General features: G+C 55.4%; 2 protein-coding genes across 2 annotated transcripts; both read left to right on the forward strand.

Annotated features, from left to right (window-relative positions):
* The first annotated feature begins 6,079 nt into the window (after positions 1 to 6,079).
* On the forward strand, positions 6,080 to 39,999 carry SRRM3 (serine/arginine repetitive matrix 3). The gene is given in 20 exon segments (XM_065919308.1): positions 6,080 to 6,182; positions 7,908 to 7,936; positions 8,891 to 8,948; positions 9,047 to 9,311; positions 9,632 to 9,678; positions 14,401 to 14,617; positions 20,956 to 21,084; positions 21,193 to 21,273; positions 21,710 to 21,739; positions 22,207 to 22,269; positions 22,372 to 22,407; positions 24,426 to 24,476; positions 24,994 to 25,098; positions 25,628 to 25,805; positions 35,564 to 35,919; positions 36,502 to 36,717; positions 36,811 to 36,948; positions 37,258 to 37,303; positions 37,305 to 37,337; positions 38,504 to 39,999. Coding segments are annotated over 20 exon segments (2,697 nt in total). The 3' UTR covers positions 39,020 to 39,999.
* A 7,531-nt stretch (positions 40,000 to 47,530) lies between these two features.
* Positions 47,531 to 49,194, forward strand: HSPB1 (heat shock protein family B (small) member 1). The gene is made up of 3 exons (XM_065924861.1): positions 47,531 to 48,005; positions 48,713 to 48,776; positions 48,878 to 49,194. The coding sequence occupies exons 1-3, from the start codon at positions 47,654 to 47,656 to the stop codon at positions 49,065 to 49,067; spliced, it is 606 nt and encodes a 201-aa protein (XP_065780933.1). The 5' UTR covers positions 47,531 to 47,653; the 3' UTR covers positions 49,068 to 49,194.
* The last annotated feature ends 20,142 nt before the right edge of the window (positions 49,195 to 69,336 follow it).

Below are 69,336 nucleotides of genomic sequence, written 5' to 3' on the forward strand. Positions count from 1 at the left end.
TGCCACCTGTCTGTCCCCCGTCCCAGGAGTTACCTTGCTTCTTCACCATGCCTCTCCCCCTGCATCCCCTCTGGTGAGCCTCAGATTCACAGAGTAGCTGTGACATGAATAAGTGACTTGCCCTTAGGGCTGAGGGACCATCTCCCATAACTCCCCAGCCCCACCGCCTGGGGCAGGGAGGGAGCACAGGGCAGTTTGTTCTGGCCGTGGCCTGGTTACCTCTGCCACCCGCCCACGCCTGCTGGAGGTTTGGAGAAGGGTCCCCACAAGGAAGGGAGGGGTTGGCTGGAGAACCCCCTCCACCAGGCACTCTGGGGACACTCACCAGCATCTGGTGTGCAGCCTGGCTTCAGGGCAGGGACTGGGTTGGGGAAGGGGAGCACCCAGATTCCTCGGACACTCTGGAGATGGATTTTCTTTGCCAGCTTCATCAAATATCTTGACAAAAACCATTGTTGTTACACACTCATTTCTACAAAGACCCAGACTTAGTTTCACAAGCTAAGTGCCTGGTTGCTTGTGTGTTTATCAGTTCCATCACATTTGTGACAGTTACAAAGGATTTTTTTTTCCTCCAGGAAGCTCAGAAAGCATGTCCCTCCCACTCCCTCACCTTGCTCCACACTGGGCTTTTTCTCTGAAGGGCTAACCCTGGGTTTGCAGTCCCCACCTTCATGGGAAGACTGGTTGCCATCACACACCCCGCTCCATCCTGACCCTCTTAATCCCGGGTGCCCGGACCCCACTGTCCTTGTGCCTTCAGCCTGTGCCACACACCCCCTGCCCCTGCTTGGACCACCCCCTTCCTTAGACTCATCCTTCACAGGACCACTTCAAACACCTTTGCCCTTGTGAAGCCTTCCCTGACCATCACAGGCAAAGACAGACCCACCCTGGTCTCTTTTCTGCTCCCTTGGCATGGGACAGGGTGGGGACAGGGGTAATCAGGTCTTCAGAACAAGCTTGTCACTGAAAGAATGAGTGATCCCACCACCCTATGAGGGAGGGCATTTTTTTTTTCTTTTTTTGGCCGCTCCACGCAGCATGTGGAATCTTAGTTCCCTGACCAGGGATCGAACCCATGTTCCCTGCATTGGAAGAGCAGAGTCTTAAAACACTGGATTGCTAGGGAAGTCTCGAGGTAGGGACTATTGTCTCCATTTCATGGATGAGAAAGCTCAGGCTTGGGAACATTTGGTAACATTCCCTGATCACCCAGGGAGAGCTGGTAGAAGCAGAACTCCAGCTCTAATCTTCTGATCCCAAATCGAATGCTGCTTGTTCCTGAGCCAGTGGGAGACAGCAGAAAGACTTCAGTGGCAAGAAGGTGGTTGAATTGTATGTGACCACAGGTTGAGAGTTTACGTGAAGCTGTAGGAACCTGTACCTTTGAGGGTGTGAAAGCCCTGCATCCTCCCATCATCACTGGGGAGCTGGGTCCCTGGCCGGCAGGGGGGCGGGGAGAAGGAGACCCCCGGGGAGTGATACTGCCCGCTGGGGGAGAGAAGTTTCTAAGCTTCAGGAGCAAAAGGGGTCCCTGGGTTGGTGCCTTGTGGGCTGGAGACTGAGACACTGCACATGAGCTGGGAGATGTTTGCTGAGGCCAGTGGCGGGGGGGGAGGGGGGCGCCGGGGAGATGGTGGCCCAGGTCATCCTTGCCCTGGGCTCCAGTCTCTGCCCTCTTCTCCCCCCACAGTCAGCAACCGTGCTCACCCTTGGATCTCAGTCCCCATCCCCAATCATAGCTCAGCCTTCCGGACATCTGGATGTCCAGGGACTCCTCGCCCCCTCCACGTCCAGAAGAGGACGGTCACCCCTGACAATCACCACTGCTTATGAGACATTCGCGGCATGCCAGACACCATGCTAGCATTTCACATGCCTTAGTCCTTTACCACGGCCCTACAAGGAGGACGCTGTTATTACTTCCAGTTCATCAGCAAGGAGGGGCTTCTCTCGTAGCTCAGATGGTAAAGAATCTGCCTGCAATGGAGGAGACCCAGGTTCGATCCCTGGGTTGGGAAGATCCCCTGGAGAAGGAAATGGCAACCCACTCCAGTATCCTTGCCTGGAAAATCCCATGAACAGAGGAGCCTGGTGGGCTGCAGTCCATGGGCTAGCAAAGAGTCGGGCACGACTGAGCGACTAACACGTGTGACTTGTGTGATTAGCAAGGAAACCAAGGCACAGAGTTTAAGCTACGTGATCAAGGTCACTCAGCTCATGAGTCCCCAAAGGGCACAGCCCTGTTTCCTGGCCTCAAGCCAGGCTCCTCAGGGCAGGACCCAGTCTGCTCAGACACATATGTGGTCCACTGTTTCATCTGCCCCAACCTGGGCCAGTCACTCCCGCCCTCAGCATCTACCCCTCTGAGCTCTGGGGTGAGTGATGATCTCATTAACTCAGAGACCTCTATGCCTGTCAGCAGGCTGGACCCTGCAGGACAGATGAGGTGTTGCCCCACAATTAATGTCTACCAGCAGGGCTGGACTTGCAGGTACCAGCCGCCAGACTGTGTTCCATCCTGTCCTCAGCCAGGCCTGCTCAGGGGACCCAGGAAGGGGTGTGAGGGAGGGAGGCAGGCCCGGGGACTCAGCTGTGAGGCTTGAAGTCAGGGCTCGGGCGCTTTAACCACTTCCTGGTTGGAAGAAGGGAGGATGCTTCCCCTCCCCACATGACTTAATCCGCACATGGGTTTGGCTGGCCTGGCATCTGGCCTACCCATGGGACCTGACCCAGTGCTGGGACGGCCCCAGGCTGAGCTCTGGGCGGAGCTGGTGTGGCTCTGGCCACTGGCTACAGACGCAGGGAGGAAACAGGCTGAAGGCTTGGCTTATACATACATTGCTAGTATAACCTAGACTTCCAGAGCAGGACAAGAGTTGTGGGGTCTTTGAGTCCAGCCCCTCATTGTCCAGTGGCGAAGCAAAGGTCCAGAGATAGAAACAGACTCATTCAGGGTCTCACAGCAAAACAGGTAGAGAAGAGACTTTCCTTGTGTTGCCCTGTCTCCAAGGAGATGCAGTGCCAGCGTCCCCAAGCATCTTAGCAAGTCAGGGTCAGGGTCACGGCTCTAGACCTCACAGCTGCCTGTTTGAACCCTACAAGCCCCTCACCCTTAACACAGCCCAGTTTGTCCTCCATAATCTCCATCACAGCAAATGGCTGCACCTGGCCCCCCAAGCCATCCGAGATGCCTTCCTCCACCCCACACCCAGTCTTGCCCGGTCTGTCTGCTTATTTCTTGAATCCTGGTCAGGCCCCCGCTGCTCTGGTGTCCTTGTCTCTAGCTCCTTCCGCCCGCTTCTGGGAAGCCTGCCCCGACCCACCAGCGGGAGATGCAGACTCTTCTCAAATTCTCTTCTATCACACTACGCAGCAATTACCTATGGTTTTCCAAATCAGCCGGTGAGCTCCCAGGGGGCCAGGATGGGGTCTTGTTTGTCTCCAAATCTCCAGTTTGCTGGTGGGGGAGGGAAGGCAAATGAGTGTGTGCTGTGTTTGTTGAGTGAACATAACAGCCTATCTCCTATTAAAGCAGCTCCTGTATTGGGAAACTCACTCATCCTGGGATGAGCCACCTAGTTTTTATTTATTTTAAAAGATTTATTTGTTTGGCGGCCCTGGGTCTTAGTTGTGGCACATGGAAGCTTCCACCTTCCTTGCTGCGTGCAGGATTTTTTTTTTTAGTTGCCGCATGTGTGGGATCTAGTTCCCAGACCAGGGATCAAACCCAGGCCCCCTGCATTGGAATCTTAGTCACTGGACCACCAGGGAAGTCCCCCCACTACTTAGTTTTTGTTAACTTTTGATTGTTAAGGGGGAAAAAAAAATCCTATCTTGGGCTTATGTGAAGTCCACTTCCTCGCAGGAGTCCTGGGTTTGTCTTCTAAGACCATCCAGTTTGGCTAGGGGCTTGCTCCTTTAAGTGGGGTTCAAGGTCCGGCAAAGAGGAAACTTGTTAGAAATGCAGATTATCAGCACCCACCCCAGATCTACTGAGTCAGAAATTCTAGGGGTAGATCCTGGCCATGGGCTTTCCAGGTGGGTTAAGAATCCACCTGCCAATTAGGAGATACGGGTTTGATCCCTGGGTCAGGAAGATCCCCTGGAGCAGGAAATGGCAACCCACTCCGGTATTCTTGCCTGGGAAAGCCCATGGACAGAGGAGCCTGGCAGGCAACAGTCCATGGGGTCACAAAAGAGTCGGACATGACTTAGCAACTAACCAACAACAAGACCCTGGCCATCTATGGTTTAACAAGCCCGTCAGGTGACTCCACCAATAAGATTTGAGAACTGCTGTTCTAGACACTGGCTCCCAATTGCTGTTCCACAGATGGTCTGTATCAGAATCACCCGGAGAACATTGACAATTTCACCCTCAGAGATTTTGATTCAGTAGGTTCAGATAGGAATCATATAAAATACAAGACACTTAGTTTAATTTGAATTTCAGATAAACAATGGATTTTTTTTTTAGTATGAGGATGCCCCAAATATGAAATTCATGAAATTCAAATTATTTTAACTGTGTATCCTGTATTTTTATTTGCAAAATCAGGCAACCCAACCTACTTCTAACAATCTTCTCAGCAGATTCAGCCAGGTTTGGCCTAAATCCTCCGACCACTTGTATATTCTTATCACTTCCCCCTTCCGGACATTATATTTTTGTTGATGTAGGCTAAGATAATATGCGCTTTTGGCGGCCACATTTGTGATATTGACTCAAATTGAGACTGTGACCACTGAAAACCCCTAAATTCTTCCTAAATATGCTGTTTCTAACATATGTCTGCTGCTGCTGCTAAGTCACTTCAGTCGTGTCCGACTCTGCACGACCCCATAGATGGCAGCCCACCAGGCTCCCCCGTCCCTGGGATTCTCCAGGCAAGAACACCGGAGTGGGTTGCCGTTTCCTTCTCCAATGCATGAAAGTGAAAAGTGAAAGTGAAGTCGCTCAGTTGTGTCCAACTCTTCGTGACCCCATGGACTGCAGCCCACCAGGCTCCTCCGTCCATAGGGTTTTCCAGGCAAGAGTGTTGGAGTGGGCTGCCATTGCCTTCTCTGAACATATGTCTACCTTACTCCAATTTTAGAAAGTTCGTTTGGGACCCAGCGTCAGGATGTGGCATTTCTCATTACCCGGTTTCACCTTCTCAGACTCCTTCCATCTTTTCCATCTGTTGAGTCTTTTTAGATTCTGACTCTGATTTTCTGAACCTTCCCAAGTGGTGTTCTCAGTGAATCTGGTCATCAGGTTATCAAAGTTCTCTCCAGTCAGTGGTGAACATACTAGATCAGACATGGGTGAGGACGGAGCCCTGTGGTCCTTCCCTAGATATGCCCATCTAATGTGACATGGACCCCTTCATTAGCTCCCTCTGAGCACAGGTTAATCCACCCACCAATTAAAATAGCACGGAATGTTAGTTCCCACCAACACAGTGTCTCTCTCTCCTTATGAAATCTCACAATAATTCTGTAATAGATAATATCAGATAAGGGCTTCCCTGGTGGCTCAGATGGTAAAGAGTCTGCCTGTAATGCGGGAGACCTGGTTTCGATCTCTAGGTCAGGAAGATCCTCTGGAGAAGGCAATGGCAACCCACTCCAGGCCTGACGTCTGCAATAACTTCCTGGTCTGCTGGTCCAGCAATCCTGGCTAGGAAAGAAATGGGCTCAGCATACAATGATTCAGTCTCAGGGGCCTGGCCTCTCCTCTAGGGGCTCAGAGGTCATTCTTTTGATAACGTGCCTCAGATTCCTGCCTGGCGCCCTCCATTACCAGGTGAAGCTGGCAGAATTCACCATCTGTCCTAGTGGAAACCCAGACAGCATCCATCTTCTGTCTTCCTGCCCCTCTCTTTTCCTTCAGGTGCTTCTGAAAGACTGCCCCCAGCAGCCTAGCCATCTTGGCCAGGCATTCTCCTAGTGCTGGCGATAGGATTTCTCCTCTCAGGGTGTGGAGACCTGAGTACACTCAGAGCTCCTCCCACCAGCTTCCCCTGCCCTGCCCTCAAGGAGCTCAGGCCAAGTTCTTAGCTGGGGAGCCTCGCCCACGTCGAGGGCAATCATGCAGAGCAGCATCACTGAGAACCTGCCTCCACAGCTCTCGCGGGGGCCCAAGCACTTTGCCCCCACACCCCCAGTGCATCTTCTGCATTGCCAGGTGCTGGGTAGGCTCAGGGGAGCTGGAATGAAGGGCTGGTCCCCTCCCGTTGAAGGGCTAGAACAGGGGTCAGACACAGACAATAAACTGAGCCTCAGTATCTAAAGAGGTGAGGACAAAAGCTGTGGGGGCAAAGGAGGGAACAGCTCATCCTTCGTCAGAAGCAGGGAAGGCTTCCCGGAGGAGGTGACATTGGGACTGGACCCTGAAGGATGTGCTGGAGTTCCCCAGGTAGGGAAGGGAGGCAATGGAATTCCAGCACTGGGAACTGTGTGGGCAAAGACTCAAAACAGTGGGAGTGCCTGTTTGGGGACAGGTGACCCAGGCTGGGGAGCTGAATGTTGGCTTCAGGATAAAGTATAGCACTGGATAAAGCTGCAAGATCGCATGAGAAGAAATACAAAGGTGTCTTGAAGACTGTAGCAAGAATCCTGCCTGTAGTCCTCAGTCCTATCTCCCTTTTTTTTCAAACGTTAAATTTTTTATTTTGTATTGGGGTATAGCCGATTAACCATGTTGATGTAGTTTCTGGTGAACACCAAACCAACTCAGTCATACATATACATGAATCCATTCTCCCCCAAATGCCCCTCCCACCCAGGCTGGGACATAACACTGAGCAGAGCTCCAGGTGCTCTACAATAGGTCCATCTCCCTGTTTGTCTCCTCTTTATTCCAGGCACTGAGCCCCATGTGTTTCAGGCACTTGGCTGGCACCAGGAATTGGGGCTGAAAAGCCCTCGGTCCACAGGTGGAGTGAGATTTATGAGCCCACAATGACAGTGAGGGGGGAGAGCTCCCGAGAGGGGAGGAGGGAGGCTTCCAGAAAGTGGCGATGCCTGTGAGCAGTGACTTTGAGGTCATGCCAGAGTCAAGTGCAGAGCATCCCAGGGAAAGGGAGTGGTGGTGGGGGTGGGGGTGGGGGCTCCAGGGAGACCTGGATGCAAGAGGGATGGAGAATCTGTGTGGACGTGGCAGTTGGAGAGGTTGGTCCAGGAAGCAGGACTGGGAGCCAGGGTGACCGGAAGCCACTGGAGGCTGTTAACCAGGGCATGACAGGGTCTGATTTGCTCCTGGGCCAGGCTCCCAGGTTGCTGATGATGGAAGATGAACAGAAAGAGGTCAGGGCAGGGGGGTGGGCAGATAGGATGCAGATGCCAGAATGGACCAGAGGCAGAGGCTTGACCTGAGGTGGTAATGAGAGAGGAGGAGATGGGTAAATGTGAGCAATGTCAAGATGGAATATGGGACCAAACTTGATCTTGGTAAGCTGTGGTGGGCCAGGACAATGGGGTTCTCCAAGCTTCATGCATGTCCCTGGCTCAGGGCATGAGACGAGCAGAGCTCTGAGTGGGGCTTGGTGAATGGGTGATACTTGTGAGTTACCCTCAGAGAAAGCATGGTAGAGCTAGGGTTGCAGGGCTGGGGTAGGTACAGGCAGGGAGCAGGCAAGGCTTAGAAAAACAGCTTTGTTCTGTAAAGCCCGAAGAGACTTCTTGAAGAATCTGGATGATGCTTCCAGACACAGGTTGAGAACAGAGGCTCAGAGAGGGGCAGGAGCATCCTCAGGGTCACGCAGCAAGGCATGGAGAACCCTGGCCTAGACCCAGACACTTGGGCAGATGAACATATGAAAGGAGCTTGTGTTCCCATTACTGCTGTCACCTCCTGTCCCTGTCCCCTGCAAGGCTTTTTCCTCTCCTAGCCCCCCTCTCTCTTCTCTGCCTTTCAGACGCCATGGCTCTGCACACTTTGAGGCCAGTGAGGAGAGTATGTGTTGTGGGGGGTGGGGGGTGTATTGCAGGAAGGCCCCATCTGGGATGTCCAGACATGCCTGATTCCTTCTCTTCCCACCTCCCTCCACCCCTTCCCTCCCTCCCATCCCACTCCCTGGGAAGGAGGCCTCCCTGTTGCTTAGCAACTAGCAGAGCCTTGGAGAAAGGAAATGGAAATAGCTCGGGAGGTGCCTCCCCTCTGTTAAGATAAGTCCTTGGTGTGTATGTGCTTGTGTGTGTGTGTGTGTGTGTGTGTGTGTGTGTGTGTGTGTGTATACATGCATGTGCAAGGTGCATACAGGTGCACGCGCTTCTTTGAACCATGGAGCCACTTCTCACCTTCCAAGCCATGCTGACTTCCAAACCACCCTGAGCTGGCGAAAGGATGTGGCTGCCTGGAAAGTTAATGTCAGTGCCACTTTTGGTCACATCCTCACAAGCGATGTTTCCAGAACAAAGGAGGGGATGGTCCTGTGGGCTTCAGCCCAGATAGGCCCCCACCTGGAATGCTGACTTTGGAAAAGTTAGCCAGATCAAAGTAGGAACCGAAAACTGCATCTGTGGTGGGAATGGCGCTGAGCCTGGTCTCTGCAGGGCTGTTCGGGAGCAGACTGGGACGGGGAGCACGTGTGGTCAGTGATTCCAGGGGCCAGAGCCAGAAAAATGGGTACTGGGGAGTGAGAAGCAGGTATTAAACTGAGCCTGAAGGAAAAACAAGAATAAAACCTGGGGAACTGCCAGTATGTGTGCAGGCAGGGGCCAGGCACTCAGGACCAGGCATTGCTACAGCGGCAGAGAGCTTTGTCTTGGATGGTTACTAGGCCCCTGAAGGCGACAAGCCTCCTTAGAGGCCATCTAGTCTGCCTTGAATCCACCCCACCTTACCGATGGGGACAGCCAGTGTCCGATGCCCCCTCATGCCCTGAGGTGTGACCCACAGGTGCAAACCTGCCGCGGCCCGGCTCTGCAGCCAGAGGGGAAGCGGATTAGAGCCGTGAGTGGGCCTTTAAATCTCTAGGATTAACCCGCGCCAAGAGGAGCTTAGCAGGTGGCCGAGAAGTGACCATCCCTCCGGGTGCCTGTGTCTGTCCCGCAGGGCCGAGGCCAGCCGCTCCGGGGGCGGCCACCATGTCCTCCACCGTGAACAACGGGGCGGCCAGCGTGCCATCCCCGCCCGACGCGGCGAACGGCTTCCCACAGCCGGGCGCCTCGTCGGGGGCCTGGCCGCGGGCAGAGGAGGAGCTGCGCGCCGCGGAGCCCGGCCTGGTGAAGCGCGCGCACCGCGAGATCCTGGACCATGAGCGCAAGCGGCGCGTGGAGCTCAAGTGCATGGAACTGCAGGAGATGATGGAGGAGCAAGGGTGAGCGGGGGAAGGGACTCAGGGCGGGGCCGGGGCGGGGCCAGCGTTGGGATCCCGGAGCCTGAAAGGTCAGAATCTGAACTATTGCAGGCCCAGTTGAACTTTCATTCATGTATTACTTTATTCTACTAACAAGCTGTCTTGAATTCCTGCTCGATATCAAGCTCTCATATGGGCTTAGAGTCACAGCAGCCAAGGAGACACAGCCCATGCCTTCGGGAAACATCCAGTCTGGTGTAGGAGAGGGGCATGTAAACGTTAATGGCAACTCGAGGCCTCAGTTTTCCCGTCTGTAAAATGGGTGGCTGCCTGGTCTACAGCCAGGTGTGGCAGCCAGGCAAGAACGCACAGCGGGCCCCTACTACGTGTGAGGGCTGCCTGTGGTTTCAGCAAGGGAATTCCAGCCAGCAGCCACACCCAGAAGCTTAGATTTCACCCTGTCTAGTTCAGAACCAGGGGCACACAAGTGGGCCAGATGCTGTGCTGGGCAACGTTGGTCCCCAGAGCCGAATTGGAGTCACTTCCTCAAAGACCCCTCTCCCAACCCCTATTCCTTAACCATCTCAGAAGGGAAACAGGCATGTTAACACCAATTCCACCATAAAATAGGTTAGAATCAGGATTATAGAAAGGACAGCAGGACAGGAAAGGGTCAAATGCTTCAGGAGCTCGGAGGGGAAATTCTGAGAGAAGACATTTGAATGGACCTTGAAGGATGAGTAGGAGTTTGTCAGGCTGAGAAGGAGGGATTGTGCATCAGTCAATAAAGATTTAGGGACCTCCCCTGAAAATCCAGTGGAGACAGGACAGCCATCATATGTGGAACTGGAGGCAAAAAAAAAAAAAAAAAAAACAGTGGAGAACAGAGCCATTCCCATCTCTACAGCTCCAAGGAAACTTGGAATTTTCAAGGCTCCTTTCTGCATCTGCCTGAGCAGTTTGAAACTACTGGGCTGGCTGTTGAGGGAGTCAAAGTGAGGAGCAGGGCCTGCCCAACAGGCTGGCACTGTCAGAGAGCTGAAAAATCAGAAAAGCCCAGGGCATTAGGGCCTGGAGCCACGTGGGAGCAGACCGCCTGTGTACAGCAGTCCTTCCAAACCACACCTTTGTCTGTTCATCCCCAAGAGGCAGCCAAGACAAGGCTCACTCGTCCCTGTGGAGCCCAGAAGACACTGAGGCTTAGACAGAGATTGCCACTGCCACCACAGGCCCTTAGGAAGACAGGGCTAAGGCTGCCGCGCAGGGTCGCTTGTAAGAAAAGGGCGCAGGAATTTGGTGTTCACCTCCAGCTGGAGACCAGGTGGGGGTGGGGAGGATCCCTGCAGAGAGGCATGGATGGGTAGAAGGCTGTTGCAGACAGACAGATAGGAGACTTCCAGCTGGTAATGAAAACAGGCTTGATGAGCTGTGGATGTGACCGAAGAAATGAGATCCCAGGGGGTTAGGGTGGGGAGTGGAGTATCCTTTTGCAGAGAGAGTCCCAGACCTTAATTAAACCTGCAGATCCTGCTGAATTGAGAGACTCCGGGAGTGGAGGGAGTGTGGGCGGGTGGGCGTTGCTAGGGAACAGGACGCCTGGGACAGATGAGAGCCAGCCTTCCGTGCTTCGTTCTAGGAAAATACCCCTTTCCCCACACAAGCCCCGCCCCTTCTCCCTCACAGAGCCCTGCCCACTTCCCTTCACAAACTTCGCCTTCTTCCACTCCAAAGCCCCGCCCCGCTCCCTTATAGGGCCCTGCCCCCTTGCTAAGCCCCACCCTCTTCACCGAACTTTCCCCTTAGGAAGGCCCTCCCTCTCGCCCCAAACTTTCAGGAAACGCCTAAGGGCCCTCACTCATGGCGCCCCCTTCCCACAAGTCCCCTATCTCCCCCTGCCCTGGCAGGCTTATTATCCCAGGGGGGCAGCCTCAGGTGAAGGGGGATGACACTTGACCGTGTCTTTGGTATCTAATCCCCTGGCATCAAAGGCTCATTCCTCGCTGGGATGCACTCAACAGGTCGTCTCCAGATATTCCATCAGGGGCCCTTCCGCCACCCAAGCCCTCACTCCAGGTGAACTTTAGACTGGTCCACGACTCAGTCGTGTCCAACTCTTTGCGACCCCATGGACTGCAGCCCACCAGGCTCCTCCCTCCATGGGATTCTCCAGGCAAGAGCACTGGAGTGGGTTGTCATTTCCTTCTCCAGGGGATCTGCCCAACTCAGGGATCGAACCTGGGTCTCCCGCATTCCAGGCAGACGCTTTAACCTCTGAGCCACCAGGGAAGTCAAGTCTCCCATAAAGCTAGCCCTCCGGTTATCAACCCTCTCCCTCTGCCATCTCTTAGTGGCTGCCCCATTGGTAGATGCCACAGCCACTCTGGAACCCAAGAATCGGGGCTTCTAGCTCTGGTCCTTGACCTTGGGCAAGCCATAGCTACTGGCCTGTTAAGTAGGGGGTTGTTCTGAGGGGCCTGTGGACTAAGGCAAGTACAGGGCTCCCACACCCCACTCCAGTCCCCAGAAAGTGCTCCACAAACACTAGGGACCTTTGCCCTGCTAAAAATCCAGTCATTAATATCCATTTCTAGAAACGCTGGTACATTTGCATTTATTTACCAGATTTGCAGGCATCTGACAAATATTCCTGCTAGTCACGGAAACACACATTCTTTGGCCCCATTAAAAAGCAATCCCTTTCTTCATACTGATGGATGGTGGCTAATTCACTGGTAATGGATGCTGCCTTTGGAGCCGTCTTCCTGGGCAGTCTCTAGGGGCAGCCTACAATCACTGTGGAGGCAGGGACAAAGCCCCCAGCCTCTGTGAGGTGATGTTCCAGTCCTGGCCCCAAACATCCCCCTTCCCACATCCTTCCCACCATGTCCCTTCCCATGAGGACCACTGAGCTGGGCTTGGAGCTTTGAGCCCTCCCCTCTCGCTGCTCTATTTCTTCATCTGTAAAATGGGCCACTACCACCACCACCCCCAGAGCCACGGTGAAGATCAACTCAATGACCAAGGAAGTGATTTTCTAGGAAATGCTGGATCTGGGCAAAGGCAGGCAGAAGGAGACATTTTCCACTCTGGGGACCTCTTTTAAAATGTATTGTCCCCTCACCCCACCCCAGTCCCAGAGGGCAACCCAAGTCCCCAGAGCAAAAATTAATTTGATGCATTTTCCCAAATTGGGGAAGTGGCAGCAAGGGAGCCAGACTGGCTGGGGAAGCAGCTGAGCCAGGAGGCTGGGGCGCTGAGACAGGCATCCTGCCTACCCTCTTCCCCATCTGAGCCCTTGACTGTTAGCCAGCTGGGCCTCCTGCATGGTCTTGAGTTGGCAGATGCTGCTGCATCCACGGGGCATGGAAGGTTTGGGTACCAGCCTCCTTCTCCATCTCAGCCTTTGCCTCCTGGGAGAGCAGAGGGGAGAGGTTCAGGTGATTCCTGACCCAGGACCATGCTGACCTGGGAGGAATCTAGGGTAGAAAAAGGCACAAAACCTGGGACAATTAGACCCTCTGTCCCCATTGCTCTGGGACAAATAATCCCCAATCACCACCATTTCTTGAGCACCTACTGTGTGCCAGGCACTGTGCAAAGTGCTTTTATGTGTCATGTCCCTTAATCCTACACCAATCTTGAAAGGCAGGTTACTATCCCATTGTACAGATGTACAGACTCAGACTAAGAGAAGTATGTGGACTTGTCCAAGGTCACAGATCTAGAAAGTGGGAGCAACAAGATTCAACAACTGTCGCACCAGAATTCAAAAGCATTTTTGGAGGCCCCATGTGGCAGGCAAGGTGCCAGATGCTGGGGACACAAGTCAATTCAGACAGACAGTGTCCCTGTCCTCAGGGAATTCCCAGGCCAGTGCAGGGTGCAGAAAAGTCAACAGATGAAGACAGAAACCACCCCTCCAGGAGGAACCAGGAGACTGAGGTTGCTATGGAAACACAAATGTTAGCACCTAACCTGGTTGGGGAGGCAGGAGGATTCGTCCTGCTATAAACTTCCCATGAGTCACATCTTTGTGTTCAGCCATGGTTATTTCCACAGAGTAAACCTGGAAGTTAATTTATGAATCAAAAGTTGTATTCCTTTTTTTTTAAAGCTTTTGAAAAGAATTGCCAAATTGCTCTCCAAAAAGGCTGAGTCAATCCCAAATGCTTGTTGAAGGAGAGGAGGGAAGAAGGGAGAAAAGAGATGGGGTCCCTGACAGGGAAGGATGCACCATTTTCATGGATAGGGTGGGGTGGGGGGTGAGTTGGGCTTGCTGTGTACACAGACAGCTCATGGTCACATGATAGAGAAGGTGGGACTCCAGTTCCTATTTGGCCACCATGTTTTCTGTCCAGGGCAGCCCAGGAAGAGGAGAGGGTGGGGGCTTAGGAGACAAGACTCAGTTAGCAACAGCCCCTGGACAACTGGTGTGTGCTGGGCACAGGGCCAGGGGCTGGGTGAGCACAACTGCCCCAGGGGTCAGCATGGACATGGGCTGGGAGGCCTGGACAGCTGTCACATTGGTGGTGTGAGAGAGGTGACAACGACCCCAGGATGCAGGAACAAAGATGAGGAGTAGATAATTCTGGGCTTTGGTCCCCAGCATGAGACTGGGCCCAGGGAGGGAGGGAGAGCAGAGGAGAGAAGTCAGGAGCCTCCATCCAAGGCCCAGACTACATCCACCCCCACCCTCATCCCAAGCTGGGAAGCCGTGGATCTACCCCTGGGATCTTGGACTAGCCACTTGGCAGCCTTGACCTTGTAGAGGCGGGAATGCGCTGAGGACCTCCCCAGGCTATGGTGAGGAAAGCAGAAAAGACCACATATGTGTCGAGGTCAGGGGTCCCCCTTCTCCCCTAAAATGTCTCCGGAGAGGGACTGCAGCCTGGATGTGGGAGGGAGGCCTGTCCTGGGGTGGGACAGGGCCAGGAGGAAGAGCCCGGTCTCCCCAGGAGGTCTCCTCACCTCTGGGAACACTCACTTTAGTTTATGGGTTGATTTGCCTGGTTGTTGGTTTAGTTGGTTGGTTGACTGATCTGGTGCCGAATGGGTCGGCTTTGAGCTTCCCCAGCGCTGAGAACCTTGTTGGTGGTGTGACCTTGGGCAGGTCATATCAAGCTGGAGAGTGCCCACGTGACTGAGGGCTGGGAGGAGGGGCTGGGGGCAGGTGGGGAGGAAGCCAGAGCCCAGACTGCAGCTCTCACCTTCCCTGTGCCCCACAGGTACTCAGAGGAGGAGACCCGGCAGAAGGTCAGGACTTTCCGGCAGATGCTGATGGAGAAGGAGGGAATGCTCACCAGGGAGGACCGGCCTGGGGGCCACATGTGAGTGCTGCCAGGGTGGGGAGGCCCAGGGCAGGGGGAGGGTGCAGCCTCAGGCCAGCCCTGGGCAGCCTTTCCCAGGGCTCACTCAGGTGGTCGGGGCTGGAGGTGGGAAGAAAGAAGAGGAGGAGGAGAGGGCGTGGGTCTTGTCCACCGGAAGCTCGGGCCTGGCCCAGGGCACTAGGCAAGAGTCGCTGGGCACCTACCTGGGCATCACTGAAGTCCTCTCCCTGCCGCCCTGGGTTCTAGCTCTGACCCAGCGGTGGGAGAGAGAGCCCACATCTCATCTCCGGGAATCTTGGGCTGCAAACCAGGAGACGGAGAAGTGTTCTTTCCTCGGTGTTGTCATTGTCTGATAGACTAGTCCCTCCGCCCCAACTATTATCACCTAGATAGTGGCCTCCAGAGTAAACATAACCAGTGCACCAAAAGCCATCGTTGGCTTGGCCAAAGGCCCATCCGGTAAAGAGAGCACAGGCTCTGTAGGGGTGACATCTCTGCAGGTGTCAAAGGAGAGGAGGAGCACGGGTGCTGTGGGCTTCGGATAACACAAGGAGGTTATGGGGGGCAGACTTTGTCTCGGAGAACCATCACCCACTCAAAACCATATAAAGTGGAGCAGCTGCTGTAGGAGGGCGTGGCCGGCCTGTCCCTGCAAGTGTCCAGACATGACGGCAGGGTGGGCATCTTGCTGAGGCCCTAAGTCCCTGGGCACCTTTGTTGGCAGGAAAGTAAAAGAGCAGCAGCCCCTTCTGAATGCTTTTCCTTGCTGTTGTCTTGAGGGCAAACAGCATTGCAGGAGCAGATGGATCTCAAAGACAGGGAAGCCCAGTCTATAGAAATTGTAGACTATTTCAGGTGGGGGGGTTCCCCTCCTAACCCCACTTAACCTCACTTCTCTGGCTTGAGCAAGAGCCCGAAGCAGAGTCAGTGATGGTGATTTTCCCTGATGGTCCAGTGGTTAGGACTCCACGCATCCACTGCAGGGGGCACGGGTTCAATCCCCGGTCAGGGAACTAAGATCTAAGATTCCACGTGGCATGGCCAAAAAGAGGGGAAAAAAACAAAAACCAGAGTCAGGCCAGCCTCAGGCTTGTGGGGGGTTTGTGGGTGATCTAGGGGAGCCAGGCTCAGCTGGCCTGCTCTCTCCTCCCCTCGGGGTGGGAAGAGGTCACACCACTACTACCTTCTTCTCCCCAGCCTCCCAGAGCCCACAGCACCCCCTCAGTAGTGGCTGTGGCTGCCGCAGTAACACCCTGAAGGTTCATCCCCGCCCCCAGACCAGGGTAAGCTCCTCCCTCCCTTCCCTTCTCAAACCTCCAGACAGCCAGATCTTTCTGCTGCTGCCCGTACTACCTCCAAAATCATCAGGTCCTTCCTGTCTGACCCATGCCCCCTCAAATGCCCCCAGGGCTCCTCTGGAAAAGCAGCCACTCTCTCCCCTTCCATCCAGTGTGAGGGGAGGAGGCCTCTTCCAGAGCCTGCCTTTGCCACCTTCTCAGGGCCCTTCCAGCGATAACCACCCCTCCAGCCCACACCTGCCGCTCTACCCTCCCCTGGGCTCCTTCCTCTTGGTTGGCTTCCGGTCCTTCCCCAAGCCTGCTTTCTCTTCCAGCTACCAGCCCACACGTTTCTCTCTTTTCTGCATCAGATTTCTATAGAGCGTGTGGTACACATTGTCTCCACTTCCTTAAGCCACAGAGATCTGGCTTCTGCCCCCATGACTCCCATGACCTGCTGCAGTGGTCTGAGTCTTGCTTGGCCTGGCCCAGGCACCTCTGCAGGCCTGGCCTCTCCTGGCACATGCCACCACTCCATTTCCCCTCTGGAAACCTGCTTTCCCTCTCCCTGGCTTCCAAGAGTCAGCTCTTTGTGGACTGTCTTCCTGCCCCTCTAATGGCCTTCTGTTCCTCCCTTCCTCCTGCCCACTTCTTAGGTCTTGGCTCCTCACAAGGATCTGCTAGGTCCTCAGGTCTCTTCCCCAGGTCTGCCTTCTCTTTTCTTCCTGGGGATCCCATCCATCCCCAGCTGGAACGCTCTCCTGTTAGTGGATGACTTCCAAGTCGTTTCCAGGAGTCCTGATCTTTTTCCTTGAATGAATGAATAATGCATTTAAGAACCAGGACATGTTGGGAAGGATGTCACGGAAAGGTTGCAATGTCCATCATCAGAAGGAATGCCCTTGAGGGTCTGTACTGTACACCCAACCCTGTACTGGTGCTATGATAGGGGAGGGAAAAAGAAACAGACATGCCCCCTGCTCTCTGGGTGGAAACACAACCTCCAAGGAGGACTCCTGCTCTGGAAGCAGGGGAGAATGTAGAGTTCGCAGGGTCCTGGGATCCTACTAGAATGTTAAAGACAGTGAAGACAAGTTTGTTATCAGTTTGGTTGGTGGCTCGGACATTAAAGAATCCACCTGCAAAGGACGAGACCTGGGTTCGATCCCTGGGTCGGTAAGATCCCCTGGGGAAGGGAATGGCAACCCATTCCAGTATGCTTGCCTGGAGAATCCCATGGACAGAGGATCCTGGTGGGCTATAGTCCATGGCGGTGCAGAGAGTCTCATATATTTGCTATGAGGGGCTATAGGAGAGGCCCCAGGCTTGATTTATGTCTGTTCCTGCCACCCTTGCCCCTCCCCCCAGCCCCAGCAGGCCTGGCACGCGGGCTGAGTGAGCAGGAAGGGCAGCCCCTTTGCCTGGAAGCCTCCTTCTCCTCTGTGTGAACTCAGTCATCTGTCAATTGGCCATTAGGCTCCTGGCAAAAGGGAAACAGAACTAGTTAATTAGTGAAACTGCTGTCTGGAGGAAGAGCATGTGACAGGCATCTCTCCCCAGGTCAGAGCCCTTCCTGGGGGCAGCCGGTCCAACAGGTGTCCTGGGTGGTGCTGGGTTCAGCCCCGATTTGCCCCTGGTCCCTCTGCAGTGGACTCTGACTGGGCCTGCTTTGGTCAGCTCTGTGGGGCTCCGTGTGTTCCGTCACCAGGGAAGAACGCCTCTCCTGCCTATTCCACAGACATGGTGAGGAGTAAACTTGCCAACAAATGTGAACTTAAGAGCAGAAAACACTAAACAAACCTAGAATTCAGTGCAGACACTCACAACTGTGTCGGCAGAGCAGGGAGGGGACGGCTGAGCTAACATCCACAGTGAGGAAGCCCAGCCAGTAGAGTCCAGGGTCGGCCTATGTGCACATGAATTCTCAAAGTCAATTGCTTAGGTGAACTTGCATTCTTAATCAAAGGTCCCCAAGCCATAGATATTTCTTTCCCTCTCTGGGCCTCAGTTTTCTCATCTGTGAAATGGGAGCATGCAATTTCTCTAAATCAGGAATTGGTTTTGAGTGGAATGTGAACCATGGAGAACCACTTACACATTAGAGAACCTTCTCATGAGTGGTATTATTTGTGATATATACTATATTGTGAGCCAGGAAGGTCAGAACAGGAGAACCCAGTGTTCTATCCCTGAGAGGGCCTGCGAAGTGAATGTGGTGGTACCAGCTGCACAAAACCAGCAAAAGAGGCCTCAGCCTAAGTCTGTTTACATCCCTGGAACTGCCAGTACAAGTCTTACCAGAAGGTTCTGAGACCTTGTATGTCTCTTTAAACATGCATCTCCCCTATGCCTGTCTGCTTCTTTAAATTTTGCTTTATTTATTTGGCTACATCAGGTCTTAGTTCCGGCACAAGGGATCTTCATTGCAGCATGCAGGACCTTTTTTTTTTTTTCTTTTTTTTTTTTTCTTTAGCTGCAGCATGTGAATTCTTAGCTGTAGCATGTGGGATATAGTTCTGTGGCCAGGGATTGAACCTGGGCCCCCTGCATTAGGAGCACAGAGTCTTAGCCAGCGGACCACCAGGGAAGTCCCCACGCCTGTCTTTCAATGCTTCCAGCGATAAAAGATCCCTAGAAAGGACTGGAAAGTAAAAGAGGTCAGACGATAAGGTCCCAGGGAGGGAGGATGGGGCGGGGCGGGGGTGGGGAGCCCTGTCCCCAGCACAGGGTATAAAGGAAAGATGTGTCTAAGGAGGGCCCAGGGAGGGCCTGGACTCAGTGGCTAACCCAGCTCGATGTCAAAAGGCAAGAAAGGATTCCCTGCCTTCTGTCGGGATCAAGGAAAGTTCCCTCCTCCCACCAGCTCGCCCACACAATGTTTGTGGTGCCCTTAAGTTTTGCCAAAGTCTATGGTTTGTGTGTCAGGCATTTGTGTGGCTGAGGGCTGTGTAGGGCTGATGGGCCCCGGGACAGGCTGTGGAGTTGGAGATTTCAGGGACAGGAAGTAGGAGGCCCCTGGCTTCAGGAAGAAGAGCGTGGGGAAGAGAGGAGAGGTTTGAATGAAGGGATGTGGGGGTGTTTGACTCTGCGGGGGCAGAGCAATGACATGACCGTCCATCCCCCCAGAAAAACCTCCCATAACACCTGTGTGACTTCTAGGCTGCCAAGGCCAGGATGGTGTTTGGGATCCAAATGACAGTTTTTTTGGCTGCACCGTGAGACATGTGGGATCTTGGTTCCCTGACCTGGGATCAAACCTATGCCCCCTGCAGTGGGAGCAGGTAGACTGGACCACCAGGGAAGTCCACCAAATGACATTCTTGACACAAGCATCAAGGCTAGCTAACCCTGTCCAATTTGGGTTACATCCTTCTTTCTTTCTTTTTTTTTTAAATACAAAAATCAGTCTTCAAAGAGCTGCTTAGTGAGTGCTCTGCTGGAGTTTGTGCCTGAAAATCTCACCTTGTAGCTGTGATCTTGCCCAGTCTCTTTCATGTGTCAAAACCACTTTTCTCCCTGGAAGAGGAGGTGTTGGTGTGTGAGTGTCTGACCGAGGTCCCTCTGTCTAGCAATGGTGACCGTGTGTGGAGGACCACAGTCGCGGGCCAGGCCTCCTGTCAGGAGCTTCATAGCCAGACTCGTACTTAATCCTCTCCTCAAAGCTGAGCTATTCTTTCCCCCATTGTATAGATAAAGCCCCGGAGGCTCAGTGAACGTGGTCATGCCTGGATTCAGACCTGTCTGTGTGAATCCAAAGCTCCTGTCACGTCTTTAATGCTCTGCCATCCCAGTCGTGGCCTCCCTCGCTCTGGGCAGGAAAAGGATGAGCCTGGCAAAACCAGGGCTGAGCCTCCATCTGGGAGGGGTGCTGTCTGAGCTGGCGCAGGAAAGAAAAATGGAAGATGAGGGGCCATCACCCTGGACCTGGGCCTTTGGAGGGTCCGTTTCTGGGCGTGTCCAGTAAAAAAACAAATTTGCACAACATCGGGACTTCAAGGGAATCGTCATAACCATCCTTAAGGTAATTAGGATTCATTCCCCTGTTGAAAAAAGAGGCTCAGAGAGGGTCACACAGCGACTCAGGAACAGCGCATAATTAGGGCACATGTGCAGCTTCAAAGCTCCCAGCCTCGCCTTAAGCCCAGCAGCCTTTAAGGACAAAGCAGCCGCTCCTCCAAGTGCCCTCCGGGAACAGACGTCGGCGGCAGAAGATGGCTGGGGGCTCCTGAGCCCGGGAGCGGGGCCAGATGCCGCGGTCCCTGCGGAGTGAAGGGGAGAGTGAGGCAAGATGGATGGGGAGCCCGGGAGGCGGGCAGGGTGCCGAGGCCGGCGCCCGCTGCCACTGGGCAGTGATTGATGACAGCCCGGCAGCAGGAGAAGAGCCGCCAGGCCTCCGGAGGCGGCCGAGAGGAGGAGGAGAGGCTATGAATATTTCAGAGAGGCAGTGGGGCGGGAGGGAGGACCTGGCAGGGGGCGGGGAGGGGGCGAGGGGACGGCGGGATTAAGGAAGGACAGATATCAGAGGCGGGGGAGCTCAGAGAAGGGGAAGGGTCTCAGTGAGAGAGCGGGGCTCGGCAACGGAAAAGAGGGGCTGGGGAGGGGAAAGGGGCTTGGGACGAGGCCTCTGGGGTTAAGGGTGCAGGGGGGCTCAATGAGGGGACTGAGGCGCAATGAAGGGAACCGAGGGGCAAAGAATCCGTGTCGGGAGGGGCCTCAGCGAGGGGAGGGGCCTCACTGAGGAGGAGGGGGCGCCTGGAGGGTGAGAACCTAGAGGGGGGGCTAAGTGAGGGGGGAGGGCTCCGTGGTCCTCTTTTTTTTTTTTTTTTTTTTTTTGCAAAATAGGGCACGGCTGGTTGGTTGAGGATGGGGACAAAATAGAGCATCGCTGAGGCTGGAGCCCCGTGAGGGAGGCTCCCGGTGTGGTTCCCCAGATCCGCCCCCCAGCCCCGATGACCTTCGAGGGGTCGGGGCCATCCCCACCTCGCTGCCCGGCCGGGAATGGGTCAGCGGGAAGGCACGGCCGCCGCCGCGGCAGGTGCTGAGCGTCCCTGTTGCCGGCAGCGTGGCGGAGACCCCGCGGCTGATCGAGGGCGCCGAGCTGGGCCTGGAGTACGCGCCCTTCGACGAGGACTACGGCCCGGTGGACTGCGACTGCCCCGCCTCCTGCTACCGCGGGCACCGGGGGGACAGGTCAGCGCCTGCCGCGGCCGGGGATGGGGGGTGGGGGTGGAGGCCGCCCCTCCCCCCTCACCTCTGCCCTCCCCCCGCCCCGCCCCACCCCGCCCCCTTCTCACCCAGGACCAAGCACTGGTCTAGCAGCTCTGCGTCGCCCCCTCCCAAGAAGAAGAAGAAAAAGAAAGGCGGCCACCGGAGAAGCCGGTGAGAGCCGCCCCCGGGCTGGAGGGGGCGGGAGGGGCGCGGTGGGGCCCCCAGCTGCCCGTCCCTGGGCGGGCAGGGCTCTGACACCCCGCACTGTGGGCCCCCCTCACTGAGCCCCTTCCCTTCTCCAGGCCCTTTCCCCCACTGAGTGCCCCCTTCCCACCCCACCCCAATGTCCGGCCACCCCCCGAATTGCACACACCCATGACCCAGCCTCTCACCTCTGACCACCTGCTCTTGGTCCCCAGCACCCTCTCTCAGGGGTCCTGCACCCCAGGGGCCAGGGAAGAGGGGCTTGGCTGGGCTCACCTATGGCTCCCCATCTCTACACGCCCCTTCTCCCCTGTCCTAAGTGAGGCCCCGGCAAATGTCTGGGACCCCCCCCCACTAATCCCATCCAATTGTCTGTCTCCCCTTCTTTCTGCCCCGCCCTCAGCAAAAAGAGGAGACTAGACTCTGAGTGCAGGTCAGTGATGAGGGTGGGGCAGGGAGGGACCGGCTGGGCCCGGAGAGGATGCCTGTGGGTGGAAGAGGGTCCAAGGCCACCCCCCGGAGGCTGGAGGCCTGCACCTCAGGGTCTGGGCACCAGCCAACATGCCGGCACTTCTCCGCGGAGGCCAGAAATCCCATCACTGGCGCCTCTAACCTTTGATTTTGAAACAGTCCTGGCTCACAGTGCCCAGGGGGGCTGGAAAGGTGACGAGGGGACAACACAGGCCGCTCCACCAGCTTCTCTCAGGGACCGAGTGGACCCTCAGGGCCTTGATTCGCTGTAGGATGACAGCTGGCCTGAAGCCCTGGAGTCCCCTTTCCAACTTCAAGGCCACAGGCGCCTAGGCTTCCCCAGCCATCTCCACCACCATGCCACCCCCACCCATCCCGGGGCCCCAGTTCACTAGACCTCCCCCCCCACCCCCGGCACTGTGTCCGCAGCTGTGGGAGCTCCTCACCCCTTCGCAAGAAGAAGAAGAGTGTGAAGAAACACCGCCGAGACAGGTACCCTCTGTCCCCGGGGGCCTCCGCTCACTTCCGTGGGACCCCCTCCCCCATGACCAAGGCTGTGCGTGGGCTCAAGAGAACCTTTCTGTGGTCCTACAGGTCTGAATCTGGGTCCCGGAGGAAGAGGCGACACAGGTGAGTGGCGTCCCGTGGAGGCAGGACAGAAGGACGTGGACAGAGGCCAGTGGCCCCCCTGCAGGACCCGAGGAAGCCACGATGGGAGGAGGGGTGCCAGGGTCCTGTCCGGCTCCCTCTTCCCACACCAGGGACTCCTCCCGAGAGCCAGACAGAGCGCTGGAGGGTGGGGGAGGAGGAAGGCCATTTGCAACCCTTGTTTGCCCCAGAGTCAGCCTTGCCTTGGGAGCCCCAAGAATGTCCAGACAACACAGTATACTGGTCCAGTGTCCAAGGGATATATCTGTGGAGGTGCTAGTTGGGAAAACAGAGACATCAGGACCCCAAATTCGCAGAGAAAGGGCCTGCAGGCAGAAGGACTTCCCTGAGGTAGAAGGGCTCAGTGAGTAGGAGACAGGGCGAGCAGGCTGTGCCTACATGTGGAGTTTCTGGGGGGCCGGTGCCAGCCCCCCAAGAGGCAAGAGGCCAGACTATGAAACCTCCACTCTGTGGGGCTGGGAGCCAGCAAGGGGCTCTGAGCAGGAGAGCAGGACCGTGACTTTTTCAGGATAGACCGTAGAGAAGGAGGTGTAAGGCCAGAACCCAGGTAGAGGCAGGCGGGTGGAAAGTGGAAGAAAACTCAGCATGGAGGACAAGAAGCTGTGGGGCAATCACATCCCCACTGTTGGCACTGGAGCCAGACACCCCCCCCCGCCCCAGCACCCCTGAAGAGGGGCAGAGTTCTCAGTTCCATTTCCAGCAGGGAGCATTTGCCCACGGCCACACCTTAATCCCAGAGCTTCCCTGGTGGCCCAGCGGTAAAGGAATCTGCCTGCATTGCAGGAGATGCCGAGATGTGGGTTTGATCCCTGGGTTTAGAAGATCCCCTGGAGAAGGAAATGGCAACCCACTCCAGTCTTCCTGCCCAGAACATGCCATGGACAGAGGAGCTGGCAGGCTACAGTCCATGGGGTCACAAAATAGTGGGACATGACTGAGCGACAAAACACCACCACCACCTAGTCCTGGCCCTCCCAATCCCCCGGTTTCCCATCTGCCCCCTCCCCTACTACCCCCTCCAGTCCTTCTGGGCCAGTGGGGGCCCCTCCTGCCCTGTCTCTGTCCCATTCCCGTCAGTCCCAGGGAGGACCAGACCCACTCCCCATGGGGAGCCTGAGGCCCAAAGCAGGCAGGGGTTCTAGAAGCCAAACCTCTGGACTCCTGGGCCCGCCCCTGACCCACTCTGCTCTCAGATGAAACACATTCTGGCATTTCTTAGCATCACCTTGTTTCTGGTTGGAAGGAGGCATCTGTTCAGGACTAGAGGGATTGAGCAGGAGTCTGGTGGCATCAGGGAGGGTGGGGCTGAGAGACCCACAGGGATGAAACCTTAGAAGCCTGACCGGAAGCTTCTTTGTCCATCTTGGTCAAAGACAGAAGGAGCTGGGTTGCAGGGCTCGCCTCAGAAAGCAGGATAGGATGGGAGGAGATCCAGAAGAGTAACCCCAAAGCAGGAAGATCATGAAGCCCAGGGGAAAGCATTTCTTTCCTAAACACCAGGCTTGGAACACATAAGACAAAGGGGCGGGAGGCCTGGACTCCACCCTAGAGAGCCCCGTCCGAGGGAACCTGGGGCCCAGGGAACACAGCTGAGGTGTGGAGGGGCCACCCCCACTGTGGTGACTCATCAGAGGGGCTTCTCCCAAGACCAATGCCAGAAGGAAAGTGCAGGTTACTCCTCCTTCTGGGGCTGTGATCACATCTCCTATGGCACTCCTGGGGGGAACAGAAGTGGTGCCCAGATGCAAGGCAATCCAGGCCAGGACTTAAAAGAGAAGGAGGGAAGAAGGCCTGGCAGAGTAGCAAGGACCAAAGCAGTGGGGTAGGATGGGGTGGGCGGGTCCACCCCGGCCCAAGAGAGGAGCACACCTGAGGACCACACCTGGACACAGCCCAGCTGCAGGGCTCCCAGGCCCCGCCCTCCCCGGGCCAGCTCTGGGCTCAGGCTGTGCTGTCAGGGTAGTCTCTGCTTTCTGTAGATCTCGAAGCCCCAAGAGCAAAAGAAAAGAAAAGAACAAAGAAAGAAAAAGGTGAGTACCCTCTCCCACTCTCCAGCCCCTCAGCCCGCCCCCCTCCCCCATCCCCTTCAAAAAAACCCCTGGCCTTCGTGAGCTCCTGTTTGTCCCTGCTGCCTAGATGGAAAAATTCAGACCCAGAGAGGAAGCCAAGAGTGCCCTCCCCTGCCCCGCTCCCCACCCCCTTCCATCACAGTCATAAGAACACCAGCTGAGGGCCAAGTGAGATCCTGGGAGGCTGGGATGGCCTAGAGAGAAGGACGCCTTTTCCTGACAAATGACCCACACGGACTAGCTCTGTACCCAGGATGGGCACGGCTTGTGTTATTTTTGTAGGAGACTATGTGGGGGAGGTATGGGGGCCACGGGAGGAGAGGGAGATTTTGGGGGTGGGGGTTATGGGGGGAGAGTATGGGGGCAGGGGGGAGACTACATGGCCAGGCGCGGGGATGGAAGCAGAGGCTTCCACCAGGCCTTCACAGGTATGATCCCAGGAGATGGGGCAGAACATGAGGGCAGCTTTCTCTCCCAGGCTGCATGCAGAGTCTCCAGGCCGCAGGTCCCATCGTCACAGCAGCGGCAGCTCCCACAGCCCCTCCTTGTCCTCCCATTACAGTAATTCCAGATCACCCAGCAGGTAGGTGCCAGGCTACCGGGGGGCTATCAGGGGTGGCTGAGCTCCCTTTCTGCTGGAGGGAGGGCACCTGCAGTCCCCAAGGCTGGGGGGAACAGCATCAGTGGGTAGAAATTTACTAGGACGGCTGTGCTGGCGCCTGCTAGGTCGCTTCGGTCGTGTCCCGCTCTTTGTGACCCCATGGACTATAGCCCCGCCAGGCTGGCTTCTCTATCCATGGGATTCTCCAGGCAAGGAGACTGGAGTGGGTTGCATGGCCTCCTCCAGGGGATCTTCCCCACCCAGGGATCGAACCTGCAGCTTCGGCGGGCGGGTTCTTTACCCCCAGCGCCACCTGGGACCGTGGTGCTGCCCTTACCCAAAGGCGCCCCCGACTGTGATTGGGGACCGAGGCAATGTGGGGGCTGGGAACTTGCTTTCTCCCTGGAAGGGTTTCCTGGCGATGGGAGGGCGCAGGGGAAGGGGTTGGGGAGGAAGGAGGGAGGGGCGGGAGCTTGCAGGCCGGGCATCCCACGCCGGCCCACCCATGCAGGCTAAGCCCCAAGCACCGAGACGACGGGCGGAAGACGGGTAGCCAGCGGTCCAGTGGGAGCCGGTCGCCGTCCCCATCCGGCGGCAGCGGATGGGGGTCGCCCCAGCAGAACGGTGGCAGCAGGCAGCGGAGCGGAGCGCACGGGGGCCGCCCGGGCTCGGCGCAGAGCCCGCTCGATGTATGTACGCTTGGCTTTGCGGAAGGTTCCCGCGCCGAGCGGGCTCGGGGGCGGAGCGGGGTCGCGCCGGGTCGCCGCGGGGTAGGGGCCAGTGAGTGCGAGGGGGCCGGCCGTTCCCCTCTCCCCGGGGCCCGGCCCGCACCGGAGCGGCCAGGAGGGCCGGTGGTTTCGCCCAGTTGGCCTTAGTGTGGGGGTGCGGGGTGTCTGCACCCCTGACCTCGGCACACTGAGGGTCAGAGCAGGGTGACCCCCGGGGCCTCAGCCAGTTGGGTAAAGAGCTGAGAAGGAACCCAGGCTTCGGCTTCCCACAGACGTACGGGGTGGGAGGGGGCGCGGGCTGTGGGAGGGGTCGCAGTTGGGAACGAGGTTCAAGAGTCAGGACCGCTCCCTCGGGCGTCACTGGCGCCCCGAGCCTCCCTCTCCCCACCGAGTCCTTAACCCCTCTGGAGAGCCCGTCCTTCCTCAGCCCCCTCACAGCCCCTCTGCCTCTCTCAGACCCCTTCCCCGTCTGTCCCCTTGCATTTCTGCAGTCCCTGCTCCAGGGAAAACCTGTCCTTTCGGGGGGCATTGCTTAGACAGGGGTCTCAAACCTGCGGCTTCACTTCCCTCGGCCCATCCTCCTAAGGCACCTCCCCGCACAGGGCTCCCTCAGAGGTGCTGTTCCCACCCAGCTTCCAGGAGGGTCTGGTGACTGATGAGGGAGCCTTTCCTGGGAGGATGGGCTGGGCCAGGGCGGGAGGCTCTCCCAGGTCACATCCCCTTTTGTCTGTCCATCTTAGAGTCCGGGGTGGAGCCCCCCACAGGGAGAGGGGGACCGCAGTGCTGGCAGGGGCCCTGGATGGGCACAGGGGGCTTGGGGTGGGCAGGCCGGCAGGTTCCCCCTCCCAGACCTGCAGGCTACCCCTAGGAGCCTCAGTAGGGAAGTGGGGAGGGGGGTGCTGTCCCTCCCCAGACCTCAGGTCTCAGCAGCAAACATGTACGTGTTGGTCAGTTTCATTTTGATTTTTGGCTGTTTCCTTTCACTCCTTTTCTTTTCTCAAACACCCTTACTCCTATGGCCTCAGCGAGGAAAGCCAAGGGCAGCTGACGAAAGGCTCTGAGTCTCAAGATCATTTTTATTTAAGGACATCCCCTGTCTTGAAACCGCCCCACCTGGACACGGTGCCAGGCTGCTGGGCTCCGAGGGGCCTCGAGGGGCCTCGTTGGGCTACGTGGGGAGGATCGCTCCCGCGTCCCTGGGTCTGTCTGGGGGTGGGAGAGGGCTCACAGAGGTAGCTGAGGGCGGCCAGGACAGGGACTGGTGCTGCAGGCCACGGAGGAGACGTCCAACTTGGGCAAAACCCATAGCTTGTCCCCATCCCCGACCCTATGGGCACAGAGCTGGAATAGCACAGCGCCCCAGACACCTTCTCCTGGAAACTTCGTATCTTCTGACAGGCACAGAAGTGCAGGTTCTCTCCATCAGGGCCTTCCGCCTCCCCCACCCCCCTACCCCTGCCCCCGGCCCTGGAGGCCGGAACAGCACCCTGCAAGCGCCCAGGGCCTGTGCAGACAAAATGGCCAACCAAGTAAAACCCCAGGAGAGGGCAATCAGGGAAGGCCGCCTAGCCGGGAGGAAGCCTCTGCAGCACCCCAGTCCTGTCTCCCTACCAAACATGAGAGTTGGCACTGCCCTGGGAGTTTTCTAGATGACAGCACTTTGTTACTCTTCCCGCCAAGCATGCCCCCCAGATCCTCTCTACCCCTTGCGCCCTAGGAGGTCTGGGACTTCGGAACATCCCAGGTCTCTAACCCGAACCTCATCCCCTCTTGCCTGCACATCCTTTCGGAGGAGTGAAATGACATGAGTTCTCATTCCAGGGAGGTGAGGTGGGCTCTGGGGTCACAGACTTTGGCCAGTAACCAAAAATGTCTTTGGGAAAAATTACCAGAGGGTGGGGTGGTATTCTTGGATGCTACCTTTAAAGAAAAAAAAAAGAAAAAGAGAGAGAGAAACAAATGGGAAAAGAAAAAGCTCACCGTTTTTTAACCCCGTCTATGTTTTTTTTTTTTGTTTTTTTTTTAGCCTCCCATTTGAAACGTGGTAATACTGTGATTCCATTTCTTGTTTAGCCGGCAAGGGAAGAGGGTGGGGAAGTTTATGTAATTTTTCCTGTTATTTTGTTTTTCTTTGTATTTCCTTTCTTTTTTTCATTTTGTAACGTACAGAAATGCAAAGCATCTCTCGGGGTTTTTTTTTTTCCTCTATCTTCTATGTTGTTCTAGAATTTTGCTTTTGTGTGTGTTACTGTGGGGATTGCTCCTTCTAAAGCAGAGATGGTTTTTGAATCTCAAGTGAACATTAGTCATATACATATCTATATTTTTTTCCTTTGTAATCAGGATTTAAAAGGGAAGATAACACTTTAAAAAAAAAGACTCCTGTACCAACAGCTCCTGCCAAATCTTGGGCACCAGCCAGCCCTCCCCTCCACCTCAGGGCATAAGCTGGGACTGCTTCAGTTTTTAAATTAACAAAAGATGGTGTGTCCATGTCTCAGTCTATAAGGAACCTTGGAGAGAAGCTGAGAGACACAGGGAAGGCAAGAGGTCATCCATTGCTTCCCAGGGCCCTGAACTTTCTCAGTTCCATCTTGGATAAGATGGAACTTCTTTCCAGGTCTCAGATCCTTAGGAGGCCCTGGAGCAGGGAGCTGAAGACACATGATAAGAGTTTAATTCAGGTGAGGGTTGCAAAGTCAGATACTCTCAGGCAAAAAAAAAGGTCCATCCTGGGCTAGACTGAGTGCTAGCTCCCGACACATCTCTTAGTTGTCCCATTCCAGGGCAGAACTGAGCCCCAGAGGGATTTCTGGGCTCTGCTGTTTATTGTTCTCTGCGACTCAGAGAGGTCAAGTGACCAACTCAAGGTCACACCGCTTTTTAGAGGTTGATCCAAGAGGAGGCCGCAGCCTTCTAACCTCAAGACTCCCAGGCACAGCCAAGATGTGGGAGGGTTGTCAATAGAAAACCCACTCCAGGAGCCCTGAGCAAGGGGAGGAGGATGTGGGAGGTGGCTGCTGGGTGTCTCAGCTCCTGCTTCCCTCCCTGGGGATCCCACCAGGTGTCAAGGCTGGCTCCCAGCTCTCTCAGCTCCCCAGTACGGGAGCCCGCCCACACCAAGACCAGGCTGTGGGTGGGCCCAACACTATATGGCCCAGTTCTACACAATTGCTGCCTCAGAGACCCACAGAGCCCCACACCCCCACAGTTCCCATACATGTGGGGAAATAAACAGTGAGGCTCAGAAAGGGAAGGGAGGGACTCAAAGCAGACGAGTAAGATGACCTCATGGGACAAGTCCTTTCATCTCATCTCACCTGCCTCCCTCCACCCCCAAGAACATACCTGCTAGCTCTGCCCTCCCCAACACACAGGCTGCAGGCTTTGCAGCCTTAGGCGGTAGGGCCACCTGCCTTGGCAGCACCTGCCCCTAACATCCAAAGTGTTGAAGGAAGCCTCGCTGTTTGATGAGGATGGCAGAGGACATCAGGAGCAAGGCCCCCAGGCTCTCTCTGGCCTCTGTCTCGGGCTCAAGTCTCATCATCTAATGGGTGGCCTAGAGTGACCCCAAGAAAAGGTGCCCGTGGATCTCCCCAATCTGCCTCATCTCAGCCTCCCCCTCCCACCCTACCCCGCCCCCCCAGGAAAGAGCAGTGACCACAGCTGGAGAGGGGCAGTCAGGCTAGGAAGGGACATCTTGGCATTTCTGCCAGGATGAAGCTAGAAGACAGGAGGGATGAATTTTGCTAAAATGATACTGAAGCCAGGGGTAAAGAGTTGAGGCTGAGCCCATCCTCCAAATTGAGTTGGTGGTTGCCTTCCCTTTTAAATGCATGATCCCTTTCACCCCATCAGTCCACTCTGATTGGCCTTGTTTAAACAGCTTTTTTCTTCTGTCTGGGTCCACCTTCCCCTCTGTCTTCCCCCCTCTGTCTGTGTTGCTTTTGTTTCTGTCTCTCTATGTCTGTCTGTCTCTCGGTCTGTCTGTCTCTGTGTGTGTGTCTCCCTGTCTCTTCCTCACCACCTTTCCCGCCTGACTTGGGCCTCTCTCCCCATACGCTGCCAACCCCTCCTTCACCCGTGCTCTGGTTCTGTTCCCATCAGCTGCTTCCTGCATGCCCTCTGGAGGTTTTCTGTTGTTTAAAGAGTTAAGGAAAGGTTGACTCTTGGAGCGTGTGGGTTTAAAAAAAAAAAAAAGCAAACAGAAATGGCTGGGCAGGATCTCACTCCCATCCCTGGGACTAGACTGAAAGCCCGCAAGGCTGCCCTGTGCCGATTCAGAGGGGGAGCACAGCTTAGCGTCTCTGTCTTCCCCGATTCTGCATTCCCAATGCGGAGACCTTCTTTTCTCTTTTATTATTGCATTCCCGTCCCTGACCACTGAGAAGGTAGGTATTCCGGCTCCGCTGTGCGCCGCTCCCATCTCCAGATAAGCCCCGCCACTCTGCTTGGTTTGAATGTGGTTTTCTTTCTCTCTCAATCTCTCAATCTCGCTCTGGTTGGTTTTTCTCCCCCCTCCCATTTTCTTTCTTTCTTTTAGTGACTACTCATTTGTAACTTGCATTTTCTCCAAATGAGCTGCAAAGCTGTGTTTCCTGGTTTGTCGTTTAGTTTTCTTGACTTTCCACCCTCCCAACCCCCCGACCCCTGACAGCTTTTCTGGTTCATTCTACCCTCCTTTCCCACCTTCCCCTTCTTCTTCCTCTCCATCCCGCCCCCGGCCCGTCCCCCATGGCCCTCTCTCTCATTTTGTTGTCCAAATGCATTTCTGTGTGGTTTAGCATTCCGAGTCTGTGTTCCCTTCCTGAATTGTATGCTGCAGTCAAGCCAGTTTAATTTCTGTTGTCTGGAGTAGCTGTTAAGCCCCTGACCCTTCACCCTGGCCCATCCCTGGAGCCACCCTGGGCAATAAGCAATGTTGGAGGGGGTCTGTGCTGAGCCTGTTGGCCTCCAGATCCTGGAAGAAGTTTTGGCTGAGGTCAGGTCTGAGGAAACAGCTCTGTCCCACCCTCCAGGGCCTGCTGGACTCCTTGGGTCCTGCCCTGGCGGCAGGTGGAACTTTAGTAGGGAGCCACAGACTCTGGGGTGGCAACTGGCATCAGGGATGAACTGCCTCACTGCTGTATCTTTCAGGTGTTAAATGGTAGTTGAACTGCAGGGGCAACATGAGCTGGCCAGAAACAGGTACCGGAAGTATTAGCAGTCTCTGCGGGGCAATCTGAGAGATAGAGGGAATGACCGCTCAGCTCACCTGCCCGCTGCCTGGACCATAACCCAACCAGACTGGGGCTTCCTCAATCCCCCAGCATCCTTCCATTCTTCCAAATTTGAGCTAAACGTGGTGCCCCAGTGCAAATGATCCAGAAGGGACAGTCAGCAGGGGCCAGGGTCCCCCCGAGATGCTGAGGCAGAACTAGGCCTCGATCCTGGGACCTGGGACTCCCAGCTCAGTGCTCATCCAGGCACACGGAGGATATACATTAGGAGTCGGTCCTCAGGAACCTCACCTCCCCATACCTGCCCTTGACACTTGTTTCCTGTCCCACCTGGGAGCCGCTGCAGAAGTTTGATATCACAGCTCTTGGGAGGCCTCAGTGGGGCTCCATCCTGAGTTTTTGACAGGAGAAAGGCTGCCTGTTCATCCTCTCCTTTCTGCTCCCATGTTGGCCCCAGAGGTAGGTCCTGGGGAGGTCACCAACCAGAGCATCCCTCATTCCTGGGTGGTTCTGGAGGGCAGAGAAGGAAATTGTTCAGGGAGGGATAAAGCACTGTTGGTCTGCTGGAGGAGACTCTGTCCCAACCTCATGGGAGAGTGGAGGCCTCACCTTCAAGGAGTATCCGATGTGACCAGGGCTCCTGAAATGGGATTTTCAGATGCTGAGTTAAAGGGGGTAATGGTTCCCGATCCTCACTTGTTCTTGTCCTAAAGGATACCAGGATCAGGTGAGCACCCCCTCCCTTGCTATTCTTGTCTTTTCCCAAAAAAATGTCTTACATAATAAGCAAAGGATGCCAGGTAGCAAGTGGTACCAAGGAGCAGAAAGTCTCCTGAGAGCAAGGCTCAGAGGCTGGTGAGGCCCTTTATTCGTGCATGCACACACTAGGCTGGTCCTCCTCCATGCCGGGCCCCTTCTGGGTGTCCGTGCCAGGGAGAGGCAGGCAGACCTGGGTTCACAACCCGCACCTGCCAGGCTGGAGGACTAACAAAGATCACTCAGAACGATGGGAGGGAAGAGATGAACCATGGATGAGGAGCTAGTTCCTGCTGGTCATGATACCCCCATGGCACAGCCTGGCTCAGTCCACACCGAGGGAAAGAACAAGGATCTGTGGGATCATAGAGGAGAGCACCCAACTCAGGGTGGGGATCAAGAGAGGCTTCCTGGAGGTGGCGGCCTTGAGCTAGGGTAGAGGACTGATAGGAATTAGCCAGGCTGTGGGAAAGAAGGGGAAAGAGGCAAGGGACAGGAGTCCCTAAGAGCAGGCTTCTGGAGATGTTTGGAGGTCCTTGGCCACCAGTCCTGTCTAGCTATGAAGTTCCATGGTGTCTGGACTTGGATGTCCCTAGATTCCTGAGAAGAATGAGAGCCCAGCTGGACATGAGGCTCACCCTCTGGCACGATCAGGGTGATTCTTTCTCCTGGGCTTCTGGAGGCATGGGTGGATCAGGGTGAGATGGGCTCTGGAAGTCTCCCCAGGGAGGTGCTATCCACCCTGTCCAGCACAGCCTTCCTCCTGTCCTCCTCCATCTGGGCATGTGGGGCCTACCTCATGGGGCCCCAGGCCTTCCTGCCCTGCTCTGACCCTATCCATCTGTAAAGGGACCATGAGTCAGTTGACCTCTGAAGAGAGCCTCTCAACCCCTGTACGGGCTTACCAAGCAAAGATCCACTTACCCCCCACCATACCAACAGAGAAACTGAGGTTCTCAGAATTGATCACTTTCTTAAGGTTCTGTAGCAAACTCAAATCAGAGCTAGTCCCAAGGTGTTCCACCTTGCCAGTTAATATCATCTTGGGCTCTGGCAACCATTTGCATTGATGGAAGTGAGAGGGAAGTGGGAAAGAGCTTGGACTTCAAGACATGCTAGGCGGAAGGCATCCAGATCCACACCGGGGTCTGGTCCAGGGGCCTGGACCTAAGTGGTTAGAGTCCTGTAGACTTCCTTCTTATTTGCCTCCTCTGGAAGGAAAAGGATGCTGGATAATAGAACCTAGTTCTGGAAGCTTGGGCACTGGGGTGGAGGGGGTCTATGTTAGAAGAGACGAGGGTGATGATGTCTACTGAGAATGGACTACTGGTGATGTCTATTGAGAATGGACTGCCATTTCCGAGGGGCCATGGCCGAACACTCCAGTCTCCATCTCTCCCAGCAGAGGTGAGCTGGTGGTCAGGAAGGTCAGGGTGCTCAAGGGGCACCCCAATCCCCAGTGATATCCACTCTGCCTGCCTATGCCTGCCTCTGCTCTAAACAGAGGCTCTCCCAGGGCTTCATGGCCCATTGGGCTTTGAACAGCTGCTCTCCCTGCTATGGCCGGTGTTCGCTGACTGCTGCAGCCACCAATCATGAACTAGCTACGCCCTGCCCCGAGGGGGGCTGACCTCTTGGTCAATGGGTTCATGCTTGCACAGAGAAGTCTTGACACCCCCAACCCTCCACACCCCCCCATCCGGAAGTACCCAGGGCCATGCCAAGGAAGCCACACTCCTTCCAGTCCCTGGCAGCAAGGTGCCCTGAGACGTGGTGGCTGATTTTGCTTTCTCCTCCTAAGAGGCTGCCAAAAGAGCTTGGACCAGACCCTGCCCCTTCCCAGGACTCCCTGGTTGGGCCCTGGCCTGTGAAAGGACATGTCTTCCTTCCTCAGTAAATTGTATCAAGGCCCTATTAGATGCCAAGTTCTGTGATAAAAACTGAGGTTACAGGGGACTTCCCTGGTTAAGTAGTTAAGATCCTGCACTTCCAATGCAGGAGGTATGGGTTCGATCCTTTGTTGCGGAATTAAGATACGCAGTGTGGTACAGCAAAAAAAAAACTGAGGTTACAAAGCTGACTCGTACACCAAATTGGCCATGAAGGTGCTCAAAGTCAAGTTGGTGCTGGTGACTGAGGGATGGGGAGGAATGAGGGACAGACAGACTCACAGACAAGTTCAATCAACTGTTACTGGCCGGAAGCCCAAGGACAGGAGGAAGGGTCAGTTCTGTGGAGGGAGGGGGACGGCAAGGGGAGTCAGGGAATCCTGGAACATTTGCTCTGGAAGGGACAGCCAGAAGCAAAGTCTGGCCCTGTCATTTTGTGGATGGGAAACTGAGGCCCATTATGGGCAAGCGACTTGGCCAGGGTCACTCAGTGAGTTCGGTAGTGGCAGGCTCTCAGAGCCCTGGTTCCCAGCCAGGGCCCTTCTGACGGTACCAAGCGCCCCTTCCGGTTTTCTGTAGCCCGATCCTTGTGTCCTGAGTCCACTTTCGGAAAAACATTCCACATCTCTATCCAGTGGTCGCTCCAGAGGTGACCCTGGGCACAGGCCCAAGGAGCCGGGCGCTGCCGATCCTTCCTCCAGAGGCGGCGTGGCCTCCTCTTGGCCTAGAATGGGGTGGTTGCGTTTTTCTCTCTCTCTCTCTATCTCTCTTGCATTTTTGTGAATCTAATGATGAACTTACGCTACCACACTTTTCCCTTCTCTTACACATCTTACCTACTAAAGGAGGAAGTGCCACTTTATTGGTAAGTGGACGTTAACCAAGAGGGACTTAAAAAAATCAGAACTTTAAAAAAAAAAAGAAAAAGGAAAAGAAAAGAGAGAAACAGAAAGACAGTCGGGTGCTACTGACAGCTCCACAGATCTCTGCAGGGTCGGAAAACAAAGAAAAAAAAATGTTAACAGAAAAATGTCAGTTCCCCAGGAGTTCAGACATTGTTTTTGATTTTTGGTATCTAATGACATTTGTGGATTTTTTTTTTTTTTTTTAATTTCTGTTTTTCCTCCCTTTCTTCGGTTCAGTTTTGAGTTCAGTTGTCCCGCCCCGCCCCCACCCCATCTGTGTGCCGTGTGCCCCCCCTCCACCCCACCCACCGACCCACCCCCACGCGCTGGGCGGCCTGGCCTGGTGGGCTGGCCCTGGCCCGGCCTCCCCGGTGCCGGCCCTCTCTCTTCTCTCTGCCGGGATCCTCCATCCCGTCGAGGGTGGGGGGCGATGCCAGCCCCCCCCCGTGCCCGTCCTGGATGCCCCTCCCTGTCAGCCCCCCCCCCCCCCCCCCCCCCCGTCCCCACCGCTCCGTCCCTCTTGTGTTTTGCATGCCGAGAACCTTGCATGAGCTGCACTGTTGAGGCCAGAAGGTGGACACTCAGGAGAGGCAGAGGCAGGGCAGGCGCGGGGAACCGTGTGTGCGATGCTCCGGGACTGGCAGGCCCCCGGCCCGGGCCCGGTGAAAGCTCCCTCTCCTTCTCTCCCCCCGCCCCACCCGCCCGCTCTCTCCCCCTTCGCCCTCTCTCGTTCCTCCTCTGGATCTGTCCTCTCTCTCCGTCTGTCTTCTCCTTCCTCTCTGCTGCGCTAACCTCTCCCCCGTCTCTTTCCTCTCTGCTCGGCTCTGTCTGCCCGCCCCCCCCCCCGCCCCCGATTCTCCGTCTCTGCCCCATCTCTGCCCGCCCCTGTCGCCCCCGCCCCGTCCCCTCTCCACCCCGCTCCGTGCCCTTTCTGCCTCTCTCCCCGTCAGAAGCCCAGCTCGCCCTCACCCAGGGCCCGCGACCAGGCGGAGGCCGGCGCAGCCACGCCGCCCGCGCGGGGGAAGGAGAGCCCGAGCCCGCGCTCGGCGCCGTCGTCGCGGGGCAGAGGAGGCCGCGCGGCGGGCGGGGCGGCCAGGCGGCGGCGGCGGCGGCGGCGGAGGCGGCGATCACGGTCCTCGGCGTCCGCGCCCCGCCGCAGGGGCCGCCGGCGCGCCCGGCCCGCGCCGCTCCGGGGTTCGTCTCGCTCGCTCAGCAGGGCCCGCTCCAGCAGCGACTCGGGCGGCGGCGCCCCCGGCCCCGGGCCCGAGCCCGGCTCCGAGCGAGGCCACGGCGGACACGGGAAACGGTGAGCGGGCTCGGCCCCTGGGACCCGTCTGGGGCTCCCCTCCCCGCACTGAGCCTGAGCCCTGCTCCCCCAGCCCCCACTCCCCACCGGGCCCCTTCCCCTCACTTGTCCTCCTCCGAGGGAGCACTACCCTCCCCGAAGGAACACTCTCCCCCCACGGAGCCCTTTCCCCTCCCCGCACTGAACACTCCCGCCAGCCCCTTCTCCCCACCAGGCCCTCGCCCCCGTCATTCTCCACGCACCGAGTTCCTCCCGCCCCGCGGATCGCCCTCCTCCGACGGAGCACTGCACTCCCCAAGATCACTCTCCCTTGACGGCACGGAAAAGGCCTCTTCCTTACTGATTTCCTCTCCCCCCAGCAGAGCCCCCCTCCCTCCTCCTGGAACCCACTGCCTGCCCCTCCCCCAACACCGCCACCGTCCCATCGCCAACCCCATAGAACCCCTTCCCCTCCCAAGACCTTTCCCCTCGAGGGGGCCCCCTCACTCCCTTTTCTGTCACCCGGGGCCCCCCTCCCCTGCTCGGGGCCCACTCTTTGCCAGCTGAGCGTCCCCCCTCCTGTCGCCGTGCCCCCTCCTCCAGGGCCAAGGAGCGGGCCCCGCGCGCCCGGCCCGCCAGCACCTCGCCGTCCCCGGGCAGGCACGGTGGGCCCGAGGGGAGGAGCTCGTCGCGCAGCCCGGGCCCGCACCCGCGCTCCTGGAGCTCCAGCCGCTCGGCCTCCAAATCCCGTTCGCGCTCAGCGGAGAAGAGGGCCCGCAGCCCCAGCCGCTCGCCGTCGCCCAAGAAAACCGTGGGTCGGTAAGTGCGGGCCCAGGGGTGGCGGCGGCGGCGGCGGCGGGACCGGCCGAGGGCGGCCGGGCCGCGTCGCTCACCCCGGGCCGGGCCCCGCAGGGACAAGGACGCGGAGAGCCGCGCGAGGCACGCCGAGGCCGAGGCCGCCCGCGCCCGGCGCCGCTCCCGCAGCTACTCGCCCATCCGCAAGCGGCGCCGGGACTCGCCCAGCTTCATGGAGCCGCGGCGCATCACCAGGTAGGCAGGGGCCGGGCCGCGGGGGACCGCGGGGGTCCCCCACCCACTGAACCTGGTGCGGGGGTGTGGGCGCCAGAGGAGAGGAGGTGGGGGGTGGGGAAGGGAATGGGGGTGCGGGTGGGACCCGAAGACAGGGGCAGGCCCAGGAGGTGGGAGGGGAGGGGCCGGTACTCGGTCTGGGGACAGCAGCAGGCAAGGAGTTCGGCTCTGGAAGATTCCAGCCATCCCTGTCGGAGCCCCTCCCTCCTCCTTCCCGCCCCTCATTCACCTCCTGGCAATGATGTCTCTCCTTTTCTCCTTCATCTCAAGGTCCAGCCTGCTGAGTGGCCTGTGGCCAGCCTGGGGGCCGGGTGGACCCCCTCTCCACAGGCCGCAGGGGAGATACCCATGTGAGCTGACTGGCTCTGTTCAGCTGTCTGTCTGCCTCTCCTTTTCTCACTAACTCTTTCTGCTCATTTCCCAGCACCCCCCCCCCCCCGCCCCCCAATCCTGGGGGGGAATTTGGAGGAGGGGCAACAGCAGTCTGGTCTCCTGGCGGTTGGGAGAGGAGCCAGTCCCTCCCACAGAGTCTGTCAGGACTGGGGGCTCTGGGCCTGGGTCTCCAGGTGAGAGGATGGTCTGCATTTGTGGAAATCTCTGTGCAGCCCCAGGTCCCTGACATGGGGTAAAGGGCCACAGGCAAAATGCTGAGGCCGGCTCTGCTCCAACCTTGCTGGGCTGCTTTAGGAGATAAGCCTGCCTCTCTGGGCTTCAGTTCTCCTGTCAGAGCTAGAGGCCAGCCCGCCAGGCTTGGGCTATCCCCTCCACTAGATACCCACATAAGCAGGGTGCCCTAAGACAGCTAGACCTCCTCGCCTTCCACCTGGCACCCTCTTTTGCCCGCTCCCAGGCTGCCTCCTCCTCCCCTGCCAACTAACTTATACCTGTTTTCTTTCTCAGAATTAACCCCATGCAGTGGGGCACTGTTGCCTCCTTAACTCTATTTTCTTTCCTCTGGGTCACAGTCTCCTGGCTTCAGACTAACTCCGGGCCAGGGGGAGGTAGCGGAGTAAGGTGTGGGGGGCTGGTGGGCTTCGGCCAGGGCCTTGGGCCTGGGCAGCAGTGGCCAGCGGCCTCCTGTTCCCTCTGAGTGACCTGAAAACCAAAATCCTCAATTCTTTGTGGAACAAAGATGCAGGGCTGAGCTGTATTCACAAACCCTCTCAGGCACAGAAGCAGGTGCTTAGCTTGGCTGATGTGAGTTGACTGTATTTAAAAGTTTCGTTTATTCAACAAATACTTATTGAGCACCTGCTTCGATCAAGCAGAGACTTGGTCCCATTTCCCTCCAGGAAAAACAAAGCGATCAACGTGAACTTGGCTAGGAATCACTGCCTGTCTAATCCTGTCGGGGCAGGGGTGGAGGCGGGGAGAATTCCAAGGCCAAGGTCAGGGGAAACTGCGGCAGAGAAGCCCTGGCCACTGCTGGGGATGGGCTCAGGGCCGGAGTGAGGGCCCGGGACTGGCAGAGCTCAGGGTCCCGAATGGCCTGTAATTGGCTTTTCCCTCCCGGCAGTGCCCGGAAGCGTCCCATCCCCTACTACCGACCCAGCCCCTCGTCCTCCTCCAGCTGCCTGAGCAGCGACTACTCAAGCCGGAGCCCCAGTCACAGCCCCAGCCCCGGCCACAGCCACGGAAGCTACAGCAGCCGCAGTCGGACCCGCAGCCGCACGCGAAGTCCCTCCCAGACCCCCACTCCCAGCTACCACAGCCGGAGCAGCTCAGAGAGTGGGGGCTTCTGAGCCCAGCGAACCCAGCTTCATGCCCCCTGGCACAGGGCAAGGCTAGGGCTCGGGCCCCAGGAGCCGTGGGAGGCGGTGGGGCCTGCACCCCACTGCGACAAAGAGGTCCCGGGACGGGGGAAGACCTTGAGGGTGGTGGGTGCCCTGAAGACAAAGAGAAGCTGGATTCTGCTGCTTCTAGAGGGTCCCCACCCCACCTCCTGCTCACCCACCTAGTCCAGGGAACAAAGAGCCGTTTCGAACACAGGGATCATCACCCTTTCCTGCTTGATGCCAGCTCACCAGGCTGAGGACCTCAGTCCAGTGGAGCCAGGGACACCCTCTTAAAAGTGCCAGGCCTGGGAGCCTCCCCTGCCAGTCCATAGGGCCCTCAGTTCCTCTCCAGCACTGGGCAGACATGGAGTGGGACAGCAGGCTGGAGCTAAGTTAGACAAAAGGAGGGACGGCCTAACCCTTGGTGCACCACCCTCCATGCTGGGGAACCCCTTTCTTCTGAGCTGGCTGCGGGCTGGAGGCTGGCCCCACGGCCTCCACAAACCCCTTCCCTGGCTGAGCCTCAGCCTGTGGGGCCAGGGAGCTCACCCTAGGTCCCACCTCTCCAGGCCAGGCTCTCCCCTCCAGCCGTCGCCCCGTGCTCTTCTGGGCCAGGGCTTCGCCAGCCAGGCCGTCTGTGTGATCCGAGGTGGGCCCTACAGACCCCAGCTGCCTCTGACCCTGAGATCAAATGGGGTCTGGGTCAGGAGGTGGAAGAGAGAAGGGGGGGATGGAGGAGGAGCCTGTGGGGGGGACAGCAGTGCAGTGGGAGGACCGAGCGGGCTCCGGAGCCCCGGCGTGCCCCGTGGCTGGGACCTGGGCCAGATGGCGCGGGCATAGGATGATGGGCACTCCAGGGCGTGCCCACACGAGCAGGGAGCCAGGGGGAGCACTCGTTCCTCCTCTCCCAGAGAGGGGTGCTACAACCCTTCAAAGGAGGGGTAGACTCTAGACTGAGGGTGGTGGCCTGGGGCATGGACAGACGGACGGATGGGGAAACAGTGAGCCCCCAGCCCTCTCCTGCTGCTCCCAGCCCCCTCCTCCCGGGGCCCTCAGGGATCTCACAAAGTCTTCCTTGGCCCAACAGGGCAGACGCCCTGGGCTCCAGTGGGGGGAGGGGTCTGGGGTCTGATCCGGGTTTCCTCCCCCCACCCCACCCCCCCAATTTCCCCTTCCTTCTCCGCGGTGCGGACAGAAATTGGACTCTAAATAATAAACACTTGGTGCCCGGACGGCAGGTGGTGAGACCACGCCTCTGTGGATTTGAGTACCTGCGGCATGCAGGGAGGGAGAGAGGGGGGTCTTGGGGTCCTTCCCTCTGAGAAATGAGAGGGACCCAGGAGACGAGCGGGCACTGGGGAACCAGGGTGCAGCATCTCCACCTCGTGCCTCCATGCATGAGTCTGCAGATCGGTGGGAAGAAAAACGGGGCCCCCAAAAGGCCTTCCTCCTGCCAGCCTGGAGGCCCTGTGGGCTTTGTTTTTGTTTTTTAATATTTATTTTTATTTATTTGGCTGCTCCGGGTCTTAGTTGCAGCATGTGGGATCTAAGTTCCCTGACCAGGGACGGAACCTAGGCCCCCAGCATCGGGAGCACGGAGTGTCAGCCACTTTACCACTAGCGAAGACCCGCCCTGTGGGCTTTGAACACCCGCCTTCCCCCGACCCCCTCCACACCCAGCCTCACATCAGCAGTGAATGGGGACGCAAAGTCCACATGCAGGATCTTCCTTACAGGTGGGGTGTTCAGAACAGCTGGAACACAGTTCAGAACAACACTGGATGTGAATCTGGGCTCGACGCAGGGCTGGGAGGAAGCTGAAAGGGGGAATATTGTCCTGAAAGTGCTCGGCACAGGGCCTGCCTGCCCTACGGCAAGTCACTTATGGGGGGCCGCTTACAGAAAACACTGTGTGTCCAGCCCTGGCTGGGGGCTAGGATGGGGATTGAAAGATGGGAGCTCGGATGGGAGAGCTTGGTGTGTTTTTTTTGCTGTTGTTTTTATTAGCTACTTACTTGTATTTCTTTCTTTTACTTGTGTGTGTTAGTCACTCAGTCATGTCCGACTCTTTGTGACCCTCTGGACTGTAGCCCACCAGGCTCCTCTGTCCCTGGGATTCTCCAGGCAAGAATACTGGAGTGGGTTCCCATTCCCTTCTCCAGGGGATCTTCCCACCCCAGGGATTGAACCCAGGTCTCCCGCATTACAGACAGATTCTTTTATGTAGATCTAAACAAATACACACATTCTGCTCATCTTCCTTCTCCTCTAAGAGTGACAGATTCTAACCTTGCTTTGAATCAGCTGCTCTTTGGGAATCTGAAAGGAGGCCGTCACGCCCCCATCTGCAGGCAGCTTGGTATCTCACAGACTGCAGTCCTTTAGGGCCCCACAGGTCAAGAACTCCGGCCCACCTCTCCTGAGAGGGCAGTGGACGTGACTGCGGCTCTGGTCTGTGTGAGCCCCAACACAGGAGATGTCCTGGGTCTGGGCTGGGCTGCAGAACCGGGGAGGGGGTGCCGTGCCCTGAGGCCTACGGCAGTGTCCACACATGACCCCTCTCTGGTTTCTTTTCCCTCAGGCTGGAAGGGGCACCTGAGGAGGCCTCTGGCCACTGGCTTGTTTCTGATGTGAGGAAGCTGTTCAAAGAAGCACTGGTGATCTCTTTAACCCTTTACACCGGTTCAGCAAGAACTGGGCTTCAGGCAAGGGTTGGGGCTACAGGGAGAGCAGACTGGGTCCTACTCTAGAGATGCCACTTTTTTGGAGGGAGGCAGGGCAGGGCATGAAACAACCTGAAGGTGGGCATGCAAGTTCAGCCTGTTTCACACCCAACCCAAAGCTGTCCCTGCTCCTCCGCCTTCCCCCTTCCCTTCCCTCCCTGCCCAGCCTTCCTCATCCACACCCCACAGCCAGGCTGTGACCAGGCAGAACACTCCCTTTTCTACCCTGCCCCCCCCCGCCCCCCCGGCCCCTGGCCTCTCCCCACGACCCCTCCTCCCATGCTCACATCCTCACTAGCTGGCCTGCCCCTTCCACTGTATCTAAAATGCCAATCTGACCCTTCCTGACTCCTCCAAGCAGACTTATTGAATACCTACTATGTGCTCTGAGGACCCAGTACTGGAATTAATGAAGCAGAACTCCCCGCCCTGAGGATCCCAGGATCATATCCACCAGGCATAGGGCTTGGAAGGCCTTCCAAATGGCCCCGCCTGAAACTGCCATCCTCTCCTCCCACCACCCTCCACCCTCCACTCCCATCCCTTTCCTTGACTCCAGCAGACCCTCCTCCCTGGAGGGTCCCTTGGCACCCATATGCCCTGTGCTCTGGTTCCCTGGGAGCTCCCAGTTTAGGCCCAGCTCAGCTGCCTCCTCCTCCAAGGAGACTTCCTGATTGCCAGCTGCAGTGGCCACTGCCCCTGGTTTTCTCCAGCCCTGGGTCTGTTCCTACCTGTAGGGCATCAAACACTTTGGGGTTTTCTTTGGCAGCACTGGGTCTTTGCTCTGATACTGTTGTTTAATCGCTCAGTTATGTCCAACTCTTTGCCACCCCAAGGACTATAGTCCGCGAGGCTCCTCTGTCCATGGAATTTTCCAGGCAAGAATACTGCCATTTCCTTCTCCAATAGGACTTCTTTGGGAGCCTCTATTCTGCTGACCACAGAGGGGAGGTGACACCCAGGGGGAACACGGGGTCTGGGCAGACGGGGTTGCAGCCTCGTCCAGCTGCACCAGCCTAGTGGCGGGGGTCCACGGGCCCTCTCGGCCTTCTGAGGTCAGTCCTCTGCTGGTGGCCCCTGTGCTCCAGCCTCCAGGCTCGAGGCCAGCTCCCAATTTCATCTTGGCTAGAACCCCCATCTCTGCCCTGCACATTTTCCTTATCTATAAAATGGGATGAGCAACCAGAACCTTTGGATGGAGGGTGATCTGATCCAGAAACACCTGTGGATCCGACAGGGGTTGCTGAAACTCAGTGCAGCCTCCTCATCACTCAAGGGATGTCCCGCTCAGTGCTGGGGGTATTGCCCATTGACCTTGGACTGTGCATCACGACCGGCTCATTTCTGCTCTCTCCCCACCTGCGGTCCACCAGCCCCAGTGCTAAGGCTTCTCATTGCACCTTGGGGGCTTCTCTTGTTGCAGAGCCCGGAGACTGTCTTGTGTGCAGTAGTTTCAGCTTGCAGGCTTAGTTGCCCCAAGGCACATGGGATCTTAATTCCCCGACCAAGAATTGAACCCAAGTCCCCCCCTGCCTCAGGAGGCAGATTCTTCAGCACTGAGCCACTAAGGAAGTCCCGGGGCATCAAACTGCTGATGCAGTTATTTGTTGGCATGTCTTGCTCACCCTAAATCTGTGAGCCTCTGGAGCCCAGGCCGTGCCTTCTTATCTCTGCATCCCGCAAACAGGTACCGTTGAGATGTTGTTGAATGAGTAAAGGGGTGAACGAGGGAACTGAGAAATGAGGGGTTCCGGCCTCTGTAGGGCAGGGTGGAGACGAAGGGCGAGGTGGCGGCAGGAAGACCCTAGAGGGCGACAGAGAGAAGGGAAAAAACTGCAGGTTGGTCCCCGGCCAGAAGGAAACAAAACTGGCCAGGAATGAGAGGAGAGATCCCTGGGGGAGGGTTCGTGTCAGCCTGAAAGCCCGAAGCTCTCCTCCTCAGCACTTCGCTGGGTGCTTGGCACCTGTTACCCTGAAAAGGACAGGGAGGGTACCAGCCGCCCCCACCCCCCGCCCGTCCCTCCTCCAGACAGAGGGTTCAGCCGACACTCTTCTGCTCTGACCTTGGGAAAAGGGAAAAACACTGGAAGGCAGGCAGGAAAACAGGAAACTTGAATTCCATATCGGGTAGCGAGGAGGGGAGATGGGGGCAGGGGTGGGGGAACCTTTGGAAGATGTGGCGTTTGAGGCGTAGTAGTCCTCTCCTCTGCATGCGGGGCCTCAGGGACCCCTCCGTCCACTCCCTCCCAACGCACACAGCAGCCAGGAGGTTGGAAGAAGCTTTCCTGTCTCCTGGCAAATCCTCCCCCTTTTCTTAATCCGTCTCCTACAGCCTCAGGCCCAGGGTAGCAGGTCACAAGTGTACATGCCCAATTTGGGGGTTCCAGCTGACTACCCCCCCTCCCCTGCCTCTCTGAAACGCTCTTGGAAGCCACCTGGCCTCCTGCCTGGCCTCCCTTTAGCCGAGGGCATATTCGGCAAACCAGCTTCATCACCAGGCACCTGCCCTTCCCTTGCCAAGCTCCCCTCCACCTGGGACAGGATTCTCAGGACACCCAGCCCAAGAGGGTGCTCCAGCCACCGGGGCTCCTACCTCCAACGGCCACGCCCACTGGGGAGTCCACATCTCAGCATCCTCTGGCCCCCTCTGTCTCCTCTCACCAGACACACATCCCTGGGAGGAGGGGCTGCAGGACAGGGTGGCGGGGGGAGGGAGAGAGAGAGTGGATGAGAATCTGTTGATTCACCAGCGCTGGAAGGAGTCTTCGAGAACATCCAGTCCAATGGTCTCACCGTACAGATGAAGCAAATGAGTCATAGAGACTGGCCCCTGGCCAAGGTCACAGTCAGAGACATGGACATCTCCAGACTCCCAAGCCTGACAGATTCTTGTTGCTGGACAGCAGGGCGGGAAGGAGAAGAGGATGGAACCCCAACCCTCCCACCTGGCCCCTCCTTGGTTCCTCCCCCCCCACTTCAGTGATGATGGAGATGAGGCGAACCCCCAGGCCAGCAGGAAGCCAAAGGCTTAGTTAGGAGCTGGGTTTGTGGAAATGAACTCCTGCAGGAGAAGTATCTAGATGCTTCCAGAGGGACCCAGTGCCCCCCACCCCCCTGCTGTCTAATTATGGCTGCCCACATTTTTAGTTCCCAGCAGGCCCAGCGACTAGCAATTCATCAGCTGTCAGGCCTCTCCTGGGAGCTCCGGTAGCTGCCTGAACACTCTCGAGCTTTCTCTGAGGCTGGGCCAAGGGAAGGCGGGGCTGGAACAGTCGCAGCTGGCAAAGGCCTGCCAAAGGAGTGGCTAATGTGGCTGAGGCCTCGGGCACAGGGCCAGGAGGCTGGTCTCCAGGCTGCTGCAGGGTACCCCAGACTTTGAGGCTGGGGATGAAGGGAGGGGCCCTCTGATTAAGGAGTCCCTGCAGTGCCCACCTGCCCCCAACCCCTTGGCATCTGGGAAATCCCTGGAGGCGGAGTTAAATCACCACTGCTGGCAGCTACCCCTGGCAGCTCAGTCCCCTGGAAGAAGGGTGCTTTGCTTGGTCAGGGCTGGAAGTGAACCCAGAGAGGCTGGCCCCACCATCCCTGTCCCACAGGTAACCCTGGGCTGCACCCCTCATCTCGCCGCAGCCCACAGCCCTCCCTGGATGGACTTCCCAGGCGGGAGAGGCAGGAGGCCTCAGGTTCCAATCCGTCCACCCATCACCAGCCTTGTGACCTTAGGCCAGTTGTGACTCAGTTTTCTTATCTCCAAAATGAGACTCCAATAAGATTCTTGAATGTGCTGTAAAGTGCATCCACTCAGGTATTTCTCATTAATCTAAGTCTCAATATCCAAGATTTAAGGCCCTCTTTCCTCTTTTGTTATTATAACAATGAACACTTCTGAGCACCGGGTTATCAGGTTATAGACTCAGCACAGCCCTGAAAGATGGGTGTGTGGTTATCTGCGGCTTGCAGATGGGGACGTGCCGGCTCAGTGAGGTCACCAGGCCAGTGAACAGCAGCAGATTCACGCCCCACCCAGTCTGACCCCAAAACCCAGTTTCTCCCCCGCTCACCCCTCTTACCACCACCGAGAGCCACCCAGGTCCCCTCCCCTGTGACTGGCAGCTCTGATCAGAGTCCCTCAAGAAATGACCCACCGAAGATCGACGTGGGGAATTCCCTGATGGTCCATTGGTTAGGACTCCATGCTTTCACTGCCAAGGGCCCAGGTTCAATCCTCCAGTTGGGGAGCTATGATCCTACAAGTCCCATGGTGTTGGGGAAAAAAAAAGTAAGATGCGAATTCTCAGTTCTGTCTTCTGCCACCCCCACCGCCATGGGGTGAGCGCTGGGGGAGGCGCTCTGGGTTGCACAACTTCCCCTGGCTGGGGCAACAGGGATGGAACCTCCCCACCCTGGTTTCAGGCAAATCGAAGGAAGCTCTGAAAGAAGCCTCTGTCTACAAGGTGCTGGCGGCCAGGCAGGCAGCCCCCACCCAGAGCGTGGCTGGGCTGAACTTGAAAGCACCTATGATTATATGTGACAGCTCCAGCAAGGGAGGGGCACCTGGGCTCCAGTCTGGGCCGAGGTGGGCAGGCAGGAGTGGATGAGGGCCTTCCCTGGCTCCTGACCTCACCCTGACTTTAAGAGCTGGGGTTGGGTGGGGCTGGGAGTGCCAGGGAGCTAAGGCCTGGGGCTTCCTGAAGCTGAGACCCTTGGTCGGGGGGTGGGGGGGGGGGGGCGGCAGGCAGCAAGCAGAGTGGGTCTCAGGAGGAGAGAAAACAAGAGGAGCCCAAAGTGGGAGCCCGACCAGGGGAAGAGCCCTGAGCACTAGAGAGACAAGAGCCTTACTCCGCTAGTGTCTTACGCGAGACTGTGGGCCAGTTACTTCATCTCTCCAAACCTGCTTCCTCACTAAAAAAGGAGGAATACAAGACATATGTCAGAAAGAAGGCAGGAGAGAGAAAGAGAGAGAGAGAGAGAGAATGTTAGGATTATGGCAGGAAGCTAGGGGCAGCATCCTTTCCCAGAGTGGGTAGTGGGGGCGTGGATCTCACAGGCTGTCCGACAGGAGAAGGGGCGGGCCACAGACTCCAAGCAAGTTTGAAGGAACTGCCCCCTCTCCCTGTCTGTGGGAATATTCAACAGAACAGGCTCTGAGATAATAATCTGCAAACAGGGAAAGGAGCACTGGCCCAAATCACAACAAACAGCAAAGCCCAGACTAGATTCAAGGTTGCTGCATTTCAAGTTCCCCTGTCAAGGGCTCCTTCAGAAAACTAGATGTAATGGGGAGACTTGATCATAACCTTCCTCCTGACCCCTTCTCAGCACTGGCCCTCAGGGTTTGTGATCTGAGTCTACTCCACTGGGGGTCAGGGGCAAACGGCCAAACCTACACACACCATTGCCTCTGCAACAGGGAGACACATATGCTCTCCTTCCTGCCCCCCTCTTTCAACTTCAGGGGGGCTAATAAAAGCAATATATTCATTATTATGTACCGTGGGCTAAAATGTCTATTTGCATTAAGTGGCTGAATCTTCAAATTAACGCAGCAATGAAAGCATTATCATCACTACCATCATCATCCCCATTTTCCCGATGGGGAAACTGAGGCAAAAGACTCAACTTGCACAAGTTCATCCAGTGAGTGGCAGAACCTGTATGTGAACTCAGGCGGTCTGCCTCCCGAGATGGCCCTAACCACGCTGCTTCTGAAGGCATTATTTCACAGAGACGCTGCTGTCCAAATCCTGGCTCGCTCTGCCAGTTCCTAGTTGGGCGGCCTGGGACTAACTGCCCGACCTCTCTCTCTCTCTCTTTCTCGGCTTTGTCCTCCCCGACTGTCCACAGATCGCGGCCCAGCGCTTTAGCACCCAGGCCTCAGAGGAGGGGCAGTGCGCCGACAACAGGACTCTAGTCATTTGTTTTCTCGAACAAGAGAAGGTTCCAGATGTGGGCAGGGCCTTCCTCGCCCCGCCCCGCGCCCCGGTATGCAGTGGGGGGGTAATGCAGGGGGAGGGGCTGCCCCTGGCCAGTCATTGCCATTAATAGAGACCTGAAACACCGCCTGCTAAAAATACCGGGCTGGAGGCCCATAAAAGCGCTGTGGGGTCCTGCGCCCGCCACTTCTCCCGCTTCTCCGAGCCTCCTCCGGACGCACCCAGACCAGCCAGCATGGCCGAGCGCCGAGTGCCCTTCTCGCTCCTGCGGGGCCCCAGCTGGGATCCTTTCCGCGACTGGTATCCGGCTCACAGCCGCCTCTTCGACCAGGCCTTCGGGCTGCCCCGGCTGCCCGAGGAGTGGTCGCAGTGGCTGAGCCACAGCGGATGGCCGGGCTACGTGCGCGCGGTGCCCGCCGCCGCGATCGAGGGTCCCGCCTACAACCGCGCGCTCAGCCGGCAGCTCAGCAGCGGGGTCTCCGAGATCCAGCAGACCGCCGACCGCTGGCGCGTGTCCCTGGACGTCAACCACTTCGCCCCCGAGGAGCTGACGGTCAAAACCAAGGACGGCGTGGTGGAGATCACCGGTGAGCACCCCCCAGCCCACCCCGCGGACTGAGGACGCCGGCCCCCCGCCTCTCGCGGGTCCCGGGGAAGAGCCCTGGGTTGAAACGTGGGCGGGGAGAGGGGGCCGCTGGAAAGTGAAAACTTAGCGGAGGACGGGCGGTGGGGAGTGGAGGGAGGGGGGAGCCCCCGGAGCTGGGCCCGGGCTCCTCGCCCTACCCCTGGTCTGTATCCGCTTCCCTGGAGTTGGGGGTTGCTGGGAGTTCCTAAGGGATCTTTTAGCCCTAAAAAGTCTCCACTGAGAAAAGCAACGCCCCCTTCCAGCGGAGACCCGCTTCAACCCCAGCCCCGCCCCCAAGGGACCAGACACCACCCCCCGCGCCCCACCCACCCGGGCCCGCAGTCGGTAGGAAGAAGGCGTCGCCCTCCCCGCCCTGCCCCCCATCCCCCCCACGTCACGGTCCCTGCTCCCAGCCCGGGTCCGCGGAGGGAGCGTGTGCGCCTGCCCCGAGCTGCGCTTCCACCCTCACCCCCTACTCGCCAAGCCCCTGAACCCTAACTTTCCAAAAGCTTCTGAGTTTCCGGGACAGTCTCGGGCACCCAGATCCCTCCGTCAGCCTTGCCAGCCCGGACTGCTGGCCACCAGGTGGGGCGCGTTTGGCCGCGGGCCAGCCGGCGAGGCCGCCCCTCTCTGCCTCCCCTGACCTACTTCCCCTCCCCCTCCTCCCAGGCAAGCACGAGGAAAGGCAGGACGAACACGGCTTCATTTCCCGTTGCTTCACTCGCAAATACACGTGAGTCCTGGCTCCAGATCTGGGGGGCGGGGATGGGGGTGGGAGAGGGGCGCGCGGGGACACCCTGGTGTGTAACTTGTCCACCCTCTCTGCCCGTCCAGGCTGCCCCCCGGTGTGGACCCCACCCTGGTCTCCTCCTCCCTGTCCCCTGAGGGCACGCTCACCGTGGAGGCCCCGTTGCCCAAGTCAGCCACCCAGTCGGCCGAGATCACCATTCCCGTCACCTTCCAGGCGCGTGCCCAGCTTGGCGGTCCCGAAGCTGGGAAGTCCGAACAGCCTGCAAACAAGTAAAGGCCCTTAGCCCAGCGGCCCACCCCTCAAGTAGCCATCACTGACCATCCTCACCCGCCAAACCTCTATGTTCTTTTGATACGTGTACCTTCTGTTTTTCTCAAATAAAGTTTTAAGCCACTGCTCACCACCTGCCTCAGACCCTGGTGTGTTTGTTGAAGGAAGAGGGGTTGGTGCTGGCTTGAGATTTGCTAAGGGCCCGCTGGGGACCAGGCCCCAGGCTGGGTCCTGGGGGTGCGGTGTCCTCCATCACCAGGCACAGCCCTGCCCTCCCGTGCCCCTTGTTCATCAAGAGAGAAGCAGTGATTGTTCACTGCAGTTAAAACGCCCAGGGCCAGCAGAGGGAACTATGAGAGGCACTTGACCCAGGCTTAGGCACTCAGGAACCAGCTGGGCGATGGGGCAGGTGAGGGGAGACAGGACTGGGGGAGGTGGCTTCCTGGGAGCTCAGCTTCCTGACTTCATCATAACTTCATTATCCCTGCGGAGAGGGGCTGGACCAGGTAGATGGGAGGGGAGGTGTGGCCACCCCAGGCGGCTTTCTGAGGGGAGATTCCCCCAGTCCAGCCCGTGCAGGCAGCATGGGATCTGGGTCCTCAGGTCCGAGAGTGCCCCTCGGAGAACGAGAGCAGGTGTGGCCTAGGCTTTGGTGGAAGAGAGAGGCAACGGCCTGATGGGAGAAGCAGTGGCCTCAGGAGGGCCTGCCTTGCCTGTCCCCGCTAGGAACGGCCACGCCTGCCTCGGCCCTCACCTTTGTGTCCTTCCCACCACCCTCCGCCCGGACACCCACCGTCTCCCTGATGAAGGAGGGTCTGGGAAGACCTCGGGGAGGGAGGAGGAAGATGGAGGCTTTGGAGTCTGAACTGCTCAAGGTCTTGAGAAACCCTACAGTCTTCTCCACCAACAAGGTCCCAGAGCCTGGGGCTGTGGCCAGACAGACCGTGTTCTGATCGCTCAGCCGGGCTTTGCCAGGGTCCCTGAGAGGAGCAGCACCCGCAGGGACCCACCCACAAACGTCTCCCCCCACGCTGCCCAGCTTCTCCGTCTCTACTCCCTGGTGCAGGCTCCGTGTTCAGACACCATGATCTGGAGCAGGCGTAAAGCCAAGGCAGGTCCCGGCCCTCCAGGGCCCCACCAAACCTGGAGGGAGGCCCACAGAGAAACAAACGCCTGGAATAAGGGTGGTGCCGGCCCAGCTGGCAGCGCGGGTCTGGACCTGTCGGCCAGGGCGCTGCCCAGTCCACCCACCTTCCCACTGCCGGTTCCCTGAGCTCTGATCTCTTAAATCTTCCGTCCGCCTCCCTGGCATGCACACCCCCACGTCTCAGGTGTCTCCTGGACGCCTCCACTTTGCCGGGCCACGACCCAGAGTCAGCCTGTCCACGTCTCACCCTCGCCCTGCTGGCCGGCACCCTTGCGGCTGGCAACAGGATGGCCCTGACTTCCACGGGTGTGTCTGGGTCCTCCTGTCTGGTTGGAAAGTGCGTTTGCAAGGCCGCCAGCTCCTCCACCGGTGCCCTTGATGTGTGGCAGAGCTGGTGCCAAGCCTTTGACAAGGTAATCCTCAGGCCAGCCCTGAGAAGAGGTGCCGTTACTCCTGCTTGGCAACTGGGCAGCAAAGCCTCAAAGAAGTGAAGTGACCTGGGACTTCCCTGATGGTCCAGTGGCTAAAACTCCAAGCTCCCAATGAAGGGGGCCAGGGTTCAATCCCTGGTCAGGGAACTAGATCCCACGTGTCACAACAAAGACCCAGTGCAGCCAAATCATAAATAAATAAAATAATTTAAAAAAAAAAAAGAAGAGACCTGCCCGGGTGCACCCAGTAGTCCTAGAGGCCATCTGAGTGACCACAGGCACCGCAGAGCAGACGAGCTCAAGACGCAGGCCGGGGCGGGGGCCGGGGTGGGGAGCGGGCCTCTACAGCTTGAAGTGCTGCCCAGGGAGGCTCCGTGGGGTCTCAGGAGGAGATGGACGGGGATGGAGGTGAGCCTGGGGGCCAGGGCCACTCAAGGAAGCCAGCCAGGCTGCAAAACAGAGAGACCTGCCGGGTCTCAGGAAGACCCAGAGTCCAGGGCCATGGCTGGGGGCAGGCAGGGGTCAGCGCCTGGGTGCCATCAGTGCTCCAACTGGAATATAGGTCTAGGGGCTCAGACCATCCTCTAGGACACAGCTGGGGTATGAGGTCCGTAGGAGGTGAAGAACTGGGACTGCAGTCTCCGTTGGAAACCCAAAATAAGTGATGAGGAAGCAGGGATGGAAGCTCAGTAGGCTGCCTGGGCCGTACCGTCGGGAGCAGGGCAGAGGGAGGACCGCAGTCTGAGGTTGGGCTGGCCCTATGTATGCCCTGAGCTCAGCTTAGAAGATGTGGGATCTGGGACTTCCCCGGTGGCGCTAGTGGTAAGAAACCCGCCTGCCAATGCAGGAGATGCGGATCCATCCCTGGGTCGGGAAGATTCCCCTGGAGACGGAAATGGCAACCCACTCCAGTATTCTTGCCTGGAGAATCCCATGGACAGAGGGGCCTGGCAGGTCACAGTCCATGGGGTCGCAAAGTGTCAGAACCGACTGAAGCAACTTCACACTCACACTCGCACTCTCACTGGTAGTCCTGAAGAGGAAAAGTTAAAATTTTACATCACCTCCTGTTCCTTCTGCCTCTGTAACTCAGCTGGGCTCCTTGCAAAGTCTGGATCACATAGTCTCAGAAAGTGGGGACTTTACTAGGAGCTGCAGTTTATCTCCCTCACCCTTGTCTTGCTCTCTGCAATTGCTTAGCCCCTGCAAACCTGCTTCATCATGCCTGTCCGTGTAAAGGTCAGGCATCCCCCTCCCTTAGTTTAAACCAGCCTACTAGCAGCTAGTATTGCCCACTATGGTCTGTCTATAAAAACTCTGTAACCCCTTTGTTCGGGGTTCAGAGCTTGGAGTGTTAACTCCTCTGGGCCCGCTGGCGTAACAAACCTGAGATCTCCAACTCTCCGAGAGTATGGTGCTTGGTTTCTCGAGTACTGGTTTCTGCAACATTTCTGAAGGCCCCAGCGAGATTCCAAGCACATCAGCCCCTTGAGCTGCCGGACTGGTGGCTCAGCCTGGCTGGAGCAAAGGAACCCCGAAACCAACAAGGAGGCACGCCTCTTCACTTGACGGTATTCTAGATTTCGGTGTTCTGTGTTCTGACCGACCCTCGGGATGGCCGAGCCCCGACCTGACTCGGGAGAAGGAAGGCATTGTGATAGCCTCTGAATGATTGTGAGTGCATGATTGCTGATTGAACAGAGCAAGAGAAATTTTTCTTTTTGGAAACTGCAAAACCAATTCTTTTTGCATATGCAATTAAAAATAGCTAACTTGTTAAAAGGCCTGCCTAGGAAAAAGCTTGAAGTTAACCCTTTCCACGTCCTTGAAATACACAGCCCACTTTGCCTGAGACCTCAGCCTTGGGCAAATTAGAACTTCAAGCAAAGAAAGAAAAAAAGAGTCAAAGAGATATTTTAAATCTCAAACAGAAAACTATAAGATCTCTGTCTGTCTGTCTGTCTGTAAGGATTTATGTATGTCTCAGTGTATGTCTTTTGTTTTTTTCTGATAATATTGTTGAAGTTGTAAATGAGTTCTAATTTAATTGGCCTAAAGAAAAGTAAGTGTTGACAAATCAAACAATTCTAAATACAAGAAAAATTAACCTAAATAAATTTCAGATTCACGTGAACTGGGAAATATTCAATATTAAATATCTAGTATTAATGTTTGTTTGCTAATCTAATAAGGATGTAGGATGTATGCTTTTAATAAAGAAGGTATAAGAAATAAAATTACAAAAAAAAGAAATAAAATTACATTTTATAAAGGAAAAGGAAAGTAGGTCTGACTTACATATGGCTGTTACAGAAAGTGATTAAAAGGTTTGTGGAAAGTGGACCCTAAAAAAGTTTTGTGCATAGTTAGGACTGACTAAGTTTAAAATAAATTTAATTAAGTTTACCTAAATGAGTTTAAAGTAAGCTGGTGCAAAACTTGAATTTGGCCTTTCTCTCTGTCAAGAAGACATACCTTCTTCAGATGTTGAACTGCTTTTAATAATAGATTTAAGTTTCTTTACCTCTTAATTGATCTATTCTATATTTACCTTTGAAATCTTTTGTTAACTTTGGCTAAGTAAATAACTATTATTTCACAGTAATTTATATGACCCTACCTGACTGTTATGAACCCTTTTGACATTTATTGACAAAACTTCCTAAATAACATGACTTCTAGCTAACTTTGGGATGCTTCAGAGGGCCCCTAAGACATCCCAAAGAGGTATTAAGCTACCTGGGCTCACTGGACATGTTAAATTACATGGGAAGTACTGTTAAAGGGGTGAAAAATCATTTCAGGTTATACTGTATGGTTGATGTTACTAATATAGATATCCTAAAATTAGGTGAAATTCATATAGATCCGATATGCCCTGATAAAGTATAGTCAGTTATAATTCTAGTTATCATATTAAAGTGTTATGACAAGGTTTCTTTATCAACTGCAATAGAATCAGATTCTAAACATGCCTTCTATAGTTTTACTCTCATGCCTTTAGAAAAATACTGCTAGTTCTTCAAGATTTATGGAGAAGACTTTCTAAGATTAAGCAGATAAACAAATTTTGTTATTAACAGTAAGCTGGTACCAGACTGGAATTTGGTCTTCTCTCTGTTTAGAGAACAAAGTTTTCTTAGAGTGCAGCTTTTGATAACAGATTATGCATTCCTTTGCCTTTAAGTGATTTATATTTGTTTTTAAAATCTTTTTGTTACTTTGCTAAAGTAAATAATTATTTAAAATTATGGTACATGTAGACAAAATTCATTCTACTTCTACAAAAAAATAACTCCTCATGGTTAGACTTTTGCCATCTTGATGACCTTAAAACATGGCAATAGTCTGCTCCTAAATCAGGAAATTAAAAATGGATAAACAACAGCTAAAAGCCAAACAGCCAGAGTTATGGGAAATCCAAGACGGCCCCTTGGCTTTTCCCAGCTCTCTGACAGACCTCATTTCTATTTGATGGGATTAAGCCTTCCCTGGCTATAGTGTTACTGCCCTCACAATGAGCTCTCCAAAAAAAGAAAAAATTATGTTTCACTGAATTTTAAATTCTAGTTTTGTTAATTAAGGTCCATGCTTACTAAGACTCACTTCTGAGATAGTTCCTTGTTATATTGCTAAAAGGTTTAATCAAGTTATTAAAAAGGACACTCTAAGATTGTTTCTAAAGCTTAAGTCAGTAACCAGTCTTTGGATACAGGTCAGATGCTCCATGATGTACAAACAGGAGATTAACACTTGGCTATAATCATTTAACTGAGTCAGATGACCTCGGGTATACCGGGCTATACCCAATGAAAGTTCTTGACTTAAATTCTTGCCCGTGACCTTACTAATAACTGCTAGCTATATTATTTTCTATGTAGCTAGAAAATTATTCTATTATTTTCTAGAAAATAATATTCTATTATTTTCTATTGTTTCAGAAGATTATTTCTTATGTTACCAAATGTGTGACTGAGCCTGCAATAAAATGCTGATATGCAGATCCATATGAGATCAATAATTGTAATAATGCAACTCTAGATATGGGAAGAAGCAACAAGAGGAAATATTTTCCTGGACCAAGAGGCTAGTAAGACAAGTATGGTCCAGAGACTTTTGCTATTCACAAGGCCTGGTCTACTGACAACACATTGAGTGGCCTGTCAATGGAATCTTTGTTAGACCTGGGAATGAGCCTTCCCAGCACCGTGGGACACAATGACTATGAAATGCCCCCAAAACATGGTCAAATATGTGGCTCTGAAGGGGCCCTGCTGACTGGAAGCTGGCCCTTGCCAGCTGCCTCTACGAAGATTAAATCATGATCACTATAAGATGCTGACCTTCAACACCCTCTTGAAAGGAGTTCAGGGTGGAGACAAAAAATAAGACACTCTGTGCTCTGGGAAAACCCTGGAAAAACAGGCCTTCAGATAGTCAGATGTTTTCAGGTAAAGATTTTTATGAGTCCAGATTCTTGCATCTTCTCATACCTAGAGAAACACTGTCAGAAGCCAATGTCTGGACCTGGTTCTCCTGATTAAGCACCCCCAGCAGCTTTCCTACTCTATTAATCTTTGGGCCATATATCTTAAACTTTCTTGTTAAGGTTCTGCAAGTAGTAGTATGACAAGAATATCCTCTGGCCATCACCCAGACAATGCTAGAACAAGCTGCCTTGTCATTCTGTAGACTCTCATCTTCTTCTGTAAATGCACCCTGGGGTCTTCAGGCTATTCGCCCTTTGAGATCTTATATGGGAGACCACTGCCAGTGATAAAAAGCTCAAGGGAGACCACCAACAACTAGCTGACCTGGAGATGTCCCGACACCTCCAGGCCCTGAAAAAGTCTTCTGCCTTATCGCCCAAGAAAGCTTAGAAAAGACACCCATTCATTTGGGCAATCAGGTTCATCCCTATCAGCCAGGAAATGAGGTATGGGTTAAAGATGAGAAAAAACAAACAAACCACTTCAGCCAGTTTGGACAGACCCTCACACGGTCATTCTGGCAACCCCTACTGCCGTTAAAGTTATAGGTGTCATCCCTTGGCTCCACCGCACCCGAGTCAAGAAGGCAGGTGCTTTCTGTGATGAGGACACTCGGAAAGCAGTTCAGGACACCAAAAACCTCCTCAAGGTCTGGTTCCAAAGACAATGGCCCTCAACCAGGAAGGACACTGAGCCCTGCTCTAGTCACTCGGGAAGCTGACTAGCCAATGCTCAGCAGAAGCTTGAGGATTCTTCAGCCTTGCTGCAGCCACACACTGGCAGCTGGCTGGTCAATGCACGGTGGAAGCTTGAGGATCCGGCTATCAAAATATCGTTGGATTTCCATTGTCAACCCTGGCCTCGATCCCTAATTGGTATTATTGCTGTGCTTTTCATTACAGGACCAACTAGATTCCCTGCTGCGGTGGTTTTACAGAATAGGAGAGGGCTAGACCTACTTACGGAGAAGGCAATGGCACCCCACTCCAGTACTCTTGCCTGGAAAATCCCATGGACGGAGGAGCCTGGTAAGCTGCAGTCCATGAGGTGGCTAAGAGTTGGACACGACTGAGCGACTTCACTTTCACTTTTCACTTACATGCACTGGAGAAGGAAATGGCAACCCACTCCAGAGTTCTTGCCTGGAGAATCCCAGGGACAGTGGAGTCTGGTGGGCTGCCATCTATGGGATCGCACAGAGTCGGACTGAAGTGACTTAGCAGCAGCAGCAGCAGACCTCCTGACAGCTGAAAAGGGAGGACTCTGCCTGTTCTTGAATGAAGAATGCTGCTTTTATGTAAACCAATCAGAAATAGTCAGGGACATGGCCCAACAGCTAAGGGAACAAATCATAAAAAAGAGAGAAAAACTAGCTAATTCCTGGGGTAATTAGAGCAATATCTGGAGCGGGGCATCGTGGCTTCTCCCTTTAACAGGTCTTCTCGTTTTGCCCTTTGCAGCACTCTTGTTTGGCCCTTGTATTCTCAATGCAATAACCAGTTCATAACCTCTCGGATTGAATCCATAAAGTTGCAAATGGTAATAGCTCAATATAGCCCCCTAAATGACGCAGAGCTCTGAGTGTCCTACCAAAACATGAGATGATGCTTTCTACACGAGTGATAGAAGCATCAAGAGGGGGGAATGAAGAGGAAAAGTTAAAATTTTTCTTAACCTCCTGCTCCTTCTGCCTCTGTAACTCAGCTGGGCTCCTTGCAAAGTTTGGATCACGTAGGTCACATAGTCTCAGAAAGTGGGGACTTACAATACTAGGAGCTGGAGCTTATCTCCCTCACCCTTGTCCTGCTCTCTGCAATTGCTCAGCCCCTGCAAACCTGCTTCATCATGCCTGTCTGTGTAAAGGTCAGGCACCCCCCTCCCTTAGTTTAAACCAGCCTATTAGCAGCTAGTGTTGCCCACTGTAGTCTGTCTATAAAGACTCTGTAACCCCTTTGTTTGGGGCTCAGAGCTTGGAGTGTTAACTCCTCTGGGCCCGCCGGCATAATAAACCTGAGTTCTACAACTCTTCGAGTGTGGTGCTGGTTTCTCAAGTACTGGTTTCTGCAACAGTCCAGTGGCTAAGACTCTGTGCTCCCAATGCAGGGGGCCTGAGTTCAATCCCTGTTAGGGGAACTAGATCCCACATGCTGCAACTAAAGATCCCACATACCACAACCAAGACCTGGTGTAGCCAAACAGATAAATACGTTTCAAAAAGATGTAGGCCCCGCAGCGCCTCTGGGCAGGCTGGCTCAGGTCTGGGTTCCCCACTGGGAGAGACTGGCTCTGGGGTGTTGACAGACCTGGTGAGACTCCTCCCGCCTCTCCAGGCCTTTCTCTGATTTCCAGTGGGTCTCTCTCTAAAGGCCTCCCACGTCCTTCAGGGCTGCAGACTCAGACACCGGCCTTGGTTCAGTGAACGCTAGGATCCGGGCCCCTCTGCTCAGCCGAAGATCGTCTGGGGGGCAGTGCCCCTGCTCCAGGCCAACGACAAAGGCTCCCTCTCAGACCTCAAACCCCTGAGGCTGCCGCTCACCCCTCCCCAGCTCCCCTAGGGACCCATGGGGTGCGCAAGCCACTCAGCTCCAGGTCAGTGATCCCTGGGTCTCTTCTTTCCTCTCTCCCTCCCAGTTGTGAAATCTGCCCTCCCTGTTGGCACCTTCTCTGGGCCCAGCACCCAGCCGGTCAGTCCAAGTCCCTGCTTGAGCCCACGGGGGCAAGTGGAGGACACAGACTCGTGACGCACAGCATGGACAGGAGCCTGGACAGCTCGAGGGCGGGGGGCGGGGGGTCTCAGTGGAGTGGGAAAGAGGGATTTTTGGAAGTGTATCTTGTGTGACAGGTAAGGCGGGAATTGCAGGGGTGAGGGTGGGAAGACTGGTGAGGTCAGACTGCAGGAGGGGCTGCCAGCAGGCAGGGCAAGGGAGGGAGATGGGGAGTGGGGGGACCGTCTTGGAGGGCATTCAAGGCCACTCAAGTGCAGGCTGATCAAAGAGTTTAAGCATCTTTGCTTTAGAAACGGAGTTCCAGATTTCAGAGGAGAATGGCCGGGAGGGGCCTGCCAAGAGGCAGGGGGCAGTGTGCGGGTAAGATGCAGTGGGCACGGGTCCTGCCAGGGGAGGGGGGAAGGGGGCCACAGGCCAGGGGGTGGCAGCATCAGGCCTCTGCAGGGTGGGGTGACAGACCAGATGTGGAGGTGCTGGGGTCTGGGAAAAGGAGGGGACCTCTGAAGTCCTGAGCTCCTGACTGCCATGACACCCTGTCTGGGGCTTGCTGACCTCCCTGTGTCTGCAAAGTCAGGCAGCCCCCAGACCTCGGCTGCTGGAGGAGAGAATTGTTTCCAACTGCTCTCATCTTCCCAGCTACTGAATCAGCCCCGGGGGTTTGCCAGGCACAGACTGCTCCCGGAGAGGGCGGGGTGCGGAGTAAAACTGCCCAGAGAAAGGCTGCACAGGACCGCGGGGCTGAGTCCAAAGGGCATGGCCAGACCACCTTTGTGATGGGAGAGGGGCAACAAAGCGAAGCGTGGAGAGGAGGGTGGGGTAGGTCTGGAGTCCCTGCCCGGGCTTGGCCAGGAAGTTGACAGAGAGCCCAGGGTGGGGTGGAGATCAGGCTGGAGAGGTCCTATGGAGGTGGGAGATAGAAGGGCTCCGGGTTGGACATTTACAATCAGCCACCCTTCTGTTTGCATTTTCTGGGACAGGAGATAAGTGGGCTCCAACTGAGGAATTTACAATCAGCCTCTTGATTGCTCTCCTAAATGGAAGTAACAATAGGTAAATAGCCAGGGTGAAAAACCGGGTAAATAGCCAGTCTTTGTCGCTTGTTAACATCTCAAGGTAATAATCATGGCAAGGACAAAGAGACTACACAAAACCCTGTTTGAGTGAAGGATTAAGGGTTCTCCTCTTCCCCTCTTTCAGGATAAGGGAGGCACTACACATGCGCAGAAAGGCTCCTTGGAGTCGGAAGTCTGAGGATAATTCCAGGCCATAATGAGTCTTGCTCCTCCCAGAAGCCTTCACTTCGAGATCCATCTTGGCTGACGCACCATCTTGGCTTGCGTGCGCACCCCAGGGGAGGGTCCTGAGACAAATTAACGGGGGGGGGGGGGGTAGGGGGGAGGACAAAGCAAGGTGACTGACCTGAGGGAAGACAGAGATCTGGAAAACTGCCCCCTTATAAACGATTTAAACTTTCCAAAGGCTCAACTCTCTCTCTGAACTTGCCCGAGCGCCTTTCCGCATGTCCTGTTCTTTTCAATAAACTTTTTACTTTACTCTTTCCCTTCTGCCTCCTCGCCCGAATTCATTCCTGACTAGTCAGGCAGGGACTAGAGGCTCTAGCCCTAACTGCTGGCTCCTGTGGTCCGGGGGTTAGGAGTCCGGGTCTGGGAGATTAAGTCCTTGCTTCAAGCTGCTGTTTACTGCTGCGCGTGCCGAAATCACAACCTGCTGGCCTCACGCTGGCCCCGCTGCCCCCCTACAGTGCACCCAACCCCACACGCTCACAGGGGAACCTGGGGGTTGGGAGAGCCCTGCAGTCAGGGCTTGGGCCTGGGTCCGGACTTGCTCAGCCGCAACTGAGTTACCTCTTAGGATCAAAGCAGGGACAGAGGATCGGCATGGCTGTGGGCAGCTGGGCGAGCCTGGGCGGGCCTCAGTCAGACTCTGGCACTGGGCCCTGCAGCTCAGACCCTGACGCCATGGGGGCTAAGCCCTGCCTTCACACCTGCTCTCCTAGAGAAGCAGCCTCCAGGAATGTGCGGTCCCCACCCCAAAGTGTGTACCATCTGTCCATCTACCACGTCCCTGGGTTCCAGCCCTGAAGAACAAGAGCCCAGAGGCGGGAATGACGCCATCCATGGCAAGATCCTCTTAGTCTCTGGGCAGTTTTGACTCTTCCCTCCCTCCTCCACCTGTCCAGGTGACTCTGACTTCATTGTATGCATTGAACTCTGCCTCCTGAGGATGAACCATATTCTCATAGGCCTCTCATGAGACACCTCTGCTGGGAGAGCTGGAAGCATGAAAAAGTCTGACTCACTGGAAGAGTCGACTCATTGGAAAAAAAAAAACTCTGAAACTGGGAAGGACTGAAGGCAGGAGGAGAAGGGGACCACAGAAGATGAGATAGTTGGATGGCATCACCGACTCAATGGACATGAGTTTGAGCAAGCTCCAGGAGATGGTGAAGGACAGGGACGCCTGGCGTGCTATAGTCCATGGGGTCACAAAGTCTAACCCAACTGAGTGACCGAACAACTTATGAGACAGCTCTGCTGGGAGAGCTGGAAGCATGAAAAATCCCAGGAATCCCAGGTTTGGCTAAGAAGGAACAACTCCAGATCAATAACAGAATCTCTGGATGGCCTTGGGTAGGAGCGTGGAGGGCGGAAGAGCCTCACTGGCCAGTTGCCAGCCACCTCCGTCTCTTCTGAAGGGCAGACTGAGGGCAAGGGAAAGTCAAGTGCCCAGACAGGCTCCCAACTCCCAACCCAGAGAGAAAAGGTCATGTCTGGGGACCCTGGGGAAAACTGACCTGCCCAAGGGGAGGTCCCTGCAGTTTCATATCCCCTTCCCACCCTTCCTTCCAGCCTTGCACACCTACCAGCCTGGAACACCTCCCTGCGCAGACTAACTGGCAATGGTTGGGTCAAGATGCAGCCCTGGTGGTCCAGGGACCACCTCAGTGGAAGGAAATCTACCCTCAACCCCACCTCAGGGCTGAACCGGGCAGAGCCTGCCAGGAATAGGGCAGAGCCTGCTAGGTTTCAAGAACTGGCAGAGGTTGCAGGAATGGCTTTGCATTCAGGAAAATGCATTGAGCTGAGGCCAGGTCTGAGTCTGAGTCAGCTGTCCCTTTTGGAGGCAGGGCCTGGGGGGCTCCAACCCTGAGCTGGGCTTAGTTTCCATTCTGAGGGGTCTGGGTGGCTCCTGAGGCCCCTCCTGTTTGGATTGTCAGCATTGCTAGCTCTGTGCGAGCTGGGAATCAAGGGAGAATGGCCAAGGTTGGCAGCTACTGAGGATTCCCTAACAATGGTAGGAAGGCCAAATTCCCAGGGGGGCCTAAGGGTATAAGGACGACTTTCTAACAGGACCAATGAGGACCTAGTACGAGGAAGGCCTTCAGTCTTGGCTCTGACCTCGGAGCAGGTCTAGACAACCCCTTTCATTCCCCCTCATCAGATGGGTTCATGAAAGTCCTTTGGAAAATCCTTTAGCGATGGCTGTGTTGAGGCTGTGTGGAGGCCGGGGAGACAGCGGGAGAGGGGGATTGAGAACTTCATCGGGTGAACAGATGACCAGAGTGGTCCCTGAGCCCCCTCCTCTAGCCCCCCCTGAGCTCCCATCCTTCTTGCCAGGTCCATGTCCCTCTCTGATCCTCCACTCCCTCACTACACCCCACTCCCAGCACCAGGCCCCTTCTCCCACACTGAAACTCCCTCCTTTCTGGGAGTTTTCCCACTTCTCTGAACCCCTACCTCCATCACCAAGCTCCCCCACTTTTGGAGCCTGCTGCCCGCCTCTCTGGGCCCTGGAGGCTGAGCTGTCCTTGCACAATCCCCTTGGTGGCCCTGTTAAAGATCTCAAAAAAAAAAGAACAAAAACAAAACCCTTCTCTAGGCATGACCAGCCTGAAAGGCTTGAACCCTGGAAGTGGTCTCAAAGGCCAGTCCCTCAGCTGGAGCCCCAAGGCTCCGGGTTGCGGGGTGAGGGGAGGAGGGCAGAACGGTTCTGGAAGAGTAACTGTCTCCCACCAAGCAGACAGCAGGCCTCTGGGGAGTCAGGCGTACTGACTCCAGAAGGGAAGTCTCAGCCCCACCTCTGAAGAGGGTGGAGCAGGGCCAGGGCAGGCCCTGAGACGCCCCCTGCAGGACGCCCTGGGTTCGGCCTCTCCAGCCTCCCTCCTCTCTCCCGCCCCAACCCCAGATAGGATGGTAAGTGACTGCCCCCTGGTGCTCTCCCAGAGATCCCCAGATACCTGACACCACCCACCCCAGAGCCTTCAGGAATCTCTGCCCCGGCCCAGAGCAGAAAGGGGGGCAGAAAACCCAAGTCTTGGAAAACACTGACACCCCCTAGCCCTGCTCCCCCCATACCTCTGGTCCTGTTCCCTGCTCTGGGCCTCAGTCGCTGAAACAGCTCAAACTTCCCTCCTGGAGCACCTAGCTCACTTCCTTGGTCAGCCTTTGCAGGGCCTGGGAGTCTACTCCACCTTCTGCTCCTTTGCCACACGGGTGTCGTGTTACGAATCACACCAGCCCATGGCAGTGTGCCGGGCAGCTGCTAGCTGCCAGTCACACCTCAGCTTATTAAACCCTCATAGCAACCCTGTGCCACTGAGAGGCAGCAGAGGATTACAGCTGCGCTTGTGGCCACTGGTCACACTGGGTTCAAATCCCCACCACCGCACTTACGAGCTGTAGGACAACAGGCAAGTTACTAAATCCACTTCTTCCTCTGCAAAATGAAGGTGATTATATGAATTAATACATGGGAAGTGAAAGTTGCTCAGTCGTGTCCCACTCTTTGCGACCCCATGGACTATACAGTCCATGGAATTCTCCAGGCCAGAATACTGGAGTGGATAGCCATTCCCTTCTCCAGGGGATCTTCCCAACCCAGGGATTGAACCCAGGTCTCCCACATTGCAGGCGGATTCTTTACCAGCTGAGCCACCAGGGAAGCCAATACATGGGAAGCCTTTAGTTACTTATTTTCGAGTAAGAAACACTCATGGGAATTATGGGAAGATAACTTTGACCTTATTAAGACATTAACAGAGAGATCACCCTTATTACAGGGCGAAATCACCAGTGGTCTTTGTAAGTCGAAGGTTGAGGGAGGAATTCCCTGGTCCGGGGGTTTAAGACTCCATGCTTCCACGGCAGGGGGCACAGGTTCTATCCCTGGTCCGGGAACTAAGATTCTGCTTGCTTGCATCTCAGCCAAAAGAAAGAAAAAAAAAAAAAAAAGTTGAAGGAAATATGAGGAAATAGTAACTGTTCTTTCAGTTGTTACAAAATGGAAGGAAATGGGACTTGAGCTTTAGAAAGTAATCTTTAGAGAAGATTTCCGTTCAAGACTAAAGACACTTAACGAGTTTAAATGATGTGAGGATGGATGGAGAGATGCAATGGAGCAACTGGTAATGGAGATTCGATTTATAATCAGGAACATAAAGTTCCAAGAAAGAAAAGAACAGACTGTGAGGGAATTCTCTGGTGGTCTAGGAGTTAGGACTGGGCTTCCATTTTACAGATATGGAAACTGACTTCTGAAGGACTAAGGAACTTGAGAAGTTATGCCTCACAACTAGAAGAGGATGGGAAAGTTCAAATCCTAAACTCTTAAGCTTTCTATCACTGAGATCCCTTCAGCTGGAAAATGACAGTCAGAAATCTCACCTTTCTAAATAGCCAGTAGCCACACCGAAGTCGGTCTTCAATCCCTCACTCCAGATTTGACTCTGCCTCAGGCAACCCATCTTCCCACCCAGCCTCAGATTACACAACTCTAGGTTGGGAGATGAGAAGGCCGGTGATTGAGGTTGTCTGAGCTTCTTAACATTTCTGACATCCGCTTCTTGGGGGAAGAGCTCTGGCTGGCCACCGCTCAGAGCGGCCACCCCGGAAGTGTGGAGGAAAGAAGGGCGTTGAGTGGGAGGGGGTTTTGCAAGCGGCAGGGAACGCTAGAGACCTGGGCTGGGGCCTGGCCGTGGAAGGCCTTGATGTCCGAGGAAGCAGAGTCTGGCCTCCGCGTCCTCTGGATCGTGGGGCCTGCGTGTGAGGTGATGGAACTCGGTGGCCAACCCCTTGAGTCCCGCCAACTGCTGGGAGGGTCAGGCAAGCAAGTGGTACGGAGAGACCCCCGGCTTTCTCTGCAATATGAAAATAACGGAGACCTCCAGGGGCTGGTTCCAGAACAAGATCCACGTAGGTTAGAAAGCATGGCGAACCCACTTAACAGGCTGCGTCGTTTTTCCAGACGGGAACGCTGAGGGTCAGGCATTGGGTCGCGGGCCCCGCGGGAGCCCGAACCCCGCCCTTCCCAACCAGCTCCTTCGGCCGACCGATCGCGGCAACGGACAAGGCCCGCAGAGGTCGCTAACTCCCTATAAGGCGTTGAAATGCCCTACAGAGGCCTGGCCGGGTTACTCCGGGTGACAAAGGCCCGCGAGGAGGGCGGAGACCGGGGGAGGAGAGAGGGGAGGCTGGAGAACGGAGGCGGGGTGGGTGTGGCTTAGGAAGGCCCGGCGGTGGGACGAGAGCCCGGGCGAAGCTGATGGGTTCGGGCAGCCGCTAGGCTGATCCCGGCGCAGAGCCCTAGCAACAGGCCGACCATTGGGTGAGCAGGGCAGGCTGGCTGTGATTGGCTCTCCCTGCTGCCCGTGATTGGAAGGCGGCCCCGTCTCCGCCCTTGCTCACATCCGGGGTAGTCTGGCCTGGCCTGGCCTGGCCTCTTCGCGATCCCGGGTTGTCAAGTTCCCCTTGGCCTCCACACGGCTGACCGGCGCGCTGGGTCTTGCGGCTCACCCTCAGGGAATCGCCGGTGTCGACGCGCGCCTGTGTGCCCAGGCATAACTGAGGCCCCGGATACACGCAGGGAGCGAAATCCTGCCCCCCGGGGCCCAAGTGTTTGCGGATAGGTGACCCGAGAGAAGCCCGAGGATGGTGCTTCCACATGGGTTGGAGCTGGGACGGGGCGGACCGAGCTCCAGGGCCCTGCTGCCGTCTCGGGGTCTGGGCCTAGCCCGGGGCGCGCGAAGGCTTGCAGAAAGCCGAACCTGGCCGCACCCGGGTTTGGCTGCAGAGACGGGCAGCGCCCGGCGGGGGGCAGCAGAGGATGGAGCCACAGAAGCCGGCCCCTAGGTGGGGCGGAGTCGGGCCCCCGCTGGATGCTGAGCCCTCCTAACTCCAGGGCCCTGCAAACCAAGTAATGGGGCAGGGGCGGCCAGGCCAGTCGCTAGTGCATTCTTGAGTGCAGAAGCCCTGAGGGATGGGCCAATGCCGTTTTGTTTTCTTACCTCGGTTAAGGCGCTGTCACCACTGGGCTAAATACATTTTAGATCCTTAACCTTTAGAATATTGGGGCGGAGGGCGGGGCGTTGGTCCTTGTGCCTATGCCCAGCCGTGTAATGAAGTGTGTGTCTGATTTTGAGGATCTGGACAGCATTTAGGGAAATTACAATGGAAAGGAATTACCCACAGTGCTTGCAGTCAGCGACAAGCAGTTCCCCCCCTGTATAGGTGTTACCCAGCCATTATTTACCAGATCTATTTTGTGTATTGAATGAATGTAATCCCTAATTTGGGTCAAGAGAATATTTTTCACTTGGTCTGCCCACTATCCTCTCCAACCTAGTACCATCACTGAAGGACCACACATTCCCTTCCCCAAAAGGAATGTTTTTTTAAAAGCTGAGCAGGAGGGAAAAAAAAAAAAGCTGAGCAGGGAAAATCACCTATAAACCGTAACATCTCCATATTTTCAGAGGCAAGGGCTTTAAGAAGGCAATATGCTTTCATAAGGGAATCCCAAATGAGCCGTCAGCCAAGCTTTAAATAACTGAAGGGACCATCCAAACTTCCCATCTCAATTCTGGCTTCAGGAGGCTAAGAGCCAGCAAGCAGTAGGGTAATTTGTCCATCGTGGAGACTGCGTTAAAACAAGTCTAGATTCATTCTCCCAAGGTAGATCCAGTGTGAAGGCAGCCTCTCAGACATGACTGCGGGTTCCTGACAACTCTGGGAATGTGGTGGGCTGCTCTATTCCGCTCCCTCGGCCAGGCACAGGGGGCAGAAGAGCTGCCGAGAACCAGGACTCGCGAAACTGAGTAAATGGTTGCTGAGTCGACACAAAGGCTGAGTGGACACCTACCTAGTTTTTTTATTTTCATCCAAGGGAAGGAGATGGGTGTGAGGAAGCAAAACGCCTTAACCTAAAGGACTAGTCAGAAAACAAGACAGTTCTCCTGGGTAACTGGACTCTGGTCACACAGCCCCTGGTGCTGACTGCTGCTTAAGAACACCTGATTCTGAAGGAAGAGCCCTGGGCCAGCCACCATTCAATTCAAATTCAATTATTCCATCTGAACCAATGAAAAGGCTAGATGGAGGGACAAAGAAAAATCTTTATGCAAGACCAAAAAAAAAAAAAAAAAAGTGCCCCAACAGAGAAACAAATAAAATGACACAGGAGGAAAAAAAAGGACAAAACCAGAATCTGGCCCTTTCTGTGAGACCACCAAGTGACCCAGTCTCTGGAAAAGTCAGTGTTAAAAAAAAATAGTGGAAGGAGTAGAGGCTTTACAGAAACCTCATAATGAATTCCAATTGATCCATTTCACTAGATCAGAGGAGGGTGGTTAGAAAATGCTATCAGAGGCATTCTGGGTATGCTTTGGGGAGGTCAGAATACAGGCTGATACCAGGAAATTACTGTGATTTCCTTAGGTGTGATGACAATGGGATCATCCTAAGAGAACGTGATTTTTAGGAGAAATAAGAACATAGGGAGTGAAATGTCATTACTTTCAAGGTTCCACAAGACAAATATAAAGCAAATGTCACAAAGCAGTAGATATTTAGTTATCACTGCACCGTTCTTTTCAATTTTTGTGTTTGAAATATTTCAAAATATAAGGCTGAGGGCAAAGTACCCTGATACCACCTAGCTGTCCTCTGAACAGGGTTAAATCTAATGCAAGAGGCAATTACTGGGACTACCAGTTTCAAAACATTCACATTTAAAAACCCCAAGGCAGGGAATTCTCCAGTGGGCCAGTGGCTAGGACTCTGCACTCTTACTGTCAGAGTCCCAGGCTCAACCTCTGGTCAGGGAACTAAGATCCCCAAAGTTACACAGTACAGCCAAAAAAAGAAAATCACGAGGCAGAAACTTGTATGACCCACAGGTCACTTAAAGCTCAAAAGCAGGAAAAATCCTTCCATCTCAAACTGATTCCAACTGAGCCAGATTAGGGAGAGTGGTTCATTACCTGTGGGAAGGGAAATGGGTGGCTGGGAGACAGCCAGGAGAGACTTAACTGTTACCTGATGTTGCCAAACTACTGACCAGATAGTCAAATTTAAGTTTCACAGGCAACATATTCTTTGCACTTTTTTTTTCTCCCCTTTTACAGCCCTTTAAAAATATAAAGCCAGGTGTGGGTTAAGTATGCAGATTAAATACCAAAAATCCTACGGGCTGGTACTAAGGACTCAGTCGGTATGACCCAGCCACTCTCACAATTCTTCACTGACCACAGGTATCTGGCTAATCAGAGGTAGGGTTTGTGGCCATTCAGATCCAACCACAGCCACCCATACCAGAACTGGAAAGTTCAAGCCAGGAGCTAATTACTAAGTTGGTATACCACATTTTATTGCTGATTAGGCTGGAGACCACTAGGATTCGTCAGCTGTTAGAAATCAAGAATAGTGTTACCCCGGGTAGTTTTCAGAAGGCTGATTCTCCAAGTTTGCTTTGAGAACTGTGCCCAGTCGGGAGCTGCCGTTCTTGGTCACTCAGATCAACGAATATTGAGTCAACACACATACGTTCCGCTGACTGGCACAGAGGCCAAAGTGTGAGGTCATTACATATAAACAGACCAGAGGGAAACTACACTCCCTCCACCAGGCAACTTATTTGCTACACTAAAAGGCTCCTTGCTACCAAGTCCCAACTGATGTCCCCCCCCCACCCACCTGCAAAGCTCTATTTAAAGTAGGAATGGAAAGTCCTGCTCTGGAGGCTTCACTCCTTTACAATTACCTCCTGCCCATCACCTTTACTGAATTCCTTCCCACAACCAGTTTTCTAAGTTCTAGAACGCACTGAGGAAGAGGGCCTCTACCATTGGTGCCTAACCATGGTTATCATTCAACTCCTGCATTGGAGCAGCTTTCTTAACCTCAGCTCTTCGGGGCCATTCTTTCCCAACTACTCATCACTGTGATGAAACGTCGTCCCCTCCTTCTGGCCAATACTTCACATGTGAAATCTTATCACGAGAGACTGAATGCAGGACCAGCTATGAGAGTCCAGTGATTTCTAAGAGATCTGCCGAACTATCAAATAAGGCTACTCTTCTCTATTTTTTGTTTTGGAAAGCAATTACTTTTCATGAAATTGTTACATATTACACATAATAGATTTCTATTATTTTTAAACAAATGAGTTTTTTCAGTTTCTGGTTTCTGACATAAACTAGCCTCGAAACTTGTACTTTACATAAGAGTGATGTAAAGGGGTCCTGAGATGAAAAAGTTTAAGGAACACCTGCATTAAAGAACTCTTACAACTGGGTAGAAATGCAGCTTTTCATCTCAAGAGACCTTTTGTCTGTGAAAAATCCTCTCAGCATATTTCAGGCATTCACCATGGGCATGCCTGTGTGCTAAGTAGCTTCAGTTGTGTCCAACTCTTTGTGACCCAATGGATGTAGCCCGCCAGGCTCCTCTGTCCATGGGCTTCTCCAGGCAAGAATACAGGAGTGGGTTGCCATGCCCTCCCCCAGAGAATCTTCCCAATCCAAGAATCTAACCTTTATCTCTTATGTCTCCTGCACTGGCAGGCAGGTTCTTTACCACTAGCGCCACTTGGGAAGCCCCTTCACAATGGGATGTTACACTAAAGGAACAAGGGTGGATTTGTTCATTCCAGGTTTTCCATAGCATCTTATGGAAACACCTGAATGAACTTTGTTGCCAACTCAATGCTAACACCTCTCAGGAGCTACCCTTCTTTCTGAAGAGCCTTCTTCTCATCTTGCCCATATTTCTATTTCCCTGTTGGCAAGACGTGTCTGTCCCTACCCTAGTGACCCCCCCCAGCACTGAGGTCTTGCTCGGTCAGTGCCTGCCGGGTGCTGGCTGCTGCTGTTTCCTCTCCCTGTTGGGCAGAAGCACGTGGGTCATGTGAGCTGTGGGACCTTAGGCACAAAGGTCACTTCTCTGCCCACAGCTCTATTTGCAGGAGCACTCTCAGGGCGGTCCTGAGGGACAATGAGCCAAATTAGGCGAATTCAGTTAACGTGGCAGGAACCTAGTCACAGAGCGTGGCTCCTAAAACATGAATTAAAATTTCTCAAAAAATTGAAGCCGTCTCTTCCACAGCCATGAACCAATGCAGTCCCCTCCCTGCCTTGCTAGAGCATATCCATCCGCACTGGTGGTGGAGGAAAACCTTTGCCCC

This window comes from Muntiacus reevesi, chromosome 2 (genome assembly GCF_963930625.1).
Source record: "Muntiacus reevesi chromosome 2, mMunRee1.1, whole genome shotgun sequence".
Lineage (NCBI taxonomy): Eukaryota > Metazoa > Chordata > Mammalia > Artiodactyla > Cervidae > Muntiacus > Muntiacus reevesi.

What these genes read in the sequence shown, in the direction of transcription:
- HSPB1 (XM_065924861.1), top strand. Translation starts at nt 47,654, where the DNA reads ATGGCCGAGCGCCGAGTGCCCTTCTCGCTCCTGCGGGGCCCCAGCTGG. An exon ending in CGGCGTGGTGGAGATCACCG is followed by an intron (nt 48,006 to 48,712) that starts GTGAGCACCCCC and finishes CCCTCCTCCCAG; the next exon opens with GCAAGCACGAGGAAAGGCAG. An exon ending in TGCTTCACTCGCAAATACAC is followed by an intron (nt 48,777 to 48,877) that starts GTGAGTCCTGGC and finishes CTGCCCGTCCAG; the next exon opens with GCTGCCCCCCGGTGTGGACC.